The sequence below is a fragment of the Quercus suber genome, unplaced genomic scaffold (assembly GCF_002906115.3).
Source record: "Quercus suber isolate HL8 unplaced genomic scaffold, Cork oak 2.0 scaffold_282, whole genome shotgun sequence".
In the NCBI taxonomy this organism is placed as follows: Eukaryota; Viridiplantae; Streptophyta; class Magnoliopsida; order Fagales; family Fagaceae; genus Quercus; species Quercus suber.
The window spans coordinates 6,886-73,961 of NW_027069738.1; the positions used below are offsets into that span (position 1 = coordinate 6,886).

Sequence of the window (67,076 nt, forward strand, 5' to 3'; positions counted from 1 at the left end):
CTATCCTCAAGGCAAACCTGAATCCACTATGAAAGAATCGAAATTCATACAAAAGGACTTACAAGCTCCCCGCTCGACTTCCTAATGCTACCTACCAATAGAACTTACTGACACGACCCCGTGCAAGCTCCGAATCCACGGACTCCTTCTTTTTTGAATTCTTCAATCAGCTACAAGCACCCACGCTTGATATTCTTTAAGCTTCAATGGTAGCAACCAAGTTGATCATCAAGATGTTGAAGTAATTTCAATCTTGAAAACCCTAAATTTTGTGTAAAGGAAAGCTCCTTTGGATCTCACAAGAGATTTACACAAAACCGCAATGTATGAGCAACAATAAAACTGGAGCAACTATCAAAATGTGGCTAGGGTTTTTCCTTATATACCTAGGGCAAAAACATAAAACCCTAAACGTTTAATGAGTTAGGGCTGAGTTGGAAAAATTGCAGAAAACGCAATCTGGTCGACTTTCGATCGATCGAATCTATTTTTCAATCGATCGAGCCAGACCGAAATGCCCCAATGCATCTACAGTCTCTCAATTCCAACTTTACAACAATTAATCAACTTTGAGCATACTTTAACAAGACTTAACATATTGTTTTGATTATGGTTTGCCAATATTACAAATTAGAGTTCTAAATACATAAATTCCTAAACCTTTAGAACCTAACAAGGTTATAATTTTTCAAAGTTTAGTAGTAGTAGAAAAGAATAAAGGATGAACCTTTTTTCTTTTTCTTTTTTAGAGCCCTTCATCTTTCATTCTCCCATTAATGAAACTTCATAAGGGAAAAATTATAGAGGAAATTATATGTACAAGTAAACTTGACATTTTTACTCTTACAATTTATCATATAAAAATTCAAATAATAATATATTAAGAATTTTACCAAAAAAAAAAAAAAAAAATTGTTCCTCTCACTCTTCTTTCCCCTTTTTCTTTTACCAAAACTTCAAATGGAAAATTAAAAAGAATTATGTCCCTCTTTTTCAAGAAACTATAATTTGGATAGAAATCTTTCAAACTCCTCTTATATTTTTTAATTGAATTTGAAGTTTCAAAATTTAACCATTAAATTGTATTTTCTTTATTTTCTTCACACACATGTAAAATTTCGTTCAAATCGGATGTTATTTATTATTCAATTAATAAATTTATTTCTTATGCATAATTTTAGGCCACAAAAACTTAAAATTTAAACATTTAATTGATGATATAATTATTGATCTTTGATCTTCTTAAAATTTTGCAAGTATGGAAGATATAATAAGTATTTGTATTTCAACGATTAGATTTTTATAAATTCATTTTCAATGAAAAGATATAGGAGAAGTTTGAAGGGTTTCTCTCCAAATTAGTTTAGAGAAAAACATTGTCCTCTTTTTCACGCCTTCGCAAGACCCTACCTCTGACCTGGTAGTACAAGAGTTAGTTGTCTTGCCAATGTTAGAGTATTCACTTTAGTTTGTGTAAAAATTTATGTCTATTTTAATATAAAAACTTACTTTTTCTATTTTACATATTCACTTTTTAAAATATATCACATCAGATTATTTATTTTACATTACATTTCATTAAAAAATATCAATTTTTCACGATTTTTTTAATTGTTTATATTTCTTCACATACAATAACCACTATGTTTAATTGTTTATTTTAGTATAGCTCTTTTTTTAATTGTTTATATTTTATTATAGCTCTTTTTTAAATTTTTTTTTAAAAAAATCTCAATAACGCAATTTTATAGGTTCATTCTCCAACATTTCTAGATAATTAGGTGTAACTAAAGATGCTCTTCCGCAAAATATGCATCGTGCAAGACATCAAGGCTCACCACGAAATTTGCCGACTCTAACCCAGTGCTAACCCTGCCATCAAAAATAATTAATCACAGGAAACAAACACAAACAACTAAGGAAAGAAAAAGAAATAATTTGGTTTTTTATTTTACTTACAACTGAGTTTGAGTCATCCTCTCTCTTTGGCTTTAGATTAATTTGCTTAGGAAAGTTGAGCAATCTGAGTAGTACATATGTAAGCATAAAGCATCGCCTGGTTCTACTTTTCTACTCATCAGCAGAGAAATTTCCTAGGAAATTAATTCAGGTGCATCACAAGGCGACAAGTCTCAATGACCGTGTAGGTTTAGTTGATGACTTACTTTAATCCAAAGTCATTTTCTATTATCTTTGAATAAATGAGCTACCAGAAAATGAAAATATACTATAAGCATCCAATTCCCACTATTTTTAAAGAAACATTCTTTCTTTTCATCCCATCACTCATTCTTTTGAATCCTCCACAAAGAGTCTAAGACACGAGACAAGAAGGACGGTGCTTGGACTTTTCCTACTATATATAAGAAATTCCATTATATGTTGTCCACTTCTAAAGGGAATTTAAAAAGAAACAACTTTATAGACTCAAAAAATTTCACAATATATATTTACAGTATTACTGGGTAGCAAGTAACAACTATCAACTTTTTTTTTTTTCAATTATTAAGTTGATAAATTTTTACTTAATTTTATTCAAAAATTTATTATTAACATCTTTTTACTTATTATTACTAACTTGCGGATTTAACTAGTGCGAAATTTTTCGTTCCTCACTTCTGTTATTAAATTATGATTAAACAAAAAAAGTCTATAATATACTAAAATTTTCACATTCTCTCTGTTTTTGTATTGAGTGGACCCAGATGAGTTGAATTGTAATTTGCAAGAGAATGTGAAATTTTCTATGGTACTTGTTGGCACAATCGTAGAGAGGCTCCGAAGCTAATGACCATTTCTTCTAAGGTCGACGTCCAAAGGAAATTAATGGCTCTACTGACAAGCTAGCTACTCGACTCAACGTCAGTCCCAAACTTATTGAATTCTTAACTAACTAAAATGGTATTAGTTATGATTGATGGATAATAATTGCCTTCATTTTTATTATCTTTGTCAGTTGTCTATCGTTAACTTACATCTTATTACTTCATCAGTTCTTGAAAAAAGTTACGTTAGACCTTAGTTCACTTTTTTTTTTTTAAGTATTTTCTTTTTATCACTGTGATACACTTTGGCCACCTCTTGTATACAAATCCTAGTTTAATGAAATAAAACACGAGCAAAGAGACCTTACGTGGAAAAGTATAAATTTTCTTCTCTTTCCTCTTTCTTTATATTATTTTATTATGTAATTATATTATTTTAATGTGTTGGATGTTAAAATAAAAACTAAAATATTAGATGTATTGTAAAATAAAATGGTACAAATCCAAACATGTATGCTCAAGTGAGTAAAGTCTCTTTCTAAAAAAAAAAAAAAAAAAAAAAAAAAAAGAAGAAAAAGAAAATGTGAGTAAAGTAAGCTCGCTAGGTTCATGGAATTTTCCTTATCCATGGTGGAAGAAACATAAAAGATAGTTTATAATTTTTCAAATTTTAAAAAGAAGAAATGATGATTTTTTTTTTTAGAGTATGCATAAGTAAACTTGACATGTGTACTCCTATAATTTATTAAATAAAAATTCAAATAAGAATATATTAAGAATTTGACACATATATTTTCTCTTCCTCTCACTTCTTTCCCTCTCTTTCTCTTACCAAAAACTTCAAATGGAAAATAAAACATTTGTCTTTTTTTCACATCTTTCCTAGACCTTCCTTACCTCTGGATTGGCTAGTATGAGAGTTAGGTGTCCTATCAGTATCATTGTCTAGCAATTGGGTCTTAAGAGCATCTCCAGCAGCCTATATAAAGGCCAAATATTCTCTATAATAGAGAATGGAACCATAAATCTCTATGCTCGAAATTTTTTTTAGCTTATAAACAGTAGCCCATCAAGTCTGATGGGCTCCTGTACATTAGCAATTGAATTTCTTGGATTAGAATATTATACCAACTACTTATTATATTAATTCTTTCTCTCTCATCTGGATTTCTTTTTTTCTCTCATTCTCTCCGTTGCTTCTTTTTTCTTTTTCTTTTTTTCTCTCATTCTCTCCGTTGCTTCTTTTTTCTTTTTCTTTTTTTCTCTCATTCTCTCATTCTCTCCGTTGCCGTTGCTTCTTTTTTTCTCATAAACCAAATGAAATCAGAAAAATAAAAGAAAAAAGAGAAAAGAGAGACTTGTTCATGAGCAAAAGAATTAATCCAAACACAAAACAAAATCCAATTCTAAAATAAAGTTGAACCAGAACAAGCAAATATGAAAAAAAAGAAAAAGAAAAAAAGAACAAGTCGATTTGACCCAGCCTGGTGGTGGGGAGGACGATGAGCGACGGTGGAGATGCTGGATCGACAGTGGAGATGCTAGAGATGCGATGGCGGACCAAGCTCAACCGGCCTCCATTGGCAGTGCCTCCATGGTGGTGACCGAAGCTCTCACCACTGCCTCCATGGTAGTCACACATCCACCACACGGTTCCTTCCTCAAAATCAATTCCAATCCTTGCTGGGTATTTTGGTGGTGATGTGGTGGAGTGGGTCGTTTTGTTGCTACTAGTGGTGGTGGGTCGTTGGGGTTTCCGATTGTGGGTTTGGGTTGAGATCAAATCGTGGGTTTCGGTTAAGATTGGGATGTGTTTGTGTTTGTGGTCAGGATTGCTGAAGGTGTTTATGTTTGTGGTTCGGATCGACGACGGCGTCTGTGTTTATGGTTTGGATTGGGCTGTGTTTGTGTTGGTGGTTGGGATTGGACTGTCGTCGGTGATGGGTTTGTGTTTGTGATCTTTCCTCTCTCTCTCTCTCTCTCTCTCTCTCTCTCTCTGATGTGAATCAAATGGAGATGCTAGAATGTTCTTGAGGTGAAAAAGAAAAATAAAAAAAAGGGGGGCTGGACACTTGTGTGGAGGAGAAAAACAAGAAAAAGAAAAGAAAAAAAAAAGAAATGAAACGTGGATGAAAATGAAATGAACAGAAGAAAAATAATATAAAAAATAAAAAATTTTAATTGAAAAATACTTCCACAGTATTTTTACAATATTTTTATAATAAATTTTAAGTAATAAATTGTTATTAGTTAATATTGGCGAGTAAAAAAATAATTTCAGTGGTGGATTCAAATTAGAACTAGTAACAATTTTCCACATAAATTTTGTTGTAAAAGTATTGCGTAAAATGTTGTAAACATAACACTTCTCATTGAAAAGTATAGTTGCTAAAAAAAGAATAAATGATGATTAAAAAAAGAATAAACAATGAATGAAGAAATAATATTCAAATGAGATAGAGAATGGGATAGAGAATCTGTTGGAAGTGTATTTGAAAAAGTGGGTAGGTAAAAACTAAATGTCACTGTTCATTCTCCAAACAGTACAAAAATTTGAAGAAACTGCTGGAGATGCTCTGAAATAGTAGTGACTCTCTCTCTCTCTCTCTCTCTCTCTCTCTCTCTCTCTCTATATATATATATATATATATATATATATTGTGGGGTCATTAGCCTAGTGATATACATCCACCTTTTGCACTGAGCCTAAGGCCCAAGCCGAGGCCCATAATCGCATATAAAAGAAACAATGGTGTTCATGGCAACTCAAGAAATCATGCCGANAACATTAGAGATCCTCTTAAATTCCTCCATAGAAACAGCATTGAAGATGGCATTCATAGCTTTGCTATTGAAGCCTGCTGCTTCTTTTTCAGAAATTTGCCACTCACTCACAGGAGTAGTGGGCTTCTCCCATCCGTATTCAACGGAATTCCAAACTCTCTCATCAATGGATTTCAGGAATGCTTTCATCCTTACTTTCCAATAAGCATAGTTATTCCCATCAAAGTGAGGAGGAACAACAAGAGAGTGTCCATGCTCCATGACAACAGGGGTCAAGGATCAGCTCAGAGATCAAAAATCTCAGACAATAAAGCAACCTGCTCTGATACCACTTGATGGAAATTTAGACCCCTTAAAACACAACCAGATTGAGTAGCCTAGTTAATTAGCCAAGTTGTTACTTAGTCAAATTAAGCAATTCTAGGTTAAAACAATCAAACAATCATATCAAGAATATATAGTAGCGGAATAATAAATAACACAGGATATGATCACCCAGGAAAACCAAACCAGTAAAAAACCTGGGAAGGATTTTACCCACCTATCCTCAAGGCAAACCTGAATCCACTATGAAAGAATCGAAATTCATACAAAAGGACTTACAAGCTCCCCGCTCGACTTCCTAATGCTACCTACCAATAGAACTTACTGACACGACCCCGTGCAAGCTCCGAATCCACGGACTCCTTCTTTTTTGAATTCTTCAATCAGCTACAAGCACCCACGCTTGATATTCTTTAAGCTTCAATGGTAGCAACCAAGTTGATCATCAAGATGTTGAAGTAATTTCAATCTTGAAAACCCTAAATTTTGTGTAAAGGAAAGCTCCTTTGGATCTCACAAGAGATTTACACAAAACCGCAATGTATGAGCAACAATAAAACTGGAGCAACTATCAAAATGTGGCTAGGGTTTTTCCTTATATACCTAGGGCAAAAACATAAAACCCTAAACGTTTAATGAGTTAGGGCTGAGTTGGAAAAATTGCAGAAAACGCAATCTGGTCGACTTTCGATCGATCGAATCTATTTTTCAATCGATCGAGCCAGACCGAAATGCCCCAATGCATCTACAGTCTCTCAATTCCAACTTTACAACAATTAATCAACTTTGAGCATACTTTAACAAGACTTAACATATTGTTTTGATTATGGTTTGCCAATATTACAAATTAGAGTTCTAAATACATAAATTCCTAAACCTTTAGAACCTAACAAGGTTATAATTTTTCAAAGTTTAGTAGTAGTAGAAAAGAATAAAGGATGAACCTTTTTTCTTTTTCTTTTTTAGAGCCCTTCATCTTTCATTCTCCCATTAATGAAACTTCATAAGGGAAAAATTATAGAGGAAATTATATGTACAAGTAAACTTGACATTTTTACTCTTACAATTTATCATATAAAAATTCAAATAATAATATATTAAGAATTTTACCAAAAAAAAAAAAAAAAAATTGTTCCTCTCACTCTTCTTTCCCCTTTTTCTTTTACCAAAACTTCAAATGGAAAATTAAAAAGAATTATGTCCCTCTTTTTCAAGAAACTATAATTTGGATAGAAATCTTTCAAACTCCTCTTATATTTTTTAATTGAATTTGAAGTTTCAAAATTTAACCATTAAATTGTATTTTCTTTATTTTCTTCACACACATGTAAAATTTCGTTCAAATCGGATGTTATTTATTATTCAATTAATAAATTTATTTCTTATGCATAATTTTAGGCCACAAAAACTTAAAATTTAAACATTTAATTGATGATATAATTATTGATCTTTGATCTTCTTAAAATTTTGCAAGTATGGAAGATATAATAAGTATTTGTATTTCAACGATTAGATTTTTATAAATTCATTTTCAATGAAAAGATATAGGAGAAGTTTGAAGGGTTTCTCTCCAAATTAGTTTAGAGAAAAACATTGTCCTCTTTTTCACGCCTTCGCAAGACCCTACCTCTGACCTGGTAGTACAAGAGTTAGTTGTCTTGCCAATGTTAGAGTATTCACTTTAGTTTGTGTAAAAATTTATGTCTATTTTAATATAAAAACTTACTTTTTCTATTTTACATATTCACTTTTTAAAATATATCACATCAGATTATTTATTTTACATTACATTTCATTAAAAAATATCAATTTTTCACGATTTTTTTAATTGTTTATATTTCTTCACATACAATAACCACTATGTTTAATTGTTTATTTTAGTATAGCTCTTTTTTTAATTGTTTATATTTTATTATAGCTCTTTTTTAAATTTTTTTTTAAAAAAATCTCAATAACGCAATTTTATAGGTTCATTCTCCAACATTTCTAGATAATTAGGTGTAACTAAAGATGCTCTTCCGCAAAATATGCATCGTGCAAGACATCAAGGCTCACCACGAAATTTGCCGACTCTAACCCAGTGCTAACCCTGCCATCAAAAATAATTAATCACAGGAAACAAACACAAACAACTAAGGAAAGAAAAAGAAATAATTTGGTTTTTTATTTTACTTACAACTGAGTTTGAGTCATCCTCTCTCTTTGGCTTTAGATTAATTTGCTTAGGAAAGTTGAGCAATCTGAGTAGTACATATGTAAGCATAAAGCATCGCCTGGTTCTACTTTTCTACTCATCAGCAGAGAAATTTCCTAGGAAATTAATTCAGGTGCATCACAAGGCGACAAGTCTCAATGACCGTGTAGGTTTAGTTGATGACTTACTTTAATCCAAAGTCATTTTCTATTATCTTTGAATAAATGAGCTACCAGAAAATGAAAATATACTATAAGCATCCAATTCCCACTATTTTTAAAGAAACATTCTTTCTTTTCATCCCATCACTCATTCTTTTGAATCCTCCACAAAGAGTCTAAGACACGAGACAAGAAGGACGGTGCTTGGACTTTTCCTACTATATATAAGAAATTCCATTATATGTTGTCCACTTCTAAAGGGAATTTAAAAAGAAACAACTTTATAGACTCAAAAAATTTCACAATATATATTTACAGTATTACTGGGTAGCAAGTAACAACTATCAACTTTTTTTTTTTTCAATTATTAAGTTGATAAATTTTTACTTAATTTTATTCAAAAATTTATTATTAACATCTTTTTACTTATTATTACTAACTTGCGGATTTAACTAGTGCGAAATTTTTCGTTCCTCACTTCTGTTATTAAATTATGATTAAACAAAAAAAGTCTATAATATACTAAAATTTTCACATTCTCTCTGTTTTTGTATTGAGTGGACCCAGATGAGTTGAATTGTAATTTGCAAGAGAATGTGAAATTTTCTATGGTACTTGTTGGCACAATCGTAGAGAGGCTCCGAAGCTAATGACCATTTCTTCTAAGGTCGACGTCCAAAGGAAATTAATGGCTCTACTGACAAGCTAGCTACTCGACTCAACGTCAGTCCCAAACTTATTGAATTCTTAACTAACTAAAATGGTATTAGTTATGATTGATGGATAATAATTGCCTTCATTTTTATTATCTTTGTCAGTTGTCTATCGTTAACTTACATCTTATTACTTCATCAGTTCTTGAAAAAAGTTACGTTAGACCTTAGTTCACTTTTTTTTTTTTAAGTATTTTCTTTTTATCACTGTGATACACTTTGGCCACCTCTTGTATACAAATCCTAGTTTAATGAAATAAAACACGAGCAAAGAGACCTTACGTGGAAAAGTATAAATTTTCTTCTCTTTCCTCTTTCTTTATATTATTTTATTATGTAATTATATTATTTTAATGTGTTGGATGTTAAAATAAAAACTAAAATATTAGATGTATTGTAAAATAAAATGGTACAAATCCAAACATGTATGCTCAAGTGAGTAAAGTCTCTTTCTCAAAAAAAAAAAAAAAAAAAAAAAAAAAAGAAGAAAAAGAAAATGTGAGTAAAGTAAGCTCGCTAGGTTCATGGAATTTTCCTTATCCATGGTGGAAGAAACATAAAAGATAGTTTATAATTTTTCAAATTTTAAAAAGAAGAAATGATGATTTTTTTTTTTAGAGTATGCATAAGTAAACTTGACATGTGTACTCCTATAATTTATTAAATAAAAATTCAAATAAGAATATATTAAGAATTTGACACATATATTTTCTCTTCCTCTCACTTCTTTCCCTCTCTTTCTCTTACCAAAAACTTCAAATGGAAAATAAAACATTTGTCTTTTTTTCACATCTTTCCTAGACCTTCCTTACCTCTGGATTGGCTAGTATGAGAGTTAGGTGTCCTATCAGTATCATTGTCTAGCAATTGGGTCTTAAGAGCATCTCCAGCAGCCTATATAAAGGCCAAATATTCTCTATAATAGAGAATGGAACCATAAATCTCTATGCTCGAAATTTTTTTTAGCTTATAAACAGTAGCCCATCAAGTCTGATGGGCTCCTGTACATTAGCAATTGAATTTCTTGGATTAGAATATTATACCAACTACTTATTATATTAATTCTTTCTCTCTCATCTGGATTTCTTTTTTTCTCTCATTCTCTCCGTTGCTTCTTTTTTCTTTTTCTTTTTTTCTCTCATTCTCTCCGTTGCTTCTTTTTTCTTTTTCTTTTTTTCTCTCATTCTCTCATTCTCTCCGTTGCCGTTGCTTCTTTTTTTCTCATAAACCAAATGAAATCAGAAAAATAAAAGAAAAAAGAGAAAAGAGAGACTTGTTCATGAGCAAAAGAATTAATCCAAACACAAAACAAAATCCAATTCTAAAATAAAGTTGAACCAGAACAAGCAAATATGAAAAAAAAGAAAAAGAAAAAAAGAACAAGTCGATTTGACCCAGCCTGGTGGTGGGGAGGACGATGAGCGACGGTGGAGATGCTGGATCGACAGTGGAGATGCTAGAGATGCGATGGCGGACCAAGCTCAACCGGCCTCCATTGGCAGTGCCTCCATGGTGGTGACCGAAGCTCTCACCACTGCCTCCATGGTAGTCACACATCCACCACACGGTTCCTTCCTCAAAATCAATTCCAATCCTTGCTGGGTATTTTGGTGGTGATGTGGTGGAGTGGGTCGTTTTGTTGCTACTAGTGGTGGTGGGTCGTTGGGGTTTCCGATTGTGGGTTTGGGTTGAGATCAAATCGTGGGTTTCGGTTAAGATTGGGATGTGTTTGTGTTTGTGGTCAGGATTGCTGAAGGTGTTTATGTTTGTGGTTCGGATCGACGACGGCGTCTGTGTTTATGGTTTGGATTGGGCTGTGTTTGTGTTGGTGGTTGGGATTGGACTGTCGTCGGTGATGGGTTTGTGTTTGTGATCTTTCCTCTCTCTCTCTCTCTCTCTCTCTCTCTCTCTCTGATGTGAATCAAATGGAGATGCTAGAATGTTCTTGAGGTGAAAAAGAAAAATAAAAAAAAGGGGGGCTGGACACTTGTGTGGAGGAGAAAAACAAGAAAAAGAAAAGAAAAAAAAGAAATGAAACGTGGATGAAAATGAAATGAACAGAAGAAAAATAATATAAAAAATAAAAAATTTTAATTGAAAAATACTTCACAGTATTTTTACAATATTTTTATAATAAATTTTAAGTAATAAATTGTTATTAGTTAATATTGGCGAGTAAAAAATAATTTCAGTGGTGGATTCAAATTAGAACTAGTAACAATTTTCCACATAAATTTTGTTGTAAAAGTATTGCGTAAAATGTTGTAAACATAACACTTCTCATTGAAAAGTATAGTTGCTAAAAAAAGAATAAATGATGATTAAAAAAAGAATAAACAATGAATGAAGAAATAATATTCAAATGAGATAGAGAATGGGATAGAGAATCTGTTGGAAGTGTATTTGAAAAAGTGGGTAGGTAAAAACTAAATGTCACTGTTCATTCTCCAAACAGTACAAAAATTGAAGAAACTGCTGGAGATGCTCTGAAATAGTAGTGACTCTCTCTCTCTCTCTCTCTCTCTCTCTCTCTCTCTCTATATATATATATATATATATATATATTTGTGGGTTCATTAGCCTAGTGATATACATCCACCTTTGCACTGAGCCTAAGGCCCAAGCCGAGGCCCATAATCGCATATAAAAGAAACAATGGTGTCATGGCAACTCAAGAAATCATGCCGAAGACGACTCTGTCCTCGGCTAATCAAGGCCAAGCCTAAAAAAAAAAAAAAAGACAACAAACAACAACAACAAAAATAAAAGAAACAGCCTATTTCTTCAGCTTTATGGTCAACTTGTCCTTGGAAGGCTGCTGAGAGGCTGTGTTAGAGGCTTCAGAATCCTGGCTCGTAGGAACGACTTTGGGGGGAATAAGAAGGGAAGCCAAGACTAACTCCATTTTTTCAGGGGGCTCTTTCTTAGCAGGAAGAGCTCGAGGGTCAGCTGGAGGCTTTGTCACATCTTAGGGTACTTCCTGGTTGATGTCTTTCTCTTTTTCTGACTCCCCAGGATACTCAGTCTCCTCGGCAGGCTTATCAAGGAGAATAGGAACGTTGTTGGCATTGTCTTGACCTGCCTCTGCCGCTTCGGGGGCAGTATCAGCTCCAGAACTGACAGGAGCAGACTCTCGGAGAGCAGGGGGGTAATACACGTTCTCTGCTTTCCTAAGTTCAGATGAAGCCTCAACCTTAGCTTGGTTGAGGGCCTCGACCCAAACTTGGGAGCAGTAGAGCCTGCATACCCCTGAAACTTAGGCTCTGAGATTGGTCTTAGTCTCGGCCGCCCCTATCTCATAAGCCTCCTGCTCGGCCTGATCTTTAGTCTCCTCTGCCTGTTTCCTGGCTTTCTCTACCTCCGCCTGAGCTTTCGCTACCTCGTCTTTGGCTTTCCCCATAGAGTCCTTGGCTTTCTCTGCGCCCTCTAATTTTTTCTTCAAGGACTCAATCTGCCTCTTGGCACCAGCCAGTTGGTCTTAGGCCTTGCGAAGAAGTAGCCTTTGGTCCTCGGCTTGCCTCTAAGTGCCTTTTAAAGCTAAATCTGCACTCTTCCTCGCCTTCTCCTCCTCCTTTAGCTTGTTTCTCAGGTCCTAGGTAGACTGATCAGCAATGTTAAAGGCTTCTACAGCAACGACATGCCTGTTCCTTTCATCTTCTAGTTGTTTGCTGCAGCTGTTGGCCATCTCCTCTGCCCTAAATGTGGCCTGAACAGCCTGAGAAAGAGAACAAATGCAAGGTGAACAAAGAACAAAGGCTAAAAAAGCTAACTAACTAAACTAAGTAAGTTGAAAACCTTACCATGCCCCGGTACCTCTTGAGGCTGAGGAAGACCTCCTACCTCCTAAAGGAGCATAGCTCAACCATGTCGGAGGGCAGTAACAAGGCCCTCTCCAAAGCATCAGCCATCTGGCTGCCGGTGCCTCCTTAGAAGTCCCTAATGGAAGCATTGTCCATCAAGGGGGCCCCACTGAGCATTGGAGCTGGAAGCTAGGCCTATGGCTTAGGCAGAGGATCGATCCTCTTCTTGGGTCCCCTGTGCCCAACCTTTTGCTGCTTGGCAGCTCGCTAGGCCTCCTCTTTCGGTGTTGGGTGAGACTTCTCAGCCTTCATTACCTCCTTGCCTTTTGACTCCCTTTTTCTGCTTGAGGTCGGAAGGCTCAGGTTTCGACGGTAGGGTTGGCTTAGGAGGAGGAAGAGAAAGTTTGGGTGGAGCAGGAGGAAGCTTGCTCCGAGAAAGGGAAGGAAGTTTCTTCTGAGCTGTTCTCCCTTGTGTCTCCTTCCCCGGCTAGGACTCTATCAAGTCTAGCAAGCTTGTTTGTTGCCTCCTCTGTATACCCATATCTTCCTCTAAAGGAGTGTCTGCAAATATGAAGTCTACTTCAGTATAGTGTGGGCCACCGAGATCACCAGATAGGTCCTCAGTTGACTAAACTCGGTTAAACACCTCAAATTCGTACTTGGATGAACTTAACTTAATGAGTTTTTCTTATTTCTCTATTTTTTCTTCCTCTTCCTTTACCTCTGGGCGAGAAGAAGAAGAACCAACCAAAGGTACGCCCTCCGGAATCGAAGCACCCTCAGGGAGTAGGAAACCCTCAATTACGACATTGATCCTATGAAGACGCGGATCGCAGGCCTTGATGACACACTTTGGCGCTTGGAAGGCCCGAGAGATTGGTGTGTATCCCAATATCAGGTGAGCCACCTTGAGCTGAGCGTCGCCTTCATACCTCGACCTTGAGGATGTTGTCCAAGCTCTCCCTATTAACCAAACTAAAGTTCAGTTCAATGGCGTGCTTGTCTACAGAGCCATGAAAAGTAGAGGATTAGCAGCCTAACAACATAAATCACGACAAGGCAATTAACAAGTCCTACTCCTATCCCTACAGCCCTACCTGGTTGCCCTTCTTCCGTCGGGCAAGGGACGCCATCATGCCACTCCCCGGACATGATCAGAAAATCTTTGTTTAGTCCATTGCTAGACTCGAGGAGACACTGTATAAGCCTGATTTCAGGCTGCCTTGTTTTCAGATAGTACCCTTTCCCCTTCAGCCGGTGAAGGTTGTAGACCCAATTCACATCATGATGGGTCAACCGCAGCCCCATCTTTTCATTTAAGGCGTCTACACACCCTAATATTCTGAAAACGTTTGGGACGCACTGAGTGGGGGTTAGCCTAACAAATCTAAGGTAATCCCTCATCATCAGCCCTATAGGGATTCTCACGCCATCTTTGATAAAGGCGATCATGGGAATTACCACCTTATCCGCCTGCCTTCAAAAATGCCATTCGCCCTCCTTACAATATCTCAGACCCACATTAGGTGGTGTAGTCAGCCTTAAATTTTTCCATCCCTTCCTCAGACTCTACCAAACTCTTAAATCTACCCATCCCCAGGAAAAGATCAGAGAAGCTAAAGAAAGTTAGAAAACGAGGTGAAGAAAGAAAGACGCAGAGAAAGGAAAATAAAGAAAGTTTGAAAAGGTTGGAAAAAACTTACAAGGATAAGGAAAGTATCCTCAGACAGCCTTTTGAAGAGACATGAGTGAGTAAGAAGTATTGGCAGATTCAACGTATGTGCGTAGGAGCTCTTGGATGCAAAGGTAATTTGGGCAAATTGATTTGAATGGGTATTTATACCCAAATCGAAGTAACGGCGGGAGTTTTCCCGCTCATAAGTTGAAAATAAATCTCCACCGTGGGATTGACATCGCACAATAGAACATGGGGAGCAACCAGCAGCAAGAATTTAATGAAGGCACGCTACAAATGCCAAAGCGTCAAGAGCATGCCTTGGGCAGTTAAAAGGCACTGGCGCTGGCAAATGACAAGATGTGATAAACCTAACGTACGCCCGAGGACACCAAAATCCTCATTTCTGTCTGAGGAGCCAGACAGTAGAATTTTGAGGGGTTATTGTGGAGTTATTAACCTAGTGATATACATCCACCTTTTGTACTGGGCCTGAGGCCCAAGCCAAGGCCCGTAATCGCATATCAAAGAAACAATGATGTTCATGGCAACTCAGGAAATCATGCCGAGGACGACTCTGTCCTCAGTTAACCAAGGCCGAGGTAGAAGAAAAGTGATTTACCGACAAAGACAACCTTCCAAAACACTCCAAAGAAAAAGGGAAGTACAGTAAGTAAGCACACTAGAGCATGATGGTAAAGTAATTCTAGGAAAAGCTGCTGCCTCCACATTAAATGCTCCACAACTAATACTCTGTCCGCATTAATGTGAAAATGATACCTGAACAGTAAGTTTTCATACTCACAGCTACTACCTAAGAGTTTTGGGAGGAGGATGATGTGACAAAGACCAACAACAACAGATCTGACTTGCACGTGTATGGTGAAGATGAAGGAGGAAAGTAGTATATAAAGAAGAAGAAACTCAGAGAATGGGGATCGAGATTTTACCAAAGAAAACACTGTAACAATCTGAGCTAACTTTGCAACCATTGTCACTGTCACTCAAGAAATAATAAGTTGAAGCTCCTCGGATTAGTGCCGAGGATTAAATTTCTTTGCCCAAGTCCATATCCATTTTACTTATTCATTCTTTAAATCGTCTTTAGCTGTTGTTACACTTATCAAAGTCCAGTTCTTCTACCCACTTTCTACAAATTTATTGTATTGAGCTTGTTAGGCTTCAACTCACTTATCCCTCAAGAATAGTGCTCAAATCCAACCCTTACATATATATATATATATATATATTATTAAAGTAGTGAGTATAGTGACTTTGATTACCCTCGTCTAGGGCAGAAAAAGCTGTTCTTTCACAACGGGGCGGGCTCACCTCCCGTTATAATATCTCCGATTCTCTCATGTTTTTACACCAATGAAAGACACGTGACAAGGAACAAATCCTAAGGTTATAAATAAGACACATAATTTTCTCTCCCTTTTAAACCTTTTTAGTTTTCAATAAAAATTTTCTAGGTTTGCTTCAATTACCTGTTATGAAAACTGATCTTTCAAAATCATATTTTGATGGTTTCCACTATCACAAAATGATCAGCCACTCCAGACCCATATCTAGGAAGCTCAAGAACTCTTTCAAGAGCTTCAAAGTTTGATGGGAACAACTTTTGATAGAGAACAGAACAATGAATTGGATCTTTGATTTTGGTTTTATTAATTGTGATTTGAATGTGAAGAGAAAGGCCAATTAATTGGATAAATGAATAAAAAAATTAAGGAATAAAAGATTAGAGAAGAATATCATGGCTGCTTTCAAAGCTTTGAAGAAGGAAAGGAAGCTTTCAAAGCTTCCATGGCTGATTCTTTCACAGCTTTCAAAGCATATTCAGAAGTCTCATGCCAAACCGACAACCCATTGGAACTCCCACAGCCAGAAATTCATATCAAACCCGATCTCTCACCTCCCCAGTATTGCCGGAGGACCTCAATTTCACACGCCTCCGCCAGAACGAGCCTCGATGCTCATAGCGACATAGCTATGAAACCCCTCTGTGTCAATCCAAACAGCAATGGTTTCTTGTTTTGCTATGCCAATCTTAGCTGTGAAACCCACAGTTTTAGCCCAAACCCATTGCCATCAAGTTTCGATTTGCATCAAATGCTCAGGTAGGTGAGGTCCGTTAGGGTAGGGATGTTGGAGAATGATGCAAAGAAGAAAGAAAAACAAAAAATTGAGAGAGAAAAGTGGTATTTGACGTGTGATTTTTCTAACCTTAGGATTTGTTGCTTGCCACGTGTCTTTCATTGAAGTAAAAACATGAGACAACTGAAGATATTATAACGGGAGGGGAGCCCGCCCCACAACTGAAGATATTAATTTTTTATTTTAACAAGATTTTTCCCTCTGAGCTTTCCAAAATAATTTCCCCCAAATGCAAAACTGAGCTCTTCTTCCTGTTTCACGAACCTCCCTCGTTCTCCCTAGGACTCGAACTGGGTCTCGATTCGGAGCCCCAAACCCAAACACCGGCTCCCCATGACGAAGATTTCGGACCTGAGGTCATGGATTCGGATCCTGAATCCCGGCCTGAACCGCCCAGATCCTCAAGCGCCTCAGGCGAGGTCCCACCACCACCCCGACCACCAAAACTCGTGCTGTTGACGATGACATTGAAGATTTCTCCTCAGAAGACGATTTTCTTAAAGGTAATAATCAAGTGCCATTTTTCTTTGTGTTTGTGTGTTCTTTTGTTAGGGTTTATTTTGATTTTGAATTTGATTACCCAGTAAAGGAATTTTGTTTAGCTTAATTATTCTGTTATTTTATATAAATTTGATTTGTGATTTGTTGGTTCACATTTCATTGCTATGATTTTGTGGAGACCGATTTAGTTAACGAAAAAAAGACTTCGAATTTGGCTTAGAACTAAAATCAACTTCTTTTGAGAGTGATACTTGAGAATTTGAGATGGTGAGACTGTAAAATGGTAGGTTGGGTTTGTGTTTGTATTCTTACTGATGTTTGGGTTTGTGTTTGTTGTTTTTGTGTTTGGTTGATAAGAAAAATCAGTTGTTGGGTTTGTGTTTGTAGCTGGGTTCGTGTTTGTGTTTCTGGGTTTGTGATTATTGGATTATAATTCTGTGTTCGTATTCAAGACACATTTAAATCTCAATTAATCTAATTTTTGGTTTTTATTTTTATATTTTATTTAGTTAAAATTAATAAATTAATTTTTTTAATTTAGATGCTGATGTGACATTTTTTAATGCCAAAATAAAATTTTTTATTATTATTTTAATAGTTCCATTTGCCACGTAGGACTTTGCTGTTAGAGTATTGACGGAAAGGACTAAAATAGATGACCTTTTTTCTAAATAAGGACTAAAAGCGGTAAAAATATAAGATAAAGACCAAAGTGAGAATCGCGTAAAAATGTAGGAAGAATGAAAATGTGGTTTTCGTTTTTATTTTTATTTTTATTTTTAATAGAGATGAGCAAAACTCTACTGCTGGTTCTAGCATTGGAGCTGCCCTCCTTGCTGCCTCTCATTCCCAATACCTGGGGATAGAGGAATCACGAGAAATGATCTAGGCCAAGGTAGATGCGAGAAATATGGCTTTTTTTTTCTTTTTCTTTTTTTGTATATTTCCTTTTATCCTTTCTTTTCACAATTCCATCTCATTTAGAGCTTGTCTTAGCTCCTGGTTCGAGTGACATACCAGCAAAACCTTAATATATGGTTTTGCAGAGCATATAATTGAACAGCAAGTTGAGTTTGGAGAGTCCACTCATGTAGGGCTCAAGCTTTTTTTGCTGCAGCACTCTCATTCTGCTCTCATCATGAGGTTGGCACCACTGCATCTTTTTTTTTTTATTTTATTTTATTTTATTTTAAGTCCATTTATCCTGTGTTAGGAAATAAAATTGGGAATGTAAAACTGTTCTCTGGGGATTTACTTTGGCGAGCATTCTCTCCTATTTTAATTGCAAATAAAACACGATTTTATGTGTTTCACCAATGTGGAATATTTTGGTAACAGTGTTTAAGTATTGTTGTTCAGTTTTCAGTGTTTTAAAAATACGTGTTTGAGTGTTATAGAAATATGTGTCAAAAGTGTTATTGTTGTTTAAACACTAAAAACTATTGTATAAACACCCTAACCAAACAGGCCCCAATTTTGGAAGCCCATGGAAAACCGAGCATGCTGTTAGCCTGTTACTTGTTGTAGAAAAAAATGTACCTTAGGTTCTATTTAACGGTAACGGCATTTTTTTAGCCCTGCAATGATTTGTTAAGATTTTTTCCTCCAAAGTTATCCTTCGTCACATACATCACCACAAAAGGTAGAACTACAGTTTTCACTGGAGATATTATTTACACCTGCATCCTCCCTTATAGGTATATATCGTTCAAAGTTAAAAGCAGTAGTAATTAGCATCTCCAGCACTAATTGCCTCTCTAAAATTTTGTACTGTTTAGAGACAGTTACTTTTAATGTTTATCTTTTTTTTTTTTTCCTAATATGCTTTTCAATATACTCTCTATTATTTTTCTATCTCATTCAAATATTATTTTTTCATTTTTTTCGTATATATTTTTTAATTTTCATTTGTTCATTTCTAAGTATATTTTTTAAAATCTCCCATCTTTAATATTTTCAAATTTTCCAACCACCTTTTTTGTTAACTTTCTAATTTTAATTTTCACGCTTGCATAAATTATTTGTCCACCTTTACCAAATCTATGTTAGTCTTGTGCAAATGTTTTAAAAATTCTATGCAGTCTAAAATTTATCAAATCTATGTAATTTGGAATTAATCTATTATTCTTATTCATTAACTTATAATTAATTTTTCTAAATAAATATTTATCATTAATGAGAGAGAGAGAGAGAGAGAGAGAGAGAGAGATCCTACCCTTTCTTCTTCAGCAAGGTTTTATGCTCTTATATTGATTGTAAAAAATCGCCATACCCACTAAATCATTTCAGAGCATTGACTTGATGAGATTTTGTGCATGTAGCCTAGATTGGCTAGATCGGATTCTTTGTCTTTTTTTTTTTTTTGGGTTTTATTTTATTTTTTATTTTTAGCTTTTGTTGTTTTGATTTGAGTAGTTTTAAGATTGTGTTTTTGAGTTTGTTTTAGAGATGTTGGAGAGAGAAAGGATCTAGATTTGGTTGTGTTTGCAGCCATTGTGAAGGTTAAGCAAAAGTTGAATATTTTAATTGGTTGGGTTTTTTTTTTTTTTTTTTTGTTCATTAGCAAAAAAAAAAAAAAAAAAAAATCCGTTAGGAGAGTCTGTTGGTGCAACATTTCACGGGTTTATTCTCCAAATCAAAGAGAATTTTGGGTTTAGAGAGGTGATGGAATTGTTAGGAAGAATACTTTGTTTGTGTTAAATTACCGATTGTTCCAAAAGTTTAAACTATTAAGATATGATAAATTTAATTATTTAACAACATACTTCTAATAGTTTGCATTCTCTATTCTTTAATTTTTTTTTTTTCATAAGACTATTCTTTCTTGTCTAGTTCAAGATCCAAGTAAACTGTTTAATGTATTCATAAAAAAAATACTAATAAAATCCACATAAACGGATCCATTTTCCTTTTCTTTTAAATTATTATTTTTTTTATTAAAGACTCCCAGAATATCTTTGATTAATACAATACAAAGTTATAAACTATAGTGTTACAAACCCAATTAAGTTTATTGATTACTTCGAGGGAACCAAGACCTCCTAATTGATAGATAGGAATTTGGTCTTTCCTTTGTTATTTGATATGTGCAATATGGCCACACTCAATAAGTTTGGGCAACCACCCTTGGCAAGTGATGCTGCTAAAACAGGTTACATTCAGATTTTCAGTCCTATCTAAAAATTTATAGTTCACATTAATTGAGCTGGGTATTGTGAAGGTATATTTACTCATTTCATAAATTTAGAATATGATTGTTAACTTATAACTATCTAGAACATGATTGGGATTGAGTTCGTTTGATTGGGATCTTTTCCTTAGGAAGTTTGAAGGATGTGACAATTATCTCTTGAAGTAAGTTATGGGAGGTTCTACTTTTGTTTTTATTGAATCTAAAACTTTTGAGTTTGCTGTTGAGGAAGGGGGTTCGTTTTTCTCTCTTTGTATCTTTGAAAGAGGTAGGCAAACCACTCGTTCTGTTTGTATGGGTAAGGGTGCGAAGAGAATTTTGTCTCACGTTGAGGAGTTGACATCCAAGCTACAGCCAAGTCAGTTTGCGAGAACAGTTCGGGAGGGAGATAGAACGCTTATCCTTTAGTTGGGTCCAATGCCCATGGCACTTTCCTATTGTTCTCTGAATGGCAAAGGCCGTCGGAGGGGTTCCATTGTCATACCGGAAGGGAACTTGGGGAGTGGCTGGAGAAGATTTGGTGTCCATTTGAGGAAGATTATCTTTCCGGTTAGCCAGAAACTTGGTGCTCAGCATAGAAGAACCACCATGAAGCCGGTGGGGGTGTTGGAGAATTTCCGGCAAAATCCTGAAGGTTTTGTTTACAAAGGGAAGGAGATGATGTCAGGCTTTCAAAATTTGAATCCGGATTTTTCTTGGGGAAGGAATTCTGGGATTGAAAAGGATAGTGATGGGGCGGTTGTCACGTCAGTCATTAAGGGTGCTGCGTGTAGCTGTGGTTATATTTCGCCGACCTTGGATATCTCCTTGCGCGTGGAACGTGGGAATGATGGGCAGTGGCAGGTGATTTTTTCTAAGGTTGTTGAGGTGGGCCCGGCTACTGTGAAGCTTGGTGGTAACAATAAGTTACACAATTTTAAAATTGTGTTAACAAAAGGAAGTGGGCTAAGGCCCCATGCTGCTTGGAAACCCAAAGCCCAAGCTGGGCTTCATAATGTTTTGCCTTTTAAGCCTAAGTCACTACGTGTTAGCTCTAAACCCACCTTCTTTAAATCCGGTGAAACCCAATCATCAGTTGCTTCGCCTAAGCTATCCTTTCCTGCTTGCAACACCGATGCCCAATTGCGTGAGTCTTCTTTTCAGCCTAGTGTATCGGTTTGCCATGTTTCAGGGATTAGGTCTTCGATTTCTACTTGTGCGAACTCTTCCTCTGCATGTGAATCTCCTCTCTCGGTGCCTCTCCAGGTGGTTCCAGGCTTGGGGTCTTCGTCTTCGGCTGCTCCATCTGTTTTTGGGCTTCCGCAGATGATCTCAAGCAAGTCGCTAGTTTTGCCGTCAGTCCAAAAGGTGGGTAGTAGATTACCGACTAGGGACGAGGTTGGAATGGTGTTGGAGGAGGGGAATTTTGAGACTGATTCAGCAAGGACTTCTCAATAATCAGAGGGATTGGAGAAGTCAGATCAGATTTTCACCAAAGCACCACAGGATTTTGGTCCTTCTCTTAGTGATTTTGTTGGTGATTTGAGCAAAACTTGGGGTAACTCCAATGATTGGATGATTGAATTTCGGGATGGGAGGAAAATAGCTATCCCGCTTTCAGCATTTCGTTCTCCTAATTCCGTGTCAGACCAGATTGCTTTGGAGGGTGTAGTTAATCCAGGTAAGGATTCTCTTGTTAACGAGGGACAAATTAGTAGTTGGGCTTTTGAGTATGATGGTGTTGTGGGTTCTGCTGCCTTTGAATTTGGGTCAGAGGGTGAGACCTGGGACTCTGAGGTGGGTTTGTTGATGTGGGAAAATTTAGGTGAACCACTTGAAGTGGCACCTCTGGCAGTGGATAATTTAGTGGTTATGGAGAGCCCTACGGTTGAGGAGAGAGGGTGTACAGTGGATGTCGACAACTCCAAGTTGTCACTTTGGGTAACTAATAGAATAAAAGCTTTCCAGAAATCTGTTGGGACCTCATTGGAGGGGTTCGAAGAACAAGTTACAGGTTTGCTCTTAGCTCTAGAAGAGCGTAGAAAAAAGAGGATGTTGGAGGTAGCCTCTTAGAGGAAGATGGTTAAGGCTGGACATAAAGGGCATCGTGAATTAAAGAATTTATTGAATTCTTGGGGTGAGGAGAATGAGGCAGAAAGGAGTAGGAGTGTAGTTAGGGATCGGGCTGTTGTAGTGCATCAATGAATTTAAGAATTGTTTCTTGGAATGTGAGAGGGTTGAATGAGCAGGAGAAGCGGCTTCGGGTTAGCAATTTGATCCGTAAGTGGAAAGCAGATATTGTTTGTTTGCAAGAAACTAAGATGGAGTTAATTAATAGGGGTGTCATTTGTAGTTTGTGGGGAGGTCAACATGTGGACTGGCTCTATTTAGGATCTGTGGGTGCTTCAGGTGGGGTGTTATTGATGTGGGACAATAGGGTTGTGGAGAAGTTGGAGGAAGCAGTGGGTCATTTCTCAGTCTCATGTAAATTCAAAAATGTGGTGGACCAGTTTGTTTGGGCTTTCTCTGGTGTTTATGGGCCTAATTGTGATAGAGACAGATGTCCCTTATGGGAGGAGTTATCAGGCGTCTGTAGTTGGTGGGAAGTGCCTTGGTGTGTGGGAGGTGATTTTAATGTGGTGCGGTTTCCTTTTGAACGTTCTAGTTCCGCAAATTTTACTTCAGCTATGCATAGGTTTTCAACATTTATTTTAGAGCTTAGCCTCATTGATCTGCCTCTGGTTGGGGGGAACTTCACTTGGTCTAATTCTAGAGAGGTTGTTTCAAGTTCTAGATTGGATAGATTCCTTCTTTCAGCTGATTGGGAGGAGAAATTTCCATCTAGTTGTCAATATCGGCTATCTAGGTTGCTTTCAGATCATTTTCCTATTATTCTGGAGGGTGGGAATCTTCTTGGAGGTAAGAAACCTTTTAGGTTTGAGAACATGTGGTTAAAGGATGAGGGCTTTTTGGAAAGGGTGTGTTCTTGGTGGGGGTCATACCATTTCCAAGGTTCTCCTAGTTTTATTTTGGCAAACAAATTGAAGATGTTGAAATTGGATTTGAAGAGATGGAATGTGGAGGAGTTTGGTAATATAGATCTCAGGGTACAGAATTTGTGGAAGGATCTCAATGTGTTGGAAGTTATCGAGGAAGATCGTGTGCTTTCAACAGAGGAGAGTTTGGAAAAGGATCAGATTCGTGGAGAGTTAGAAAAATCAACCTTGTTGGAAGAAATCTGCTGGAGGTAGAAATCTAGGGCTCTTTTCCAAGGAGACAGGAACGCAAAATTTTTTCATCGTATTGCAAATTCTCATAGAAGAAGCAATATCATCGATAGGCTTATGGTGGACGGAGAGTTATCCATGGATTAGGGGATCATTGAGGGGTGCATCTCTCAATTTTATAGACAGTTATACTCGGAGAACGAGGTACATAGACCTTTTTTGGATGAGGTTGTCTTTTCTAGCATATTTGAGGAACATGCCAATTGGCTGGACAGACCCTTTGATGAGGATGAAGTTTTTAGAGTGGTCCATGATTTCAGTGGTGATAAAGTGCTAGGTCCGGATGGTTTTTCAATGGCATTTTTTCAGTCTTGTTGGAGCTTGGTGAAAACTGATATAATGAATGTGTTTCATAATTTTCATGCTCACGCGGTGTTTGAAAAGAGTCTCAATGCTACTTTCCTTGCTCTCATTCCTAAGAAATATGATGCTGTGGATGTCAAAGACTTTCGGCCTATTAGTTTGGTGGGAGGGTTGTACAAGATTATTGCTAAGGTTTTAGCCAATTGAATGCGAAGGGTGGTTCACGGTATCGTCTTTGAATCTCAGAATGCCTTCTGAAAGGTCATTAGATTTTGGATTCTGTCCTTATTGCTTCTGAGTGCTTAGACAATAGAATGAAGGCAAGGGTTCTAGGGGTGTTGTGCAAACTGGATATTGAGAAAGCTTATGACCATGTGAATTGGGAGTTTCTCCTTTTTTTGTTACAACAATGTGGTTTTTCTGATAAGTGGAGAAGATGGATCAGGTGTTGCATATCAACTGTTAAATTCTCTATTTTGATCAATCGTTGTCCTTTTGACTTCTTTGGGAGTACTAGAGGACTGAGGTAAGGTGATCCGTTATTCCCTTTTCTCTTTGATATTGTCATGGAGGTTTTGAGCCGTATGTTGGACGCAGCTATTGTGGCAGGTCAGTTTTCGGGCTTCTCAGTGGGGAATGCAAATGGTTCCTGGTTGACGGTGTTTCATTTGTTGTTTGTGGACGATACTCTTGTTTTCTGTGATGTTGACAGCAATCATATAACAGTTCTGCGTGGAATTCTCTCTAGATTTGAGGAGGTGTCAGGGCTAAAAATTAATTTAGATAAGTCTGAATTGGTTCCAATTGGGGATGTGTCTAATATGCATGAGCTAGTGGAGATTTTGGGTTGTAGAGAGTCAACTCTTTTGCTGAAATATCTTGGTTTTCCGTTGGGTGCTTCCTTTATGGATAAGATGGTTTGGAATCCTATTTTGGAGAAGATGGAGAGAAGGCTAGCTGGTTGGAAGAGATTGTATTTATCTAAGGGGGGCAAGGTTAAGCTTATTAAGAGTACTCTCTCTAGCCTGCCTACTTACTTTCTTTCCCTTTTCCCTATTCCAGTTAAGGTGGCAAAGCAGATGGAGGATTTACAAAGAGACTTTCTTTGGAATGGTATTGGTGGCAAACGTAAAATTCATTTAGTAAGTTGGTTGAAGGTTTGTAGGCCAGTGAAGAATGGAGGGTTAGGCATTCGGTGCTTGAGAAGGTTTAACTATGCTTTATTAGCCAAATGGTTGTGTAAGGGTCATTAAATAGCTCATGGCCCACAGCCCGACCCAGAAACCTGATTGCCCACCGGGCTAATAGGCGGCCTGGCCCGTTATTATTGAGGCCCATGGGTAGTCCACTAGCCCAGTGGGTGAGGCCGTGGGCTAGTTTTTATGCCCATGGGTACTCAGTGGGCTTGCCCAGTAGCCCAACCCGTTGCCTAGCTCGTTGGCTCAGCCTAATAACTCATAATTCATAGCAAAAATATATAGGAAGTGTATGACGGATTGATCTTGAGATATTATAAAGGAATTTCTTAAGAAAACTCCCTCAACCACTAAGATACTCAAAGTAATTGTGCTAAACTTAGTTTACTAAATATATATTTTTCTAGTAGTCTAGCAAATTTGAATTAACCATTTGACTTTTTTTTATTAAAAATAAAAATAAAAAAAATATTGAAAGTCTTAATAAATAAAAAAATTAAATAGGTTTCCATCAACAAAACAAAAAATTAAATAGATTTGATTGAAAAAAATTTGTAATTATGTATTAAATTCTTTAGTTCTTTCTTTTAAAAAAATAGATTGATTATTCCCTTATAAAAAATTGATTCTTTTCTTATAAAAATAATAAAATAATATGCTAACATAAGCTTGTGGGTAGCCCATTAGACCCAACCCGATAGCCCAGCTCGCTAAAGACAAAATAGGCATTGCCCATGGGCAAGGTCATGGGCTGAGATTTTCTCTTTTGGCCCAACCTGACCTGACCCGTTAACTAGTTAATAGCCCATTGTGCCCATGGGCTAAGTAAAAATAGGTTGGGCCGACTTGACCCGGTCCATTGACGACCCTTATTGTTGTGGTGTTATGGTGCGGAGAATGATGCACTTTGGAGAAGGGTCATTGGGGCGAAGTATGGGAATGACTGGGGTGGTTGGTGTACAAAATCCGTGTCTAGAGCATATGGTGTTAGTTTGTGGAAGTTCATTAGAAGAGGCTGGCTGTATTTTTCTAAGTTCCTTCGGTATGATGTGGGTGATGGTTCTCGTGTGAAGTTTTGGGATGATGTATGGTGTAGGGATCGTTCTCTTAAGGAGGTGTTTCCAGATTTATATAATATTAGTAGGACAAGGGATGCTTCAGTCTCGGAGGTTATGTGCTTTGCTAATGGGAGAATTTTTTTGGACCTACAGTTTTGTCGCCTAGTGAATGATCAAGAGTCACAATCTTTGGATTCGTGTATGGTCTTGAACTACTCCACTAAGGTGCGAGGTGTTGGTTTTGACAAACTTTGTTGGTAGCCGGCCAATAGTAGGGGTTTCGCGGTGAGCAGGTATTATCACTCCCTATCCCCCTCTACCGCCAGTTCCTTCCCGTGGAAAATGGTGTGGCAATCGAAGGTCCCCCCCCGGGTAGCTTTTTTCTCTTGGACAGCGGCTTTAGGCAATATTTTAACTATGGATAACCTTCGGAAGAGGCATTTTGTTGTCCTTGAGTGGTGTTTTATGTGCAAAAGGTGTGGGGAATTTGTTGATCATCTCCTTCTTCATTGTCCTTTGGCTTTTGAGATGTAGAGTATGGTCTTTTGCTTGTTTGGTATTTGTTGGGTGATGCCGCAAAGGGTAGTGGACTTGTTGGATTGTTGGTCTTGTAACTTTAGGTGTCATCGTAATATAGTTATATGGAGGATGGTGCTGCACTGTTTGATGTGGTGTATCTGGCGGGAACGGAATGCCAAAAGCTTTGAGGGTCACGAACGGTCCATTCTTGAGTTTAAGGTTTTTTTTTTTTTTTTTTTTTTCTCCAATGGTGTTTAGCTATACCATCTTTTTCTTGCTTCTCTCTTCCTGTTTTGTTTGATCATTGTAATTTGGTTTCTTGATGTTTTTGTTTGTCTAGTACATTTCCTGTGTACGGGGCTGTGTTTTTCTTTATTATATATATATATATATATATATATATTCAGTTACTTATCAAAAAAATAAAATAAAATAAAATTGATAGATAGACTACTTTGAGGGAGTCTAGACTTCTAAAGTGAATAGTGAATACTCACTCAATAATAATATTTTTCAGCTTCCTTTATTAATCAACATCAAGCCATATAAATAGATAGCTTTACAAGATAAAACTAATATTTAAATTCAAAAGAAATCTAATCTTTATCTACTACAAGTAGATAAGATTTATTCAAATACTAAGCTAACAATCTATCCTGTCATTTTCTAATTAGCCAACTCCTAATAAAATATTAAACAATAAAATTAAATAAAAACTACGTAATATTCCAACTCCCTTCTTTCCAAGTTGCTTCTCACATACAGCATCACTTCTTGGGCTTAAAAGGATCTTATGACTGAGCATCCACAGAGGTGGCAAGCTTTTTGGTGCTAAAAAACTATCTTTAACCCGATTTAAAAGTTGTTGCATGCTTGAATTGTGTGAAGGTGGAATGATTTGATTTTGTGGAGCTCCCATGGCCTTCATATCTTGTTCATATCTAGCCAAATGCAAGGATTTGCATATCACTTGCATTTTGTTGATACTTTCAACTGCTAGAGATTGTATCTCTTTCAGTTTCTCCATGCATTTCAACAATTGTTCCTTCATACTTGGATCTGATACCAATTGTTATAAACCAATTAAGTTTGTTGGTTACTTCGAGGGAATCAAGACCTCTTAATTGATAGATAGACTACTTCGAGAGAGTAATAATATTTTTCAGCTTCTTTAATTAATCAACATCAAGCTATATATATATAGATGGTTTTACAAGATAAAGCTAACATTTAAATTCAAAAGAAATCTAATCTTTATCTACTACAAGTAGATAAGATTTATTCAAATACTAAGCTAACAATCTATCCTATCATTATTTCCTCATCATTTTCTGATGCACTCTTGCGCTTTGAATTCTTGAGGAGGGGAGAAGCATTGTACAACCTTGCAGCAATCTTCTCTCCATAAGCAAGTGGCTGGTTGCATTTGTGCAGAATCTGCACTACTTCTTTCATGGAAGGCCGCTTAGAAGGTTCTGTATTCGTACAAATGATTCCAAGAAAGAAAACAGAGCTCATTTCTTCCAAATAACTGGGTTCCTTGATCTCCTCATCCAATGCATCAACTATAGGGATGTCATCCTTAATGTAACGCCATGCCCATTCGGCAAGGGATGTGTGTTCATCACCATAACTAGCTTCCCTTCCAGTAGTTAGTTCCAGAAGGATAACCCCAAAACTATAAACATCAATCTTCTCATTAACTCGTCTTGTGTGAGCATACTCTGCAGTTCAAATTTACAACACAAACTAAATTAGAATTCCTGCTGATGGAAAAGGAGGAAACAAACATCACTATTAAAATGAAACTTATAAATTTGTATATCACACACCTGGAGCTATGTAGCCAAAAGAACCAGCTACAACTGACATTGTAGCAAGTTCTCCTTGCTTGAACATCTTGGCTAAACCAAAATCAGCTATCTTTGCGTTGAACTCGGAGTCTAAAAGGATGTTACTTGATTTCACATCTCGATGAACAATTGGTGGGGAGCAGCCATGGTGCATGTAATAGAGCCCCTGGGCAGCCCCAACTGCTATCTGCAATCTCTTAGGCCAATCCAGGACAACATGCTGGACTGAACTTGAGGTGGATGATGCTCTACTCTTCCTATGCAGCCATTGATCCAGGCTGTGGTTTTTTGAATACTCATAGACTAGAAGTTTAGAATTTTCATTGGACATACAACAAAGCAGCTTCACTATGTTGGAATGTCGAATTGAACCCAGTATTTTAACTTCTGCATGAAATTCTTTCTCAAGTTTCTGCTCTAGCTTTCGGTTATTCCCAATTCTCTTCACAGCAACAAAATTGTTTGAATCATTGACAACAACACGGTATACCTTCCCTGATCCACCGCTACCAATCACATTATTTTCTGTCAATCCTGACAAAATGTCTGATTCCCTGAAATTCACCCTCTGGAATGTGGTGAACTTCCATGTAGAATCAAATCCATGCTTTCCCTTCCTATAAATACAGATCATTGCAACTACTACACTCAGTAGAGCTGCTGCCACAAAACTTATAATTAAAGGAAGATATTTGGAGAGAACTTTGCTCGATTTATGATGATCAGAATTGTTGCAGCTGTTAATGTTTAGTGATGGCTTATTAGCACAGAGAGCAAGATTGTTCAAGAAGCTGCTGGCATATGCATCATTTTCAAATTGTGTTGGGATCCTCCCAGTCAAATGATTGGAAGAGAGATTGAGTAAAGTGAGCTTCAGGAGGCCAAGTTGGAGAGGCATTTGGCCAGAAAGTTGGTTTTCTGACAAGTCCAACTCTGTAAGGCCTGCCAAATTACCTAATTTCTCCGGAATAGGTCCAGAGATTTTATTTCGGCGAAGGTTTAGAGTATTTAATGTTTTCCATGATATAATATCTGGTGGAAGGGAGCCCGAGAGTCGATTTTGATCAAGAAAAAGAGTTGTTAAATAAGGAAGAGATGTTAATTCTCGAGGAATTGTGCCAGTAAAGAGGTTATTACTAGCCTCAAATACCACCAAATTCCTCCAGGAAGACACTCCAGCTGGAATCGTACCAGAAAAGTAGTTGTTATTTATTTCCAATCTTGAGAGATTCCTTGCCACCCTTTGAGGAAGCTCGCCTTTAAATGAATTGTCGCTTAACATCAAGACGCTCAAATTCAACGATGTCCACAGGCCACTAGGAATATCCCCAGAAAGCCTATTATTGTAAACAGTCACAATTTTCAAACCACTGCAATTGCCAAGCGACTTAGGCAATTCTCCAGTGAGGTTGTTGTTAAAAGCTACCACACCCACCAACCTTCTGTTATCACACAAGTGTTCTGGTAACTTGCCTTCAAGCTTATTGTCTGCAACCTGGAACTCTACAAGCATAGAATACCGCCCAAAGTCAGGAGGCAGAGTCCCTGATAAATTGTTGCTAAACACTTTGAGGACCACCAGACTTGGAAGACGGCCAATACTGTCTGGGATTTTGCCAGATAACTGATTGAAAAACAAACTCAGACCTGTCATGTTTCTGAGTCTGCCAAAATCATCAGGTATGCTTCCGGTCAATTTATTATCAGAGAGGTCAATAACATCAATGTTTAATGCTTCAACCACCCGAGGAATCTCCCCAGACAATCCGTTTCTATAAAGATACACAACACTTAAATACTTTGGCATAAACAAATTGCTCGGAATTTTCCCAGTCAGATTGTTTATTGACAAATCCAAATGCACCAAAGCCTCCATTTCTCCAATCGTGTCTGGGATTTCCCCATTCAAATTAGATGCAGTAATCCATAAATACTTAAGCTTCTTCAACTTCGTGAAACTCGAAGGCAACTCTGCTGCTGTCATGTTTACATTATAGGCCAACTGCAGTGACTCAAGTTTGAACAAGTTGCCGATTTCTGGCGGGAAAGAACCGTTAAATGCACACTGGAAAAGCTGAAGCGTCCTTAGCTCTGTTAACTGTCCAATAGATGATGGAATGTTACCATAGAAGCTGTTGGCTCCAAGGTTGAGGTGGCGCAGGCAAGACAAGCGGTGAATGTCAACGGGGATTGTGCCGTTGAAGTAATTCTGCGAGAGGTTGAGCTCTTCAAGCTTGGAACAGTTGTAGAGAGCTTTAGGAAACTCTTGAGAAATGAAGTTGTATGAAAGGTCAATGACTGTGAGGTTCTTGAGGTCACAGATGAAGGGTGGGACTGTTTGGTTGATGTTCTTGTTTTGAAGAAATAGTTGGGTGACTAAGCCGTTGGTGCAGGTGATCTCTGGCCAGTTACAATGGTGAGAGGAGTTTAAGGAGTTCAAGTGACTTAGAGATAGTGGATTTTGCCAGTGGCTTAGAGATGGTGGGTTTTGCCAATGTTGCTTTAGTTTCAGGAGGACTGTTTGTTCTTTGTGATTTAGCTGAGACTCAGAGTTCGCATGTCCGTAAAGGAGGAGAAGGAAGAAGAGGAAGATAGCTGTTTTGGTCATTTGGAATTTTGGAGGTTAAGTTTGTTTTTCCGGTTTCTCAACTCATAGATGAGCAATTGGCGAGCAATCACTAAGAATTTGCTCATTTTAAGACTGGCGTGAACCAGGGAAATTTACGATGGGGGTCCCAGTATGAGAAAACTTTGCACCATTTTGTAAACTAATCATGACCCATTCTAAAAATAATTGGTGATTAATTTTGAATTTTCATTTTGATATAAAAAAATCAAAGAATTAGTTATGATATCATCTTATATTTTGTTGTGAACCTTGTTCTAATAATATTTATTATTAAACATTCTCGAGTCATTGCTGCAATAGAAATTAGGGTAAATTACAAACTTAGTCTCTATCTTTTACATCATATTTTAATTTGGTCCTTAACCTTTCAATTGTGTCAACTTGGTCCCTAATCTTTTAGTGCTATGCCAATTAAGTGTTGAATGAAAATTGCTGATGTGTCTAACTGACTAATTAAATTATTATTTCCTTGCCATGTACGTGGACAGGTGGAATGCCACATAATATTACATAAAAAAAAAAGGGCTGATTCACTGACTCACGTTTGCACGTGAATGTGTCTATTTGGGATTAAAATCCCTAAAATCTGAGGAGCAACTAGCACTTGGTCCTGAAAGAGAGGGTGAGGCTATGAGGTTTCGGCAATGAGGAGCAATGACAAGGTCCGACGGTGAGGTCTAGCTCTGTTCCGGTCAGTTTTTGCTCTCTCTATCTCGTGATCTCTCTCTTGCGATCTCTCTCTGTCTCAGCTGAACTAAAATGAATTAGAGACTTTAATTTCACGGTTTAATTTCCTGGGTTCTGCTTGTTTTGGATGTTGGGATTTGTTGTGGGATTACTCGTTCATGTGCTTATTTTGTGTTTTGCATATTTCAGGATTGGGACTGACACAGAAAACATAGAAAATACATTTGCGGTGGAAACTGGAAAGCAACAAAGTTCTCAAAGATCCAGTTTTTTTTTTTAATCTATTATTCTAGTCTTACCAACTTTCTTCATCCTAGGACAATGTATAAGCACCAAATCTCCCAAAAGAACTTGTCAATACAAAATCAAACTTCAGTTTAATCTTATTAAAATAGCAAAGTTACATCATCAGAAAGCCACAAAAATAAATTTGTATAAATTAATACACCAAAATAAGCAAAACCCATGAAATTAAAACCATGATTTATTTGGAAATCTGGAATTTGATCCCAAATAGACACTCATGTGCAAGAACTAAATCAGCCCCTCACATTAAAAAAAAAAAAAAAAACCGTGGAGGATAAAAATCAATTGAAGTTTTTGACGTTGAATAGATTTGACTATTAATGATAACGTGTTGGGTCTTCAATAAGCCCAAATCAACAAGAAATATACAATAAATTATGCGGCCAAACAACTGCGAAAAAAGAAAAAGATAAAACAAAATAAAAGAATAAAAACATACAGATGGAACAGATGATGGTAATAATGAAAATGGCTCTACAAAGGAGACCTTTATTCTCAGGACATTGGATGTTGGAAGGAAGAATGAAAAAAACTCAAAATTGAAAGAAAATCATAGTTACGTGGTGTCCTTTTATTCAACTTAATTAAGACAGAGGAATAGACGATTGAAACTAGTAAGGCATTTACACCTCGACATGGAAGGGCATGTTGTGGCCATGTAGGACACTCTTACCAATTATAACTCGCCATGTGGCGAGTTGTGGTACAAAATTGTGCCAAAATTGATGTCCCTAGCATTTCTTTTTTTTTTCTATATATGGGAGGGACCGACTCTTTCTTTTAAATTTGTATGCTCAAATCTTTTCTACTATGTTAGCAACTAATATGTGTATTGTAATTCTTTCACATTGTTTACTTCTCGGCCCCGAAGACTGACCCCAAAAGGTCAAGCGCTCCCTTGCTTGGAAATGCAGTGGCAGTGTCAATCCCAGCTCTTAGAATTTTCCTGCCAAAGACTTAAAAAACTGACCGTTATTTCTAGCTACCATATTTCGCCACACTAGGTAACTGGAATTTTGAAATATTTTGGAAAATTCGGTTAAGCCCCTTAAAGACCCCAAGTCAAAAATAAAAATCATATTAGACTAAAAAAAACAAAAAAAAAAAAAACCCTTTATTAAAAAAAAAAACTCTTTTTTTTTAGCACAAAAAAAAATTCTCAGCCTAGAGAATATTTTAAATGAATTATATATTATGACCATATGTTTTGTTTGACATTTTGGTGGTTGGATTATTCAAAATTAAAATTTTAATATTTTAGTGCTATGACACTATTCAACTCCACCAACAGAGTTATTTTTTAAAAAATTTATATTTTTCGTCATTAACAAGATGCTTTATAATTTAGTATCATTATTGATTAGATTTTTTTTTTTTTTTTTTTTGTGTGCTATAAATTTCAATTACAATAAATCATTGCTACTTATTCTTAGCTTAGCTAAGGTTTGATTTCCTCTCAAAAAAATTAAAAAAAAAAATAAAGGCTCAAGGTTTGATTGAGAGACTATAAACTTTTTAGAGTTGAAGATATTTTTTATTAGTGAAGTTAAGTTATATTCTAAAGATTACAATTATAAAAATAAAATAAAAAACTACTGGAAATGAATTTCACTATTATTATTATTATTATTTTTATTATTATTTGATAGTTACAACTTACAATAAGAGAGGAGTAAGGATTTGAACCCTAAAACATCATGGTGTGTCAGTTAGATACAAGACTCGTGACAATTTTACCATTACTAACATTATATGGTTTTGATATCTCAATTTTTTTTAAAATATATTAAATATTTTTGAATTGTGCCAATGACTAGTAAGAACTAGAAAATCAATTGATTTGTTTATAGCATGGCTATACTAGTTGTACTTATTCTAGTAATATCTAGGGTAAATTACAAAATTAATTCTCATCCTTTACATCATATTTCAATTTAGTCCCTAACTTTTAATTGTATCAATTTGGTCTCTAACCTTTCAGTGCTATGTCAATTTTGTTCTTACTGTCAAGCGTTTGATAGAAATGACTGATGTGTCTAATCAATAAATTATTTTTCCATGCCATGTAGATGGACACCTGGCATGCAAATCATATTACTANAAATTTGTATGCTCAAATCTTTTCTACTATGTTAGCAACTAATTATGTGTATTGTAATTCTTTCACATTGTTTACTTCTCGGCCCCGAAGACTGACCCCAAAAGGTCAAGCGCTCCCTTGCTTGGAAATGCAGTGGCAGTGTCAATCCCAGCTCTTAGAATTTTCCTGCCAAAGACTTAAAAAACTGACCGTTATTTCTAGCTACCATATTTCGCCACACTAGGTAACTGGAATTTTGAAATATTTTGGAAAATTCGGTTAAGCCCCTTAAAGACCCCAAGTCAAAAATAAAAATCATATTAGACTAAAAAAAAAACCAAAAAAAAAAAAACCCTTTATTAAAAAAAAAAATCTCTTTTTTTTTAGCACAAAAAAAAAATTCTCAGCCTGAGAAATTTTTAAATGAATTATAATTTATGACCATATGTTTTGTTTGACATTTTGGTGGTTGGATTATTCAAAATTAAAATTTTAATATTTTAGTGCTATGACACTATTCAACTCCACCAACAGAGTTATTTTTTAAAAAAATTTATATTTTTCGTCATTAACAAGATGGCTTTATAATTTAGTATCATTATTGATTAGATTTTTTTTTTTTTTTTTTTATGTTGCTATAAATTTCAATTACAATAAATCATTGCTACTTATTCTTAGCTTAGCTTAAGTGTAGAAAAGATTTGAGCATACAAATTTAAAAGAAAGAGGGTCCGGTCCCCTCCCATATAGAAAAAAAAAAAAAAGAAATGCTAGGGACATCAATTTTGGCACAATTTTGTACCACAACTCGCCACATGGCGAGTTATAATTGGTAAGAGTGTGTTCCTACATGGCCCACTAACATGCCCTTACCATGTGGCGAGGTGTGACACAAAATTGTCCCAAAATTAGTGTCCCTAGTATTTTTCTGTTTAGAATCGTCATATTTCCTCATGTTTTTGTCTAGATAATTGACACGTGGCAAATGACATATCAAAAGGTTAAAAAAAAAAAACACCACGTAAACTATGAATTTTCTTTCAATTTTTGAGTCTTTCTCTTTCATTCTTTCTTTCTTTCCTTCTCTCTCTTTGCCCCTCTCCAACATCGTCAATGTCGCCTGAGAATCAAAGGTCCTCCTTTTGTAGAGCCATTTTCATTTTACTTGTTAAACCATCATCTGTTCCATCTCGATCATGTTTTTAATTTCTTTTATTTTGTTTTATCTTTTTCTTTTTTCGCAGTTGTTTGGCCGCATAATTTATTGTATATTTCTTGTTGATTTGGGCTTATTGAAGACCCAACACGTTATCATTGAATAGTCAAATCTATTCAACGTCAAAAACTTCAATTGATTTTTATCCCTCCACGGTTTTCTTTTCTTAGGTTCAGTTGTATATTAAGATTGAAAGGAAAGCAAACTTGGGTTTTCTCTTAGCTTTCAGAATTCACTTTTTCCCAAGTTTTGATCTTGATGCCTCTAATGTTCAAGTGGCGGTGATAATATTGGAGAGATAGCTAGGAAGAGGTAGAGAGAAGCAAAGAAAGAGTGAATGAAAGACCCAAAACTTGAGAGAAAATTCATAGTTGACGTGGTGCTTTTTTAACTTTTGGATGTGTCATTTGCCACGTGTCAGTTATTTAGACAAAAATTGGAGAAAACATGAGGATTCTAAATGGAAGGAGAGCCAGACCTAGAGATAGTCATATGACAAAATAATTACATCACAGATAAATTAATCCAGAATTGTCGGTAGTTGTGTTTCCGCTGGGGTCTTGGTCAAGTTGTTTTATTTAACGCACATTCTCATCAAATTTGTCAAAAAATATAGCATTTAGCATCTCAAAACATTATTTTATCAATTTTAACATTTTATTTTACAATTCACTTAACATCAAAAGATTTATTTTTTTTACCACTTTATTAAAATATTATTTATTTAATTCTTTTTTATTTTCAATCTCATCTCTTCCCCTCCCTCTTTTTGTATCTCTCTTTCTCCCAAACAAAAACACCCAACCCGCTGCTGCTACCCACACCCACACCCACTACCACCAGCCACCACTGCTCATACCTACTGCCACAGTCACCACCACTCACAACCTCGACCACCGACCACCAAAATCACAAACAAAAGCAAACCCAAAACCAAATCACAGACCCAAAATCAAATCAAATCACAAACTCAAACCCACACCCACTGCCACCAGCCACAACAAACCCACACCGAAAAAAAACCCACAAACGCAACAAACTCATACCGATCAGAACGCAACAAACCCAAAATTTTGGTTCCAACAGGACTCTGCTCCTTCAAACAAGGAGGACAAGATGACTTAGATAAGATTTTTATGCTTCATCAGATTTGCCTTTAGTTGTCAAAGCATCAACACCGAAAAAAAAACCCACAAACCGGTACCACGGAGGCTTGGTTCGGTGGCTCAAGGCAGGGGTAAGACGGTCTGGGGCAAGAGGACTGGCAGCGTGGGTGACCAGCGTGGGTATGGAGATAGCGTAGAGATCGGAGGGTAATCGAACAAGGGGGATGGAGATAATGGCGATGATGATGACGAGGAGAGAGCATGTGGGTTTGGAGAATAACGGCGGCGGCATGTTTTGGCGAGCTATGGAGGGCTTGCCTAAGAGAGACACTAGAAGGAGAGAGGGACGGAGAGAGTGACAGAGGAGAAGTGAGAGAGGAGAGAGAAGAGACTTGGAAGGAGACAACACGGAAGAGAGAGACAAAGAAATTAATAAAAAATTATAGCATAGTGCTACGGTGCGGTCTCAAAAATGAGAGCGCACTGTAGCATTATTGTAAAATTTTTGGCATATATAATTTTTGATGAAGCACGTTTTTGGGTTAAAAATACTAAAAAAAAAAAAATACATTTTTTAACCTATATGCTTAATGGGAATGCTGTTACAATTCCTGCTTTCTAACTTTTTTTCTTTCATGATCCAGAATTGTCGGTAGTTGTGTGTCCGCTGGGTCTTGGTCAAGTTGTTTTATTTAACAAATTACAAGTCCTGCTTTCCTAACCTTTTTTTTTTTTTTTTTTTGATCTTGGTCAGGTTGTTTTATTTAACGACTCACAAGTCCTGCTTTCTAAATCCTTTTTTTTTTTTTTTTTCTTTTCTTTTCTTGGTCAAGTTGTTTTATTTAACGACTTACAAGTCCTGCTTTCTAACCTTTTTTTTTTTTTTTTTGGTCTTGGTCAGGTTGTTTTATTTAACGACTCACAAGTCCTGCTTTTTAAATCCCTTTTTTTTTTTTTTTTTTGGTCTTGGTCAAGTTGTTTTATTTAACGACTTACAAGTCCTGCTAACTTTTTTAAGTCCTGCTTTCTAACTTTTTTTTTGATTCATCACTCTTTTTAAATCCTCCACAAAGACAAGACAAAAGAAGGACGGTGCCTAGTCTTTTCCACAAAGACAAGACAAAAGATGGACGGTGCCTAGTCCTTTCCTATTTAAAAAAAATTCCATCATGCTCTCCACGTCCAAAGAAAAAAAAAAATATAAATTACATTATAAACACGAAAAATTTCACAACACAGAGGGTTATTGGGTGTAGCATCTACCAACTCTTTTAAATTGTGTATAAGTAATGATTGGGCATATAATTTCTCATAACTATGAGCCACAACTCGTCATGTAACAAGTTGTGAGTAGTAAATGTGTGATAATGAGTAATATGGGGATACATTTTTGTCAATCACAACTCGCTACATGGCGAGTTGTGGGCCTTATGGCACAAAGTTATGGCAAATTATGTGTCTCTAGCATAACTTATTGTGTATTATTATGTGTACGTGTTGATTTTTTTTTTTTTTTGTACAATTTTTAAGTTGATTAATTTTAATTGGGTTTTATTTATATTTATCATTGACATTTTTTTTAATAAACTTTGCTAGGTTCTAAGACTTTAGGAACTAAATGTATTAGAACTTCTGAATGCTCGAAAATGTGTTGTAAACACAAGAGTTGTTTAGACCTCTAAATTAAAGTTACGGCTCTTGATAGATTTTACTCTAACTTAATACTAAATGAGAAATAGAGTAAATGCGAGCGAATAAACAAACAAACTACTCTAACCCATAGTCATTATAACACATTAGTAAAATGAAAGGAAGAGTAGGGAAGAAGAATGCAAAGAACATAGATAACACAACGATGTGTTATCGAAGAGGAAATCGAAGTTCTTGGCATAAAACCTCTCCGCCGCCCTCCAAGCAGTAATCAATCCACTAGACAATCAGTTGGGATACATGAGTTAGCAAGAGACTCTCTAAGTCTAATCTACCCGATGTACCTAAACCCTCCAAACTCCTACTTTAACAAGGCTACTCAGAACCGTGTCCTGTCTAGCTCTCTAAATCCCGCAACAAGCTCCATGTTTCATCTGCTATTCTTGGCTTCTTCCAATACTTTCCAGCAGCACCAAAACCTCACTAAACATTCTGAAATGGTGTGGTAAGTGTTTAGGCTATCAACCTTTCAAGGATATGAAAATGGAGAGGTAGGAGTTGAGGAAAATCCACAAACAATTGTGTAGAGAAATGTGGGTATAACAATCTCTAACTTTCAAGGTTTGTGGCTACATTTTTCTTTCAGAAGCACTCCTCAACATTTATGGGTAATGTGGGTATAAATAGTATAGGCACAAAAAGTGTGTATCAGAAATGACAGTCTGGCCAAAAACAGAATGTTTCGCGGGTGTCTCGCAAGAAGGCCTTACTCGTGAGTGTCTCATGAAACACAACTATCTCCATCCTGTCCTGACTCTTCGCATTCCAATCATATGCAAGGCACATGCATCACTTCGCAGGATACTTAGTCATGAGCTACCCGCGAAAACAGCTTTAGTCTTCATGCCTTGCGTCTTCACACACATACTCTCTCTCTCACATAATCTTTACAATAAAATCTCACAAATAATACAGGGTATAAAAGATTTAACACAATTATAATCAAATTTGATACGGAATAAAAGCCAACAAAATAAATAGTTGAAAATTACAACTTTACAACTTCAATTTGTAATGTGTTGACAAACCATGATCAAAACTTAGAGTCTAGATTTAGGCTACTCAAAGTGTGTTTATTTGTAAAATTGGAATCAAGTGATTGCAGGATTTATTAGTCTAAATCTGTAAGGCTCGATCGATTGAAAATTAGGCTCGATCGATCGAACCTCGTGCATATTAATTTTTGCAGAATTTTCCAATTCAGTCCAAGCCTGGTTTGACATGTACGGTTTTATGTTTTACTCCATGTATAAAAGGAAAAACCCTAACTACGTTTTAGAAGTCTTTGATATGCTGTGTGTTATATCTCTTGTGAGATCTAGATGTGTTTACCTTCATACACATTTAGGGTTATCAAAATCAAGATTCATGTCAAGAACTTGGTGATTACTTCAGTTGCTACATAAAGAATTTAAAGAAAATCTGAAACCTTTGAGTGGAGTCTCAAAGTCACAAGTGGGAGTACTTGTTGCAGTGGATCAAGGAAAGAAGTAGTCCATGGACTAAGAGCTGTCACGTGGTCGTGATAGTAAGTTTTCTACTCGATGTAGTAATAGGATGTTAGTGGTCTAAGTCTTATTGTACAAATTTCAATTCTTTCATAGTGAATTTGTTTTACCTTGAGGATAGCTAGGTTAAATCATCCCCAAGTTTTTTACCAGTTTGGTTTTTCTAGGTTATCATATCGTGTGTTATTTATATTTTCGCATTACTTACATGATATGACTTTATTATGTTAACCTATATTTGAATAATTTATCTAAGTAATCACTTGGCTAAATAACTAGATTAATCAACTTGTGTTTTAATGGGTCTAAAAACGTACAAGTGGTATCAAAGTAGGTTGCTCTTATATTTAGATCATTTGACCTAAGAGTTGATTTTTGACCCCTGCTGTCATGGAACATGGTCACTCTCTTATGATCCCACCTCACTTTGATGTGAACAACTATGCCTACTAGAAAGTAAAGATGAAGCATTCCTGAAATCTATTGATGAGAGAGTGTGGAATTTCGTTGAATACAGATGAGAGACACCGACTACTCCTATAAGCGAGTGGTCAACTTCTCAAAAAGAAGTAGCTGCTTTTAATAGTAAAGCCATGAATGCTATTTTTAATGCTATTTCTATTGAGGAATTCAAGAGGATCTCAAATGTTGAGGTTGCTCATACTGCATGAAATATTCTCCAAACTATGCATGAAGGCACAAAGGCAGTTAAGATTAACAAATTGCAGCAATTAACTACTAAATTTGAAAGTATTAGAATGTCTGATGATGAATGTTTTGATGAATTCTATGCTAAACTAAATGATATTGTTAACTCTGCTTATAATTTGGGTGAAATTTATGATCAACCTAAGATTGTTAGGAAGATACTTAGATCCTTGACTGAGGACTTTAGACTCAAAGTGATTGTCATTATTAAAAACAAGGATATGAACTCCATCCCTGTTGATGAGCTTGTAGGATCTCTCTAGTCCTATGAGCTAGACCTACCTAAGACAAACAAATCCAAATCAATGGCTCTTAAGTCAATTGATGATGTTGATGGTAATGAATTTAATGATGAACTCTCTTCTACAGACATAGCATATCTTGCCAAGAACTTTAGAAACTTTCTTAGAAACAACAACAGAATGGCAAGAGGTAAAAACGATGCTGAACTTAGGAATTTTAAGAGGAATGGACCCACTAAAGTAAACAATACTGATAAATCTAAAGAGAAAGTAGGTCAAACCTTTAATAATTCTTTGGGTCAACAATGTTTTGGTTGTCAAGGGTATGGTTATGTGAAATCAGAATGTCCTACATTCTTGAGATCAAAAGGTAAAGTTATGGCTGTAACCCTAGTGATGATAAAGTTTCTAATCATGAATCTGGTAGTGATGAGGATGGAAACTTTATTACTTTCACAGCTACTGCTATAGTTGGTGAAAGTGTAGTGGTAGATGAGAACCCTTCTGATGGGGAACTCTCTGAGAATGCTGATTTGCAAAAAATCTATAATAAGCTTTGCAAGGTTGCTGTAAAAGATGCTATGAATGTTGACTTATATTTGAAGAAAATTGCTTCTCTTGAACTTGATAAGAAAAATTTGCTGTTGAAATTGATTGATGCTAATAAATTGATTAATAAGGTAAAGAATGAAAATATGTTGTTGCTTGATAAAGTTAAGAACTTGGAACTAGAATTATCTATTGGTAGAGAGCGAACAAACAAATAGGTTTGCTAGTTCTAAACTTGATCACATGTTGAGTATTCAAAACTCTCCCTTAGACAAAACTGGTCTAGGTTTTGAAGATACCATCTCTGTGCTTGAAACTCATTCCACAAATTTTGTTTCTTCTTCTGAACCTCCCAAATGTGAGATTGTCAAACCAATAGAAGTTACACCACCTCCTAGGAAGATTTGGATTAATCTTAAAAAGCCTAAACCTAAGAATCCTATCCTCCCTAAAGAAAAGTTGCATGATAGACCTTTATAGGTTTGTCATTTTTGTGGAAAGACTGGGCATATTCACTCAAACTGTTTCAAGTTGCAAGCTGCAAAGCGAACAAATAAGCTAAAAGTACCTGTGTCTCAAGCACAAGATCATGGTACTTATTGGTGAGTTAGTAAAGGCATTAAACATTTATACCAATACTGGAGTTGTTCATCATTCTAATATAAATAATAACACCAATGCTAAAGTTGCATCTAAAAGGTTTTGGGTGCAAAAGGATCAATCTAATTGAGTCTTTCTGACATGATCCTTATACTTCATCTTATTATTCTTTGTGATCATTCCTCTTTTGTTGTTTTGGTTTCCTTTTGTTTTTAGGATTTGCATTGTATTACATTCATGCATTTCATAATAGTTTTTTTTTTTTTTCAATAATAAATAAATAAATAAGAAAAAATGTGTTTTGTATTATTTTTCTTGGACTTGTAATCAAGGCGACCATATTATCTTTACACAACATGCTTATGTACCTTATTTAGCCTGGATGAGTTTATTTTACTGCAATTTACTAGTTTTAGCTATGTAACGCATGTTGTGTGGGAGCTGTTTATAGTTTTTGATCACTTGATCTTACTTTTGAAGTCGTATGCTTTTGATTGTTTGGACTTGAACTTAATGAGAAGTGCATAAATAACCATCTCACCACTGTTTACTAGTCAATCATGAACACCTTAGTGCATATCATAAGATTTTGTACTCGAGAAAGTATAGCACATGCATAAAAAGAATATAAGGTGTAGCCCAGGATTAATGCTAAAAACATTTTTGGGTTATAATAAATTCACAATGAAATAAAATTGGTGTTTACATTATCTGGCTAATCACATATTTTCACATTGAAATAAAATTGGTGTGTACATTATGAGGCAAAACAAGAAACTTATATGATTGCAAGTTTATTTTCTAGGAGATATGAAAGTTATATGAGGTAACTCTTTTCGTAATAGTCTATTTCAAATTTATGTGATGAATTTTGTAGAAATTGTGATTGATCACTATCTACTTATCACCTCACATGTATCTCAAACTATTATTAGTTGCACATACTACACAAGTTATTCTTTACTAAACTTAGTACATGATATTATGTGTGATTTTGTTATGTCCATCCAAGATTAAATGTTCCTTAATTTTAATGCAAAATGTGTTTAATGTTTGTGGTTTTTAGGACAAATTGTTTGAAAAACTTATTTTTGGAAGATCCGAGTTGAATTCAAGTGTTTTTGAAAAACTTTTAATCTCATACTCATACATTTCATTCAGGAAACACTATGCTTTGAGGAGTTGCTGCTTTGAATTGTTCTGTTTTTCAAAAAAAAATTGAGTTTTCCAGATTTTCGACCGATCAAAGGGGTTTCTCAACCAATCAAAAATGTGATAAAAATTTTGATTACAATCTGCCTGGCTCGATTGATGCTGGATCGATTGAATCTGTTTTTCGATCGATTGAAGCTAATTTTCCACTGATAAAAAATCGATCAGTGAGTGTTTTAAAAAGAAGTTTCTTACGTGTTCTTCACACTTTTCAAATCTTTTCAAACACTTTTTTCACTGTTCTTCTTTGATCGATCCACTCTAAGCCAATTTTGTCATTTTCTCCTAAAATTTCTCAAGTGTTTTTGTCTTCAAGTACAAGTAAGACCTTGATGGGCCAAATGTGTATTAACCCCTTGTGATAAATTAACCAATTAATTTAGCCAATCAAATTAATTAAGTTAATTAACATGCAAACGCGTGGTAGCACAAATAAATAACCAATAAACTAATTATGCAGTAGAAAATAAATAACACGATGATTTGTTTACGAATGGGGAAAATCTAACGGCAAAAACCCCACCAGGTGATTTTCAGGTCACCACTCGCAAAATTCTACTATTATCACAACAAGCGGTTACAAGTAAAGGAATCTTGGTACCTTATACCAATCTACAATTGAACTCTTACCCCAATACCCAATTGGACTTGCTCTGTAGTGACAATTTCCCCTTTTGATGCACGGCTCCCAAGTACGCGACTAACCAATACATGGATCCCAGTACACGACTTCAATCACCAACTAGAGAAGATTGTTGGCTGCAAAGTTTTTCAGTTCATCCACACAATGAAGACCAAGAAGATGCTTGGTCACAAAACCCAAAGGTGCACATACACAACAACTTCTTCAAGAATGATGAACTTTGTCTCCAGTCACAATTTGCTTGAACAAACTTTGCTTAATGCTTGTGCAACTTGTGAATACTTTAACGGCCCTTAAAACAATCATTTTATATGTCTAGAGTTAGGAGAAAAGAAAGCCCAAAGACACATTCACAGATTCCAAGAAAATCGTATCAAAATTCTGAATTTCATAAACCTCGACAAATAGGAGGTGTTGAGCACACGAGCTAAACAGCTTTCTAAACCTCGACACGTGCTAGCTGTCGAGCTTTAATAAACTTGCACTTCTCAGCTTGTTTCTTGGACAGACTTGATGACTTCAACACTTGATCTTGAAACCTTATTTCTTAAAGTATTAAAAACACCTAGAACTACCCAATTACAAGTAAAGTGCGTTTTGTCAAAAGATTAGCCAATTACATAAAAGAATGACATATGTTCTTAACAAGTGAACCACATATGTCCTAACAGACTTAAATACCCTTCCTTTTTCATTAAAATCACAATTTTCATGCATTTTTCATTGGCATTTTCAAACAAAAGAAATTGGAGATTTTTTATTTTTCAATTTTTTTAATAACTTTTGTTCAATGGGTTTTTGTTCCTAGATTATATAAACTTGATTCCCATGCATTAATTTGATTAATTTTGTGATTTGGGAAAAATTAAAATTTCTAGGGCTTGAAACTTTAAGAAATTGGGGATTTTGTTCAATTGGGCTAAAATTGATGAAATTGACTTGTGTTATTGGTTGATTATGTCATTATATGATGTTATCTAACTAGTGTAATGATAAATTGATCAATTTGTTGGTCTTTTTGAAATTTGGTTTTTCAAAATTTGGGATTTCTACTCTAAAACTCTGTGTTCGAGTCAATTGATGGTATATGAAGTAAAATTGAACAAATTTTAAGGCATTAGAGCATGCGTCGTATGTGCATTCATTACATGAATCATATAGCTTGTTATTTATTGAGATTTTTGTGCTATAACCCTCTTGAATGCAATCTTTCTTTGTTTCTGTTTTCCTTTCATTCTAATTCTTTAGCATCATGGTTAGGAAAACTGGAGCAAATAAGAAAACCTCATCTTCCTCCACCCCTATTTTTTAGAGTGATAGGTTTAGAACCGAGAAACACCAAGAGAACTATGAGAAACTCTATATCTTTAGATTGATGTGGATTAAGCGAAAAGTGATCCTAGATGAGTTAGATCCTGAGATACGTAGGAATTTTAAGAGTCGGGGTTGGTGACCTCTTATGGACATTGAGCATCCTCCTCTTCCTGCTTTGATAAGAAATTCCAATTCGAACCTCTTTGTCTACTCCGATGATTCTAACACTTAGTATGTGAGGAGTTAGATAAGGGGTGAAAAGTATGTCATTACACCTCAGGTAGTGGCCATTGCTCTTGGTGTACCTTTGGTACCGCAGCCAGTTTATCCTTACACCGAGGTCCCTCCCCTTGATGAGATTATGTCTCACATCACCAATACTTCCATTAGATGGGTTCTGATCCTCGTATCACTACTCATGAGCTTACTAAGCTTAATTATCTGTTTTTCTGGATGACTTCTCATTCTATTTGGCCTATCTCTCACTTACACACCATTCCTATTGAGAGATGTGCATTTTTGTATGCCTTTGTGACCGATGCTCTTATGAGTTTTCCTTCCATTTTCATTAGTACACTTGTTGAGGTTCATAGGAGTAGTTCTAAATCTCATGGTATATCCTTCCCAGTTTTTATTCATAGGATTATGTTACATTTAGGTTTAGAGGATTTTCTCGCGTCTGAGCCCGCTAAACGCCCTAGAGTCGAGTCTTCTACAAGTGCATCTAGGCCTCTTACATCTGGTGACCCCATTGCTGAGGAGTATCTCGATCCTATGATTGCTGTTGATCCTCCACCTTCTTCTTCGTGCGATACTTCTTTACAGAGTATGCTGGATACTATCATGACCATTTAGGCAGTGCATTGATAGATTTTGGTGGATGTGCTCACGGTGCTTCAGGCTTTACTCGCTGATTTGGCGAGTGCTTGACGGTCTACTCAACCACCTCCTTTTGATGATGAGCCTTGATTGCCCTTTGGCAATTCGTCACAAAAAATGGGAGTACATATTGTGCATGGAGATATGGAGATAGAGGGAGTTTTTGTTTTGGGATACATAGATTGTATTTAGGAGCTTCTTTGTTGTATTTCTTTTATTTGGCTCATGATGTATTTATTTTTTATGGGTTGTATATGTTAGGGGGAGACACTATGTTTTATGTTTATTTTATTGTTTCTTGTTTCACATGTGATACATTGGTTATTAATTTATATTATGAGGTTATTCATGGTATATGCCTTTTATTTTTTGTTTTGTGAAATCAAGAATTTTCTTTTATTTTACTTGTATTTTCCACACATGCGTTTATGTATTTGTTGAGTGTTTTAGATATATACAGGTTAATTCAGTCGTACTGCTGTATACACTAGTAACTAATAGATAGTAGTTAGGTTGAATTGTATTTAGGGAATTTTAAATTTTTAAATTTAAATTGGATGCTTTGTAACTTTGAGCATTTTATATTTGTGATGTGTTTTGTCACGAATTACCAAAGGGGAAGTTTGTTAGGTTCTAAGACTTTAGGAACTAAATGTATTAGAACTTCAATTTGTAATGTGTTGGTAAACCATGATCAAAACTTAGAGTCTAGATTTAGGCTGCTCAAAGTGTGTTTACAACTGATAGATAGTAGTTAGTTGAATTGTATCTAGGGCATTTTAAATTTTTAAATTTAAATGGGCTATTTTGTAACTTTGAGCATTTTATATTTGTGATGTGTTTTGTCACGGATTACCAAAGGGGGAGTTTATTAGGTTCTAAGTCTTTAGGAACTAAATGTATTAAAACTTCAATTTGTAATGTGTTGGCAAACCATGATCAAAACTTAGAGTTTAGATTTAGGTTTCTCAAAGTGTGTTTATTTGTAAAGTTGGAATTGAGTGATTGCAGCATTTACTGGTCTAAATCAGCAAGGCTCGATCGATCGAACCTCATGTAGATTAATTTTCTGCAAAATTTTCCAACTCAACCCAAGCCTGGTTTGACGTGTAGGGTTTTTATGTTTTACTCCAGCTTCTGTCGATATATTTCTCTCAAAGAATCTTTTATTTTTATACTTGTTAGGTCTTGTTAAGCATCTTTGACTCCATTAATCATAAGTCTTGTAATCATTACCTCACTGGGTTAGTGGAATTTTCATTATCCAATGTACTCTCTTTTACCATATTTGGGAAATGTTAATCGATGCTTTAGGAACTATTTTTAGAAATATTTTATTGGAAGAATAATAAAACAATAAATGTTGTTAACATTTTTTTTTCCAATGAAAGCTTTTCTATTATTATTTATTAACCATTACCCTAAGTACATCTGTTAACATAACCCTATTTTAACTAATGCGGTTCATACTAGGCCTAGGGTGGAGAAAACATAGAAGATAGGTTACAATTTTTCAAAGTTTAATAGTAGTAGAAAAGAAGAAAGGATGAACCATTTTTCTTTTTCTTTTTTAGAGCCCTTCATCTTTCATTCTCCCATTAATGAAACTTTAAGGGAAAAATTATAGAGAAAATTATATGTACAAGTAAACTTGACATTTTTACTCTTACATTTTATCATATAAAAAATCAAATAATAATATATTAAGAATTGGACAATTTTTTTTTTTTTTTTTTTTGGTTCCTCTCACTCTTCTTTCCCCTTTTTCTTCTACCAAACTTCAAATGGAAAATTAAAAAAAAATTATGTCTTTCTTTTTTAAGAAACTATAATTTGGACAGAAATCTTTCAAACTTCTCTTTTATTTTTTTAATTGAATTTGAAGCTTCAAAATTTAACCATTAAATTGTATTTTCTTTATGTTCTTCACACACATGTAAAATTTCGTTCAAATCGGATGTTATTTATTATTCAATTAATAAATTTATTTTTTATGCATAATTTTAGGCCACAAAAACTTAAAATTTAAACATTTTAATTGATGATATAGTTATTGATCTTTGATCTTCTTAAAATTTTGCAAGCATGAAGGATATAATAAGAATATGTATTTCAACGATTAGATTTTCTTAAATTCATTTTCAATGAAAAGATATGGGAGAAATTTGAAGGATTTCTCTCCAAATTAGTTTAGAGAGAAACACTGTCCTCTTTTTCACGTCTTCACAGGACCCTACCTCTAGCCTGGTAGTACAAGAGTTAGTTGTCTTGCCAATATTAGAGCATTCACTTAAGTTTGTATAAAAATTTGTCTATTTTAGTATAAAAACTTACTTTCTCTATTTTACATGTGTACTTTTCAAAATATATCACATCAGATTATTTATTTTAACATTACATTTCATTAAAAAATATCAAATTTTCATGATTTTTTTTAATTGTTTATATTTTATTATAGCTCTTTTTTAAAAATTTAAAAAAAAAAGTCCCAGTAACGCGATTTTATAGGTTCATTCTCCAACATTTCAAGATAATTAGGTGTAACTAAAGATGCTCTTCAGCAAACATTTGCATGCAAGACATCAAGGCTCACCATGAAATTTGCCAACTCTAACCCACTGCTAACCCTGCCATCAAGAATAATTAGGACATATTTGGTAATGTTGTTTTGTATTTTTTAGAAATATTCGTGGTTGAAAAAGTATGTAAAAATACATGTAGTGTTGATTAAAAACTGAAAATTGTTGCTCAAAATCCTATACCAAACGGCCCCTTAATCACAGGAAACAAACACAAACAACTGAGGAAAGAAAAAGAAATGATTTGGTTTTTTATTTTACTTACAACTGAGTTTGAGTCATCCTCTCTCTCTAGCTTTAGATTAATTTGCTTAGGAAAGTTGAACAATCTGAGCGGTACATATGTAAGCATAAAGCATCGCTTGGTTCTACTTTTCTACTCATCAGCAGAGAAATTTCCCAGGAAATTCAACTGCATCACAAGACGACAAGTCCCAAATACCGTGTAGGTTTAGTTGATGACTTTCTTTAATCCAGAGTCATTTTCTATATTATCTTTGAATAAATGAGCATCCAATTCCCACTATTTTTAAAGGAACATTCTTTCTTTTCACCCCCATCACTCATTCTTTTGAATCCTCCTCAAAGAGTCAAAGACACAAGACAAGAAAGATGGTGCCTGGACTTTTCCTACTATAAGAAATTCCATTATATGCTGCCCACATCTAAAGAAAAGAGAAAATTTAAAAAGAAATAACTTTATAGACACAAAAAATTTCACAATATATATACACAGTATTGCTGGGTAACAAGTGACAACTACCAACTTTATTTTTTTTTTTTACAATTATTAAGTTGATAAATTTTTACTTAATTTTATTCAAATTTATTATTAACATCTTTTTGCTTACTGTTAATAACTTGTCGGTTCAACTAGTGCGATAATTTTCGTTCCTCACTTTTGTTATCAATTATGATTAACAAAAGAAAGTCTATGATATACTGAAATTTTCAAACTCTCTATTTTTGTGTTGAGTGGACCTAGATGAGTTGAATTGTAATTTGCAAGAGTGTGTGAAATTTTCTATGGTACTTGTTGGCGCAATCGTAGAGATGCTCCGAAGCTAATGACCATTTCTTCTAAGGTCGACGTCTAGAGGAAATTAATGGCCCTGCTAACAACCTAGCTACTCGACTCAACATCATTCCCAAACTTGTTGAATTCTCAACTAACTAAAATGGTATTACACTATTACTTATGATTGATGGATAATAATTGCCTTCATTTTTATTATCTTTGTCAGTTGTCTATCATAAATTTACATCTTATTACTTCATCAGTTCGTGAAAAAAGTTATGTTAGGCTTTGGTGCACTTTGTTTTTTAAAATATTTTCTTTTTTTATAATTGTGATACACTTCGGCCACCCCTTGTATACAAATTTTAGTTTAATGAAATAAAGCATGAGGAAAGAGACCTCACGCGGAAAAGTATAAATTTCTACCAAGCAACATATTCTTTGCAAAAAGAATTAAAATACTCTCAAATGGCACAAGAAAAAATTAAATATTAATTTTTTTATTTCATTTGGTTTAGTATTTTAAGATTTTTCTAATTAAAAAATAAATATTCTTTATATCATTTGATTCAATGTTTATTAACTTTTCTTAAGAATGACTTTTCTTCTCTTTTCTCTTTCTTTATATTATTTTATTATGTAATTATATTATTTTAATGTGTTGGATGTTAAAATAAAAACTAAAATATTAGGTGTATTATAAAGTGAGATGGTGCAAATTCAAACGTGTATGCTCAAGTGAGTAAAGTTTCTTTCTCTTAAAAAAAAGAAAAAAAAAATGAGTAAAGTCTAGTAAGCTCGCTAGGTTCATGGAATTTTCCTTATCCATGGTGGAAGAAACATAAAAGATAGTTTATAATTTTTCAAATTTTAAAAAGAAGAAAGGATAATTTTTCCTTTTATAGAGTATGCACAAGTAAACTTGACATTTTTACTCCTATAATTTATTAAATAAAAATTCAGATAGGAATATATTAAGAATTTGACACAAATATTTTCTCTTCCTCTCACTTCTTTCCCTCTCTTTCTCTTACCAGAAACTTCAAATGGAAAATAAAACGTTTGACTCTTTTTCACGTCTTTCCTGGACCTCGCCTCTGCATTGGCTTGTACGAGAGTTAGCGGTCCTGTCAGTATCATTGTCTAGAAATGTAAACTTACTAAACTAGCAATTGGGTCTTGAAGTGCTAGTGACTTTATTTACCCTCGTCTAGGACTCTAGGGCAGAAAAGCTGTTTGACAACTATAGTCATATGACAAAATAATTACATCACAGATAAATTAATCCAGAATTGTCGGTAGTTGTGTTTGAAAGCAGGACTTGTAAGTAAGTCGTAAAATAAAACAACTTGACCAAGACCCCAGCGGAAACACACTCGTTACAAATATATATAAAAATATACCCAATTAAATTATATATATATATATAAATAAATAAATATAATAGTAGATACCTGCTCTACATTTTGTTGTGTCGTGTCTTTTCTGAAATAAAACTATATTTAAAACTCGAAATTCTTTGCTTTCACATCTTTCCCCTTTCTCACGGCAATAAAATTTACGATTCAGGAAAATAAAAAGTAAAAATCTGAAACCCTTTAAAAAAATCTAAAACACAGGATAAAAAGATAATTTTTGCTACAATTATTTTACATGATAAATTGTGATTGATTACACATTTTTTTGATACAAACTTATCATTTTTTTTTCTACTACGCATAATCTAACGGTCATATAAACCGCAATTCATGATAATTTTTGCTATTAACATTTTCTCTTTCATCTCATGACTTAAAAAGTAACAAGTGTTTAACTACATACTTACAAATGTGTTTACAGAGTTACGCTATTCATTGTTTTCACATCTTTTCCCCTTTCTCGCGAGCACCGCAATTCAAGGAAAATTTGCGATTCATGAAAATAAAAAGTATAAATCTGAAATGCCCCTTCAAAAAAATCTAAAACACTAGAAAAAAAAAAAATTTTTGCTACAACTATTCTATATAGCATATTGTGATTAGTTGCATATCTTTTTCATATGAACTCACTATTTTTTCTCTATCACTCATAATATGTCATATGAATTGTGATTAGTTACATATCTTTTTCACATGAAACCATCATTTTTTTTTTCTACCACTCACAATTTGTCACATAAATTGTGGTTTATTATGAGGCCTTAGAATTTTTGCGATTAACCTTTTCTCTTTCATCTCATGACTTAAAAAGTAATTAATGTTTAACTAAATACTTAAAAATGTGTTCATAGGGCTACAGTAATGCTCTTTGAAAAAAGAGCAACCCAATAACCCAATTTTTTAAGGGTTCACTCTCCAAAATTTGAAGAAATTTAGGTTTAAGGAGTCTATTAGAGAGATACACTTAGGAAATAGCATTGTATTTGGGGTTTTACTTTTTAGGCGCATGCCTGCTTCATTTCAACTGGGTCTTAATAGGCATTTTATGTGCTGAGGCAGCATTTCATATGGGGTTGGACCTGAGGGCCTCAGTTTCTTTCTGCTTCAATATTTATCTTGATAATTGTAGTTCAATATAGTTAACCAATGCATTTGTAGATATGTGGTACCATTTTTTTTTTTTTTTTTGAGAATCAATGTGGTACCAATTCATACCACGTTAACTATAAAGAAATAAGATTATAACTGATTATTGAACTGTGGATATGATAACTCGAAGATAACATTTAACTATGTCACAATTGCAAAATGAATGGGAACATCTGGAAAATCCCATTAGTATGAAGTCCTAACACAAAGGCAATAAGCACTTGTAAGAAGAAATGACGAAGATGCCAAATGAGAAACAGCTCTTAAATCCTGAAAAAGTCGCTGTAAGAATGAAAAAGCTCACCTTTAAGGAAAGCAGGAAGTTCATTTTGATGCCAAATGTCTGATGAGACTTCACATTGCTTTGTGAGAAGTAATGAGGACTGAATATCTTTTGTGTATGCATATATACATACATACATATATATATATATATATATAACCGGACCTATATATACTGGTAAAAAAAACAAACAAAATATTGATGAACAAAGTCATAAAAGCTTATTAAGCTAAAAAGCTGAAAATTTTAGGAAAAATTACACTTTACTACCTTAAACTATACATGATGTTACATTTTGCGTCTTAAACTATAACTTTTGCTACACTTTGCATCCCGACATTTAGTTTTTTGTTAACTTAGATGGAAGTTCAAAGTTTAGGTTGCAAAGTGCATTCAAGAGATAGTTTAGGGTGGTAAAGTGTAATATTTCTTTTGTTTTTAAAGGATTAAGAAAATGGACAATTAGATCTTTTCATGTGGTATCATATTTTTCATCCAAATTAATAGCAAACTTAACGTCAGGGTGTAAAATGTAATAATGGTTATAAATTTAGGATGCAAAACACGTGCATTTGAAGAATTTATGGGGCAAAGTATAATCGGAGGTATAATTTAAGGTGGTAAAGTGTAATTTCTCCAAAATTTTATTAAGCCAAATGAATGGAATTAGGTAACTTTCGGTTTGTTAGGTTTAAAAATGCATGATTGACTTGACACTAGTCACACTGCACATGATAAATTACCCTTACCAAAAAGCTTAAACTATATATAGATGGAATCTAATTCATTTTAGGACACAATCTTCTTTTTGCAGATAGAAGTGTTATCCATAATTGGGACCAACAAGTCAAACAAAAATGATTAGATAAGTGACATATTTTAGCTTTTGCAATAAGATTTTCATTATTTTTCTTTTATGATTGATTTATATAGCAGCTTGATTATGAGGCTTTGCTATTTGTCTTTCTTTTTCTTTTTTTTTCTTTTTTTTTTTTTTTGAGTGGACAAATTTATAAATTTTTTTTGTGTGTGTGTGTGTGTGGAAAAAGTTGTTTCTATAGGTTATCAATATAAAGTTATTTTCTTAATGGGTCCAACTAATCATTGTTGAGTAGCTCATATGACATTTTGTGTTTTGTTTGCAAAACGTTTGGATATATTTAATTCGGTAGATATTTACAGATGTATCAAGAAGAGCAATAATTTAGTAGGAAAGATTATGATGATTCTTTTATATGCTTTAAAAGAGAGAGAACTATGATTATGGATGACAACGAATAGTGGTTTAAGATTAAAGACAACATCAAAATAGAGGTATGCAAGTGAAAGTTTTTAAATGATGAGAAAACTCTACTTTTTTTCTTACCTTTCCAATCACCACTATATATATCATATCAAAAATAGATTGGCTTATAATAGGAGTAGATAAAAATTTTAAACAAAAATTAAAGTAAAAATATAGGTTTTTATTTATGGAGAATATAAAATTTTCATTAGTTGACAAAGCAAACAATATGGCATCATTTATTTTAGTTTGAAATTAAAAAAATAAACTCTCCTTTTGCACTTGGTTGCTTTTGTAAAGGGCAAGATAAAAATAGCTTTTTTTAAATGAATATTTTAAATAATATTCTTATTGAGTAGAAATCCTTTGTTATGGCTAACCCCACTACATGATCTTGAAGTTCTTAGAAAATAGGTTACACATATATTCCATTACAAAGTAATTCGCATATTCTCAAGCTCTAAGCAAACCCGTGACTAGTAATAATAATGATTGAAAAGATGATGTCCTCAATTTACAATTTAGTGGGGAATAAATTTTGAATGCCAGACAAGTTTGAAATATATAATTTTACATCTCAGGAATTACTAGGGTGCCCTTAGTATATTCCTTGTAATTCTCGACATTCTTAATTAAGTTAGTGAGAGGTGAACCATAGGAAGTTTCCATAATTTCTCTATACTTTTTCCACCATTTCATGAAGCTGCTCTTCGGTAAAAAAATCTCAGAAGATACTGCATAATTTTTCATCAAACCGTATACATAGTTTTCAAACTCAACCAGTTTTTTCTTTGATGATTCTTCGTCCATAGCACTTGCTTTTCGTTTCTTCTTTGATGATTCTTCGTTCATAACACTAGATTCTCTGCCAGTCAACGATTCGCATAAAATGAGAGCCTCCTCAACACGTGCCCAAAAGCAAGAATCCTCCGTCAGACTTGACTTCACATTCTGTTTCTTCAAATCATTTGGACCACTTGAACTTGAAGGTTTCTCAGTTTCTTTCAACCATTGCTCCAATTTTTTGTAATGTTCGGCCCTTCCATTTTTTATTTCCCATTAAAAAAAAAGAATATTTTTTTTGAAAACATTCCCTTAAAAAGAAGAATATATAGAAAAACTTAAGTCTCGTATTGTCGTCTTGTGATCAGCATCTTAATTTCCTAGGCAATTTCCTCCTTGTTTCTGGGACCATATGATGAGCTTATATAGTTATAGTTGTAGTGCTCATGTGCTCAACTTTGCTAAGCGATCTAAAGCTAAAACACAGAGAAGATGACCCAAACTGATCAGTAGTAAGTAACAAATAACCCAAATCATTTCTTTTTCTTTCCTTAGTTGTTTGTCTTTGTTTTTCTTCACTCTTTTTCTCTTCCTTTCAAGTTTGTTTCTTGACCAATTAATTCAAATTAAAGATTGATGCATCATATATTATTTCTTAGCTAATTTTTTCCTATGATTAATTAATCCTTGATGGCAGTTTTAGCAGTGGGTTAGAGTTGGCAAATTTCGTGGTGTCCCTGATATCCTACAACAAGCATGGACTGCAATTAGTGAACTATATAAAGAAACCAGTCAAAAAGAAGAACCATCTTCCTCAGTGAAATTCAAAATTTATGAGCCACTAAACTGTACAATCATAGCTTTTTTCACTTGGCCTGCTAATAGCAAAGACTGTGTTCAGGGAAATGAAGGAGGAGATTTTGTTCATCATCAGTTCTTAAGGGGTATTTTCCTCACTTCAATTTCCTGTGCACCGAAAGCAACCAAAAGTTCTCCATTAACAAACCTGCGTGGGAGCTTTTTACCTCCATTTTTGATGTGCTCCCGAAATCTGTGGTACCTTCTATACTCTGAAAAATCCTCTTTTTTTTTTTTTTTTTTTCATTAATTTTTTATTTAGGTCATAGCACTTGTAAACTTGGCAAAAGTTAAGCAGTCAAGAAACTCAAGACTAGTTCAACTATAGGTCATAACAAATTGCCTAAACATATATCATTGCCTAAAATTTTTTAAGTTTATACATGTTTGGTCACAAGTAGCTTTGAATAGGGATAAGAAGAGAAGAGACCAACGTGTTGTTGGTAGTCCTCATTTATCCAGGTACTATTTTTTTGGGAAAGGTTTTGCTAAGTATTAGTATGCAGTAATTGCTGCATGATGAGTTACATAGCATAAAAAGAAACCAACATGTCTATGTGTCCACCATATCATACATGACTCTGAACATATGTTTTTTTTTTACTACCACATAACTCATTATGCAGCAATTGCTCCATATGAGTACACAACGTATTTTCGTGTAGTGCTCATTTTACAAGTATAAGTGCTTGTAGACGAAAGTCGGGGCTTCTACACTTAAAAGCATTTGAAAAAAAAAAACTAAGAAAATTGAAATGATGTCTAAATTGACCATTCTATTTCAATTCTATTAACTAGTAATTAATTAACAGGAACGGTTATGTACTGTCATGTATTTTTAAATTTTTTTTTTGTAACGTGGTCACACACCATGTGATCATTTTAAAATTAACAAGAATGGTTATGTGCTTTCGTATTAATTTAAAAAATCGATATCAATTTTATCTATTCTTTCTAAAAAAAAAAAAAAAAAAATTCATTATCTATGCCAAGATATCACGAGATATAATGATACAATATTTTAAACTATTCCCCTCATTAAGTTGTCTGTCCACTACCTAATCTTATAGTATGTTCCAAAACAGTAATTTTTGACCTTTTGTTTAGTCTGATTTCAAGATTGTTTTATGTTTATAAATATGATTTTTTAATTATTATTAAATCATGATATTTGTGCTCAGGTGCTTTTAAATTGTAAGTTTTGTTCATTTTGATTGAAATGATCTTTTAGTCTTACTTTGAATTTTTTGTTTTTTGGTTAAGTAGTATTACTTTAATTTTTCGTTGTCTAATGTTTCATTCATATCTCTCTCTCTCTCTCTCTCTTCCTTGTCATGGTGTCATCGATTGATGATGACTAATTACTATATATTCTTGTCTCTGTATACTCATGGCTTTTGACATAGTAAATCAACTCATCTCTCCCTTTCGCGCTGGTGGTGTTAACTGTTAATTAAGATGACTAGTTATTATTATTATTTGCAATCATATTACTAATTATTATTAATTGATTATATTCTTTTTTTTATTATGGAAATTGATTATATTCATTGACTTTACATATTCATGACTTTTGAGATTATAATTTATTTTATATTTAAATTTATTCTAATTGCAAGATGCTCATTATCTCTTTTATATTTGTATTATTCTGTCTTTAATCAATAGTTTCTATCATTTTATTTAATTGTGTGAGTTTTATTGATATGTTGGAAAAATATATATTTGATTTTACAGTTTTACATATCCAAATTAGTTTAGTCGAAGAATTTGTTGGACTAGCTAGGTAAAACGGAACAAATCAAATAAGGTAAAAAGACATGTCTCTAAATAATTTAAAATAGAACATAAGCTTATTTTCATATGTTGTCCAGATTGTAAGTTTTCGTGCAATATGGTTCAAAAGTTAACTACAAGTTTCTACCATTCCAAGCCTGCTCCCCACTTGCTATTGGAAGATTAATTTCAAAAGTTGTGTTTCTTATTCGTATGAAGAAATTAATGTTGATTTAATTTATCACATACTTAATTGGTAGTAATATTAGTTTTAGATAAGGTATCATGGCGCTGAAGTTATATATGTTGAATTTATTAGGAAGTTGTATTTCATTATTTTCTTATAAGAACTTTTCTTTTTTTGGGTTTTGACAGAATTGTATATTTATATTCTTGTTACACTGGTTAGTGACTAATATTCATAGTTACCGTGCACACAATAATATTTAAGAATGTGTACAATATGTTATATAAGTTTTATTATTATTTTTATTGAACTTTGAGAATGTGACATGAACAGTTATACATGAGTTGTATTTATTACACAAGCTTTTTTTTTTTTTTTTTTTTTTTTTTTTACTACAGCCCAAAAAACCACTAAAACTATGACTTAATTCACAATTTTCATGTTAGAAATCGTAACTTCAACTCACGGTTTTAGTTGTTTTTTGCTGTGTAAAACGGTGTAAAACAGTTTTTGTGCAACAAATATTTCCATATATATTAACATGGTACGATTTGTATCATAATGCAGATGGCCAATTCCAAACCATTAATTATCACTGGAAACTCACTGGGAGGATCTGTTGCCTCTCTCTTCACCTTGTCATTGCTCGAAAAAATCAATTTTACTAACACCAAACGCCCACTTTGCATCACCTTTGGTTCACCCCTTATTGGGGATGAAGGCCTGCAAGAAGCCATATCAAACTATCCAACATGGAACTCTTGCTTTTTGCATGTAGTTTCTGACCAGGATCCAGTTCCCAGAGTCTTAATTAATGGTTACCAGCCTTTTGGCACATTTCTCTTGTGTTCAAAGCTGGGTTGTTCTTGTTTTGAGGATCCTCGAACCATTTTGGAGTTGTTGAAGGCAACCTACTCAGGGAGTCCTGGAAATCAAGATCCTAATCCAGTTTTTGATGTCTATGGAACATTTGTGAAGGATATCAATCGGAAGGTAATTTGTAAGGATACTACAATGTTGCCTGAAAGGACTACACAACCATTACGGGCATGCATTACTACACAAATAGTAGCAACCGGACTGATGCAACCAGAGGTAACCTAGTTACAATTCTTTTTGGATATTATATAATTAAAATGCTTACTTGAGCTATATCATTGTATGGTACTTTCATGTTACACCTAGCTAGAAAATACACTAAATAGAATAGTGTAATGAATTAAATGCTCACCGATTAACAACTAATTCCAAAGCCTCTAATGTTTATGGATAAAAACTACTACAATTTGAAGTCTTTGTCCTTGTAATCTTTTAAAACTCCACTTCTTGCCCAACTCATTTTTACAAGTTATTGCAGCAACAACGACAGAATGTTGACATCAACATTATCATTACAGAGATAGCAAAACGGGAAAAAATGACAGCAATGCTGAAAAGGGAGGCTTTTGATCCCACCAAGGGGTTGAATGACATTAAAGTGAATATGGCCTACCTAGAATGGTATAAGAAGTTGTCTAAAGATGACGGAATTGGATACTATGACAGATATAAGAATGAAAGCCGTAATGGAATGAAGAAGACTGATATGGATGTGATAAGGTATAAAAAATCCCTCACATGTTTTTGGGAAAAAATGGTTGATCAAGCGGAGAAAGACCCCAGACAGTAGGCGCCTTCCTTCGTACCCGCTCGATCTTTGGGGAACAAATTTCCGAAGGATGATTGAACCACTGGATATAGCTGATTACTACAACATTGAGGGCTCAAGAGACTACANGTGCATTAAAGTAGGCACCGTATTGACTATTGTGATATGTTATCATCAGGTCCGGAACACGGGAAGTTGGATGGAAATTGGTAATAGCATCAGTCACTTTGGAATAGTGAGTGCCCAAGTTGTATTTGTTCTGTTGCTGTTTGCTCTCACAAATGTATACACAAAAGATATCAGTGCTCATATCTTCTCAAAAGCAATGTAAGTCCATCAGAAGAATTTGGCATCAAATGACTTCCTGCTTCCTTAAGGTGAGCTTTTTCATTCTTACAGCGCTTTTTTGGATTTAAGAGCTGTTTCTCATTTGGCATCTTCGTCATTCTTCCTAAGTGCTTATCTCTTTGGTAGGACTTTCATATAATGGGATTTTCCAGATGTTCCCATTCATTTGCAATGTTAGCATAGTTAAATGTTATCTTCAGTTATCATATCTCATCATTTAATCAATATTAATCTTATTGTATACCGTTAATGTGGTACCACATTGATTCTCAAAAAAAAAAAAAAATGGTACCACATATTTACAAATGCATTGTAACTATATTGAAATACAATTATTAAGATTAATATTGAAGCAGAAAGAAACTGAGCCTCAGGTCCAACCCCATATGCTGCCTCAGCACATAAAATGCCTATTAAGACCCAGTTGAAATGAAGCAGGCATGCGCCTAAAAAGTAAAACCCCAAATCATGCTTTTCCAAGATGCATCTCTAATAGCCTTATACCTAAATTTCTTTTAAATTTTGGAGAGTGAACCTAAAAATTTTTGAGTATGTAGAGAACTTCGAATTTGAAACTGAAAAAGTTAAGAGATGAAAGTGGAGGCTAATAGAGATCTCGTTTTTAGACTTTCCTTCTTTTTTTTTTTTTTTTTTTTTTTTCAATTTGAACGGGCGTTTTAGATTTTTCTTTTTTTTTCCTCTCTGAATTATGAATTTTTCTTGAATCGCCGTGAAAAAGGGGAAATGATGTGAAAGCAAAGAATTTTAAGTTTGAATTGGAACTGACACATATATATACTTTCGACGAAATGTAGAGGTATATATTGTTATATAATTTAATTGGGTAGAATTTTCCAAGCTTCAATAATTTTTTCTCCAAATAAAATACTATTTAATGAGTACCGTACATTGTATTCATAATTTTGTAACTAGTGTGCTTCCACAAGTCTTGGTTAAGTTCTTACGACTTACAATTCCCCGGCTTTCTACACAACTTCTGCCAATTTCGGATTTTTCTGTAGATGTATTTATTTTGTCTTATCATATAACTATGGATGTCGGTGTCGAAAAGTGAATATGTCCATAACATTTTTACAATGAATTTAAGTAACAAGTTGTTACTGGTTATTATTGGGGAGCAAAAAAATAATTTTAGTGGTGACTTGTGAATTTAAATTAGAACCAATAATAATTTACCATCTAGAATTTTTTTGTAAAAATATTTTAAAAATATTGCAAATGTAATAGTTCTTTTTAAGAGCTTTTCTACCCAAGACAAGGGTAATCCCTAAATAAAAAGAAAAAAAAAAAAAAGAGCAATCAGACTTTCTAGACCCTTACTCAAAAAGAAGTCACTATTTCACCTTGCTAGTCAATGAAAGTTTAATATTTCTAACTTGACAGATAACTCGTGCACTGGCGAGGGCAGAGGAAGGTAGGGGTGTGCTCGGTTCGGTTCGGGTCGGTTTTCATGAGTATGGCCAACCAAAACCGAATATTTCGGTTTGTGAAATTCTCAACCGAAACCGACCGAAATGGCTGGAAACCTCGGTTTCGGTGTATTTCGGTTTCGGTCGTTTCGGTCGGTTTTCAGTTTTCTAAAGAGAGGGTTATTAAGATTTTCAGAACCCTAAGTCCCTGACTTTGATCACATATAAAAAACAAAGCAATAACAGAGAGAGTTGTTGAACAAATCAGAATGACAGAGAAAGAAAAACTTCCAACAATATTTGTTCAACAATTTACACCCAGTTTCCAACATAAAATTGAAAATATTTTGAATTAGCAAAAGGGTCTAGACAGAACTTTACCGTTGCTGCACCATAGCAAGAGCCTAACACCATGCTTGAACCTACCACCATGTCTCTGTAATATTTTTTCAATAAAGAACAGAGATATGTGACTCAGAGAGAAGAGAGAGGCATGGCCATGGTCCATGGGCTCAGAGAAAGAAAAAAAAAAAAAGAATGAGGAGGCGCTGAAGCGAGAAGGGTAGAGAGAGACACAGAAAATTGGGAAGGAGGCGGCTGAAGAAAGGACCATGGGACTCAAAGAAAGAAAAAAAAAAAAAAAAAAAAAAAAAGAATGAGGAGGCGCTGATCTGGGGAAGGGGACGGCTGAGAAAAGAAAAAAAAAAAAAAAAGAAAAAGAATGAGAGGCGCTGATCTGGGGAAGGGGAGAAAATAAAAAAATAAAAAAAAAAAGAACAAGAGGCGCTGATCTGGGGAAGGGGATGGCTGAAGAAAAGAAAAAGAAAAAAGAAAAAGAAAAGAAAAGAATGAGGAGATGGAGATCTGGGGAAGGGACGGCTGAAGAAAGAAAAGAAAAGAATAGTATTATAGGAGGAGGGTTTTAAAACATTAAATAGAAAAAATGTAAGCGCGAAGGCTAGAACTGAGAATCAGTTAGCCAAAACTCAAGAAGCATACCACTAAGCTACTATCATTTACTATCTAAAGTTACATAAATATATACATATATTATAAATCGGTTCGGTTCGTTGGTTTCGGCTGAAAAAATTCAGCACCGAAACCGAACCGAAATATTTCGGTTTTCTAAAATTCAAACCGAAACAACCAAACCGAAACCGAATCGAAAAATTGAACTCGGTTCGGTCGGTTTAGTCGGTTTTTCAGTTCATCGGTTTTTGCACACCCCTAGAGGAAGGGTCCAGGAAAGATGTGAAAAAGAGACATTTTTTATTTTCCATTTGAAGTTTTTGGTAAAAGGGAGAGAGAGAAGGGGGGGGGAGGAGGGGAAATGGTGAGAGGAACAGCAAATATTTGTGTCAAATTCTTAATATATTATTATCTGAATTTTTATTGGATAAGTTGTAGGAGTAAAAATGTCAAGTTCACTTATACATATAATTTTCTCTCTATTTTTTCCTACAATGTTTTATTAATGGGGGAATGAAATTTGTGATGTATCTTTGTATTAGAACTTTAATTCATATTCCTTGTATGTGAGTGTGTGTTTTTTTTTTTTTTTTTTTTTTAAATAAAGATAAAAAATAATGAAGGGCTGTAAGTTTCTAACAAAAGAAGGTTCATCCTTTCTTCTCTTCTACACTATCAAAATTTGAAAAATTATAACCTATTATCTATGTTTCTTCCATTCTGGTCTATGCTTCCACTTTATCCTGTACGAAAAGCATTATAACATTAAAGTTTGCAACAAAAAAAAAAGTACATTGATTGGATAAAGAAAATTTGATGAACCCTAGTGAGGTTGATTTCGAGACTTTGAGACAAGTAAATTAATCAAGCTAATTGATAGAAACTGACATTTTTAATTATCTAAAGAGAAGCTTTATTATTATTATTATTTACTTTTTAAAATTTTATTTTATTTTTATTTTATTTTTTTTGGTAGAAAGCTTTATCTCATTAAACTAGAATTTGTATACGAGGGGGTGGCCATGTGCATCACAGTTTTTTTTTTTTTTTTTAAATAAAAACAAGTACAAGAAAAAGAAAGAAAAAGTGCACCAACATTACACTTTAAGTAATAAGATGCAATTGATAGACAAAGATTGTAAAATGATAATTTTAATTACTTATTATATCCATCAATCATAACTCATGATGGTGTGAAAATTTCCATCGAAAGAAAGGTTCCTAAAAAAGTAGCGGAGAGTATAAACGAATGCGATTATAGAAAATGAAAACATTCCCATTAAAAAAAAAAGAATATTTTTTTGAAAACCTTAAAAAGAAGAATATATAGCAAAAGACTTATAGTCATCGTACTTGTCGTCTTGTGATCAAGCATCTTAATTTCCTAGGCAATTTCCCTCCTTGTTTCTGGACCATATGATGAGCTTATATAGTTATAGTTGTAGTGCTCATGTTGCTCAACTTTGCTAAGCGATCTAAAGCTAAAACACAGAGAAGATGACCCAAACTGATCAGTAGTAAGTAACAAATAACCCAAATCATTTCTTTTTCTTTCCTTAGTTGTTTGTCTTTGTTTTTCTTCACTCTTTTTCTCTTCCTTTCAAGTTTGTTTCTTGACCAATTAATTCAAATTAAAGATTGATGCATCATATATTATTTCTTAGCTAATTTTTTCCTATGATTAATTAATCCTTGATGGCAGTTTTAGCAGTGGGTTAGAGTTGGCAAATTTCGTGGTGTCCCTGATATCCTACAACAAGCATGGACTGCAATTAGTGAACTATATAAAGAAACCAGTCAAAAAGAAGAACCATCTTCCTCAGTGAAATTCAAAATTTATGAGCCACTAAACTGTACAATCATAGCTTTTTTCACTTGGCCTGCTAATAGCAAAGACTGTGTTCAGGGAAATGAAGGAGGAGATTTTGTTCATCATCAGTCTTAAGGGGTATTTTCCTCACTCAATTTCCTGTGCACCAAAGCAACCAAAAGTTCTCCTTAACAAACCTGCGTGGAGCTTTTTACCTCCATTTTTGATGTGCTCCCGAAATCTGTGGTACATCCTTCAATACGGTGCCTACTTTAATGCACAAAGTCTTTAGCCTAAAACCCCAACAACCATTTCTCAATATAAGGTGATGATGGTGATAATGGAAACTTAATTTTATATTTCAATTAGTAACCTGCCACTCTCTTATCAAATATATACATATCAACTTGTAAAAGACAAACAAATATTGATCAACAAAGTCATAATAGCTTATTAAGCTAGAGAACTGGAAATTTTAGTGAGACACATTAATGGAATTAGGTAGCTTTGGTTTTGTTAGGTTTAAAAATGCATGATTGGCCTGACACCACACATTATAAATTACCACTTAGCCTACACTATTAAGGAATAGTGAATTTAATCATTATTCTAATACTTCCCCTTCGTGTATGGACTTAACTCCCACTTAGTAAGCAGGGTCCAATATGTGAGATTTTTCATTTTGGGTAAAATATCATTTTCGTTCCTAAACTATCACAAAAGTTTGTTTTTCGTCCCTAAACTTTCAAAAGTTTTATTTTCGTCCTTAAACTATCATAAAAGTTCATTTTTCGTCCTAAAACTTTCAAAAGTTCTATTTTCGTCCCTAAATTTTTAAAAGTTCTGACGGAGTGCTGACGTGGCTTCACAAAGTGCTGATGTGGGAGGGACGAAAATCAATACGTTTAAAAAAGTTTAGGGACGAAAAACGAACTTTTGTGATAGTTTAGAGACGAAAATAGAACTTTTGAAAGTTTAGGGATGAAAAACGAACTTTTGTCATAGTTTAGGGACGAAAATGATATTTTACCCTTTCATTTTTTACTCTTTTAGTGGACAAAACATTTAAGGAGAGTAAGTGCCATTTGTACGAGAGAGAGAGAGAGAGAGAGAGAGAGAGAGAGAGATATCCATTTGAGCTAACTCATTTAAAGGGAGGAAGTGACATTTGCCCCCAAAGCTTAAATTATTAGAAAATGATAAATTTAATCTTTTTAACTATTATTCTAACAATATTCCACACACACACATACACATATATAAAAAGAGGAAGTGTCAGATGATTTAGAACTCATTAGAAAGTAGGCATATCCGCATAATCTAAAATTGCAAGTAGGGCAAGTCTTGCCAGCCATTTCATTTACATAAACTAGGCTAAGCAGTCAGCGCCATTCAATTTTACTACAAAACTTTATCAATACTCTTGATTAATTGATAGAAAATTTTTCTGAAGCTAGATCATGGAAAATTTCCAGACCCACTAATTACATGGATTTGCAAGATAAAAACATGATAAGCTTAAATAATGATTACACAAGATACTCTTTTCAAACTTGATTGCCAAAATGAGGTAATCTATCTAAATGAGGAACATGGTACCAAATTAATTTTATATGTAATGTGTTTAGAAATAAGGACCAATGTAAGCAGAGCTTCATTTGGTAAAGAAAAAGTGTGAAATAAAGAAAACAGTTCTTACCAGGAAAAAGAAGTGAAAGGTCATTACGTCTGAAAATGATATAACGAGAAAATAGCATCCCAAACGTGGAATTGGTGTAGTTTGGTTATGGAACTGAAAGCACACTCTGCATTTTTGGCTCAAAACAAGCAACATAAGAATATAACTTTTAAGAGATTGATTTGGAAGCACAACTTCCTCAGAAAAAAGAAAAATAAAAGAAACATTAAGATTGATGTAACTAACATATAGGTTATTGAGAAAAAAAAAAAAAAAAACCTGCAAAGTAAACCAGTATGATCAATAAGCTAAAGAAACCAAGACTCTTGCCTATCTAGATAGACAATCCATGAAATGGTTCTTGCCGATTAAATAGACCATGTACAATGACTATTACTGTAAAGATAAAAAAATCCTCCATAATGCTAGTGAGGCATTGTCTTTATGCTTACATCCCATTGCGAACTGGAAATAAGTTACCAAATAGAAGAATTGGTGTGATCAAGTCTGTATTTTGCTAATATGGAAAAAGTTATAACTTTACTTACATGACAAGCAAGAATGGTATAAATAGCTTGAATACAAGTAGGGCTGCCATCAGAAATGGCCGCATTTTGAAAGCAAACCATATCAGCTCAGAAACAGATTCCTAACAAGAAAGTGATACATGTTGTAAGGAAGTAAGTTCAAGCTGTACTTACGCTGAACACAGTAATGAACCGATAGACAGATGAAATCTCAAAACTAGCAATGCTTGCAAAATTTCCAGTTCCAAAGAAGGCAACATTGAATAAAACCATCTAAGAAAACACATAAGAGCCATTACCATTAGAGACACATGCATGAAAATATCTTGACCAATTAAATTAAGATACTGCTCCAAACTATGTCAACTCCTTTACAATCAGGAGATTCGTACCATGAAAAAGAATAAAAGAACATGCATTGATATATTCAGCCCAAATATCAGCATGTGCTGAATTTTATGCCAGGATAATAATTAAATTATCAGTCCAACAAAGAAGCCAGCCAGGGGAACATAGGCACAGTTGCTAAGATTTCATCTCACTCTCCCTGCCCCTAGATTTTTTGTAAATAAACAAAGTTTTGATGTTTGAATGAGAGACACAAACCAAAAGAAAAATCTGACCCAAACCCAACTCCTATTACTAGTTTAAAATCCCACTTACACCAATCCCTGTGTATCCTATCACCAAAAGAAGTTTATAGAGCCAATTTCTGGAAAATTCTCCATCAAACTTCATAGTTACAAAAGGATGACTATTAAATAGCCACCAAAAGAAAATTCTAAAAGTAAAACCTGACAGGTGATATTCTTCCAAAATTATTTCTAGACCATTTATTACATGGAAAGTACTAAATTTAAAAATTAAAAAAAAAAAATTACATTTAAAAAACAGATACTTCATGCAACTATCTCTGTACCTATCCCAGAAAAGAAAAATTGCTGAAAAAACATCTACTCAACCCAATTAGACCAAGTCTTAATCCTTACTAGATAAATATGGTCAAAATTGATGAAGATTAAGAAAGGGAAATGTGATGAGTAAAAAAGGGTGACTTACAAAGATTAAATGAATCCTCACATCAGATAGCTGCAAGCATCTAGTATCATGATCAAGAGTGAGATGATCCTCCACAATTTTTATTGAAGACGATGGTTTTTTAACCTTACTTAGGTAAAGAACTGTGTTTTCAAATAGTATCCATGCCATTAGTACAAGAGCAAGAGCACCATAGAAGACAGCTTCATATCTGCAAAAATTTCACGAGAAGAAAAACATGAAAAGAGAAAAATGAATTTCTGTTTTTCATATAGCTGTTAAATAAGGAGTACCATTGCAGTTACTTATAAATGAGATATACCCAATAGACAGAAGAAGGAACGGAGGTGCAAAACCTAGAAATATAGAAGTAAGCCGAGACAAGAGGCCATTTGCTGAAAATAATGGGAGAACCATCGAAAAACCTATGATAAAAAAAAA

General features: G+C 34.5%; 3 protein-coding genes and 1 long non-coding RNA gene across 6 annotated transcripts; 2 read left to right on the forward strand and 2 right to left on the reverse strand.

Moving 5' to 3' along the window:
• The first annotated feature begins 16,709 nt into the window (after positions 1-16,709).
• On the forward strand, positions 16,710-32,159 carry LOC111998264 (uncharacterized). 2 transcript variants are annotated; one of them, XR_010632365.1, is made up of 4 exons: positions 16,710-17,079; positions 18,124-18,220; positions 31,580-31,782; positions 31,968-32,159. It is a non-coding gene; the product is annotated as an uncharacterized LOC111998264 (long non-coding RNA). The 2 variants fall into 2 exon arrangements; XR_010632366.1 differs by lacking the exon at positions 18,124-18,220 and having other exon boundaries at positions 16,714-17,079.
• Positions 27,785-31,125, reverse strand: LOC112014953 (receptor-like protein kinase 5). Its single transcript, XM_024047337.2, has 2 exons — positions 28,442-31,125; positions 27,785-28,333 (listed from the first exon to the last, which is right to left on the reverse strand). The coding sequence occupies exons 1-2, from the start codon at positions 31,068-31,070 to the stop codon at positions 27,912-27,914; spliced, it is 3,051 nt and encodes a 1,016-aa protein (XP_023903105.2). The 5' UTR covers positions 31,071-31,125; the 3' UTR covers positions 27,785-27,911.
• Positions 32,160-40,717: 8,558 nt separating the features above from the next.
• On the forward strand, positions 40,718-59,166 carry LOC112006993 (senescence-associated carboxylesterase 101). The gene is given in 7 exon segments (XM_065781906.1): positions 40,718-41,024; positions 41,114-41,334; positions 55,070-55,286; positions 55,289-55,422; positions 57,755-58,282; positions 58,545-58,885; positions 58,887-59,166. Coding segments are annotated over 7 exon segments (2,028 nt in total).
• Positions 59,167-65,294: 6,128 nt separating this feature from the next.
• LOC136071054 (GPI ethanolamine phosphate transferase 1-like) lies at positions 65,295-67,062 on the reverse strand. 2 transcript variants are annotated; one of them, XM_065781880.1, is made up of 3 exons: positions 66,958-67,062; positions 66,657-66,846; positions 65,295-65,870 (listed from the first exon to the last, which is right to left on the reverse strand). In XM_065781880.1, the coding sequence occupies exons 1-3, from the start codon at positions 67,050-67,052 to the stop codon at positions 65,757-65,759; spliced, it is 399 nt and encodes a 132-aa protein (XP_065637952.1). In that variant the 5' UTR covers positions 67,053-67,062; the 3' UTR covers positions 65,295-65,756. The 2 variants fall into 2 exon arrangements, with proteins under 2 accessions (XP_065637952.1, XP_065637953.1); XM_065781881.1 differs by having other exon boundaries at positions 65,296-65,719.
• Positions 67,063-67,076: the final 14 nt, after the last annotated feature.

Coding starts and splice junctions, on each gene's coding strand:
- LOC112014953 (XM_024047337.2), bottom strand. CDS start 31,070: ATGACCAAAACAGCTATCTTCCTCTTCTTCCTTCTCCTCCTTTACGGA. Junction 28,334..28,441: donor TTTTGGCTACATAGCTCCAG/GTGTGTGATATA, acceptor TTTGAACTGCAG/AGTATGCTCACACAAGACGA.
- LOC136071054 (XM_065781880.1), bottom strand. CDS start 67,052: ATGGTTCTCCCATTATTTTCAGCAAATGGCCTCTTGTCTCGGCTTACT. Junction 66,847..66,957: donor TTCCTTCTTCTGTCTATTGG/GTATATCTCATT, acceptor AAATTTTTGCAG/ATATGAAGCTGTCTTCTATG. Junction 65,871..66,656: donor TGAGGATTCATTTAATCTTT/GTAAGTCACCCT, acceptor GTGTTTTCTTAG/ATGGTTTTATTCAATGTTGC.